This window comes from Lactuca sativa, chromosome 5, assembly GCF_002870075.4.
Source record: "Lactuca sativa cultivar Salinas chromosome 5, Lsat_Salinas_v11, whole genome shotgun sequence".
NCBI classification, from domain to species: Eukaryota; Viridiplantae; Streptophyta; class Magnoliopsida; order Asterales; family Asteraceae; genus Lactuca; species Lactuca sativa.
The window spans coordinates 357588018-357660106 of NC_056627.2; the positions used below are offsets into that span (position 1 = coordinate 357588018).

The 72089-nt window shown below is 35.8% G+C and overlaps 2 protein-coding genes across 2 annotated transcripts; one reads left to right on the top strand and one right to left on the bottom strand.

Moving 5' to 3' along the window:
* Nucleotides 1–17546: 17546 nt before the first annotated feature.
* LOC111912541 (MDIS1-interacting receptor like kinase 1) lies at nt 17547–21259 on the top strand. Its single transcript, XM_023908276.3, has 2 exons — nt 17547–20510; nt 20592–21259. The coding sequence occupies exons 1-2, from the start codon at nt 17879–17881 to the stop codon at nt 21023–21025; spliced, it is 3066 nt and encodes a 1021-aa protein (XP_023764044.1). The 5' UTR covers nt 17547–17878; the 3' UTR covers nt 21026–21259.
* A 1852-nt stretch (nt 21260–23111) lies between these two features.
* On the bottom strand, nt 23112–26077 carry LOC111912540 (nuclear transport factor 2). Its single transcript, XM_023908275.3, has 9 exons — nt 25806–26077; nt 25553–25687; nt 24923–25229; nt 24497–24828; nt 24201–24372; nt 23986–24107; nt 23833–23898; nt 23588–23669; nt 23112–23395 (listed from the first exon to the last, which is right to left on the bottom strand). Exons 1-9 carry the CDS (start codon nt 25842–25844, stop codon nt 23298–23300), a joined length of 1353 nt encoding a protein of 450 aa, XP_023764043.1. The 5' UTR covers nt 25845–26077; the 3' UTR covers nt 23112–23297.
* Between the last annotated feature and the right edge of the window lie 46012 nt (nt 26078–72089).

The window sequence follows — 72089 nt, forward strand, 5'->3', positions numbered from 1 at the left end:
GAACGAGTCAATTGTGGTGGTATTCATAACCTTCTTTAAAGAAGGTGAAGTCGTCGCAGTTTATGTGTTGCCATAATAAAGTTAACATCTAAGCTATAAATGATGACTTGTAGATCGGAGTAAGTCAGTGAGAATATGATAAGCCTAAAGGAGGTGGTGTTAGGGTTTGTGTTGTGGGAAAGTTTGAGATGATTTGAAATGAAGAAGTGTTAGAACTAAATTGAAGAAGTGTTTTATTTGATCTAAATGAAGAAGTGATAGTTTTTAGTGTTAAAGTTCAAAATGACATAAATATATAGTAGATTTAATTAAAAATTAACAATTGACAAAAGTAACATTTATAACATTTGAGATATTATATAGACACACTTCCTTATAAAGCTAAAAATATAAGTTCCCAGGTTTGTATTTGATTATATATATATATATATATATATATATATATATATATATATATATATATATATATATATATATATATATATATATATATATATATATATATATATATATATATATATATATATATATGAAAATTAATGAAAATATTGAAGCACCCAAGATTTTATTGATTTTTAAGACATAAAAATATATAATACATAAAGAGGATATAATGTATGCAAATTTGACATATAATTATTTTCCACCACCATTTTCATATCCTAAAGCACGAGATCATGCATTAAGATGTGTTGCCACCATCACGGTTATTAATAGCCATTCCTACATTTTTTAACCTCTTATTGGCCCTTTCTTGAGTATTACCTATAAAGGTACCTACATGATTTCCTCTTGTCTGTTTATCCCGATCATTAAGTTTTCCACCCAAATTCTTGATTATCATAGCAGCAAGTTTGACACCAAGTTTAGCTGCAATGTAATTTGTTCTTGCATTTTTAAGTGCAGCACGTACATTTACATTTCTGCAAAATGTCTTCTCCCCTCCAACGATCTTTCTACCATAAACCATGGAAGTTGTACAAATTAATAAATAAAAAACTAAAACAACAAAAGTCTTAACAAACTTCATATACGAATTTCTTAATCGTCTATCGATGACTTGAATGACTTGAAGTAAGTGATAAAAATATAGCATGTATAAATAAGGAGTTAAGGTGTCACAAATTTAATACCACATCTAAGATGTAATTACAGTAATGAGTTACGTGTCAAAATTCATACATACATGTATTAATTTTTTGTTTCGTATTTTATACAACTAACATGTATTGATTTGACAAAACCATCAATTACATTTTTATTCGTTTTTCCTCTATATTAAAAAACTAATTTTATTTATGTGATTTCATTCTTATAACAATATAGTAAATCGTATCATGTGATTGGCCTACATCAACCTGGCATATGGTCTATGTGGGAGGTCACTCACACAACTTTATTAATATTTTAGATGTGCGAAAGTTTGAACCATAAACATCTTAGGAAGAATTTCACTTTTCGACTGTTAGGCTTTCATCACAAAAGTTAAAAAAATATATCCAAAACTACTTTTTTTTTTAAATATTAGTATTATTATAATGATATGAAAAAAAATATATATGCAAAGTCATGGCCACTTTGGAAATTGAAATACATTATAACAATATGGAACTATATGTCACTAAACTTTTAGGTGTTTCCAAAGATCGTGTTTAGCACGGTCCACGTAAATAAATGTGTAGACTTTGATAGTTTAAAATTAAGCTATTGAAGATAAGGAAATTCAAGTAGTTGTTTATCGCCTTTTTTAGTTACCTAACATAATAATATTTAGTAAACTTTCTATATAATTTAATTTTTCAAAGTTATTGTCCAAATTTTTTGTCTAAATTATCTATAGTTTGTTTATTGAAATTTCACACTTTAGATAACCAAGAGAAAAAAAATGCAAAAAGTAAGTATTATTATCACAACCTGGACTTATTTTGGTATTTGGATTGTTACCAAACATATATTTTTGTACACATAATAGCAACAAACTTACAAATACAATGTACTAACACTTTTTTTACCGATAATAGGAATATGTAAAATAGAACTTGTAAACATTTTACAAATTTCAGATTATATATTTGTATTAGTGTTAGAGAGATGTAGTTACGCTATCATCAGTGGCGAATTTAGAACAAAAAACCACGAGGTTCCTTATGTAAATAAAATTAAAAAAATATGAAAGAGAAAAAAAAAATACTAGTGATGGCGGATCGGATTGTATGTCTAAAAATATTTCAACATCACTTCAATAGTTATAATAAAATTCTTATAATTGAACCCTAAGAGGTTTTACATCTTGAAACATATTCATAATTATGTCGTTATCAATAATTTGTAAGACATTTTTTCAATATACGGCAGTAAACTATACTCAAATTTCATTTTTTTTTTTCAATATACGATACTAAACTATCACTAAAATATATGGCACTGAACTATCACTCAAAAATAGGACATTTTTTATTTTGAAATTGAAAAATGAAATGGAATGTTACGAAGCATGAAACTAATAACTATTGTCAATATTTTGTTATCAATAGGTGCTGCGTGCTGCAATGTTTCTATTTTCTTTGTTTCTTTTTTTCAATATTAAATGGGTTGGACAAATGGTTAATAAGAGTGGATTGGGCTATGGATTAACGAGAGTGGATTAAGATATTGGGCTATTCTTAGATAGGTCCTTTGATAATGTATTAAGGTAGTTCTTTTGTTTTTTTTTTTTGATTAATACATTTCTGTGTTGAAAATTAAAAAAGATAGGTCTTAGGACCTACCTTCTATCTTACTAGCTAGGCCCCCGACTATCATTACATGTAATAGATATCAAGTATATTACTATTGTGGATAAAAAGTTTTTTTTTTCAATTTCTTATGTTGCCTAAATAGAATTGCTAAACTTAAACTAACTAAAACATAGTGATTAGAAACAAGGGTTTATTTTTTGTGACAGCTACAAGAAATTGCACTATATTAGCCTATTAGGTTGGCAAAGTTTGAACAGCACATTAACAAAGTCTTGACTAAGTTGGTAAAAGTAAGGCAATGTATGATATGACAAAGTGGTGATGATTATTTTGAAATATATGACTTTCAAAGGGTATTTTAATCAACGGTACCCTAAGGAGAGATTCAATTAAGGATGATGTCACTTAGGGGCTGTTTGTTTTTTGTGTGGAGATCTGCGCAACCACTTTTGTCTGCGCGGCGCAGACATATGCCCTCGCAGATTGTTTGTTTTTTGGAAGTGCGCAGATCAGAAAACATCTGCGCGAGGTCTTCCTGGCGCAGACATGAGCCACTATCTTCAAAGGTCTTCAGACCTCATTTTAACCTAAACCAAAAAAAAAATAAAAAACATGGGCCACCGTTTTTCTTTTTTTTTTTGTTAAAAATGTATTTTTAATGTTTATGACATGAAATTAAGTTTAAAAAATCAATTTATTTTAACATCCCGCAGACGTTAAAAACAAACAGTCTTCTTATTGCAGATTGCAGACATTTGGTCCACCTCTTCTGCCGCAGAGCTTACAGATGTGGTCCGCAGACTGCAAACATTTTGACTTCAAAAAAACAAACAACACCTTAGCATCGGTCAGTTTAGCGCTTCTCATATTAGCATGAACATGTACTCCAAAACCAATCGAAGAGTCTCGTCATCTGATATACACATTTGAGTTTAAACTTAATATATGAAAAAATAAAAGAACTTTTTATTTTACAAAAAGAATTTAGTGGAAAAAAATGTAGAAATCACGTCTCAGATATGGTTCCTTCCAAACCAACAAAGCTCCACCACAAATGAAAAGGACGTCTTTTGTATCTGTCTACAGTAGAGAAAGGCACTAATCTATGGATGCTTTTTTTTTTTTTTTTTATATCCAACTTCTGCCAAGATCGTATTGTCAGAAATTACTCAGTTTTTTCATCAACAATCAATTTCATATTTACTACAAATCGTCTATCATATGCATCTTTTTGTCTAGAATAGAATCGGTTGTTTCGGTTGCTTGTTCTTCTGCACCTCTCTGTTTTCTTAGTTTCGTTTTGCGTTATCCTAGAGTTCATCTTCATCATTGTCATTTTGTGTTATTTAATCAAATAAGGGGTAAAATTGGAAATTAAAAAATCAATATATCACAACTACAAATACGTCATGTGTTCACAATATATCTTCAGCCACCTAATTGGTCTCACTCAAAAAGGAGTATTAGAACAAATATTGATCCAAATTCAATGTAAAAAAGTTAAACCACAATGTCATTTGCATGTATAGCATATATGTTAATCTCTTGGTAGCCTCCTTTACAATAACAATAGCAAAATATAAATATTTTGCTAGGTCTGGTAAAGCAATTAATAACCTCCCCATTCTCTACAACAAAATTGTATCTAAATTTTATCTGAACCATCTTTTCCAAGGCTTCCACTAAAAATGTATCAAATAAGAGATAAAATAAACTTCACAAGCAACGAAATCCTGTTACAATATCCTTCAAGCACCACAAGGGTAATTAGTGAAATTTTATCCTACATTGATCAAACAATGGATGTTCTGTTGACCTTAACTTTACATGATGATTTAAGAAAAACCTTGTCTGTAAATATATCCATCCAACAGCAAGCTTCATAAATAGTTGTAGTTTCAATATAATTGACAGGCGCCTTGATAGATGCAATTTCTTCATTATATGCTCTGTTATTATCCCCATGTTTGAATGGATGTCAATAAGTAACCTATGATGATGATCATCCTTCAATAGAAACTTTAAAACCCTAGTTTAGAAAAGTAAAATATCATGGTTAAACAAACATCGTTTTTTTTAATATACCTTTGGCGTAATCGTCGATCACCAAATCTATATTCATGAGAAATTCGATGGAAAACTAATTTTAGTTGGAATCTTGGAAACCCAATTTGGGGGTGATGTCAACGAAGAAAAGGTGTGAACTTGTCGTTGGAAGGTGATCGGGGGAAATGGGGAATCGATGCATATTTCTACACGCAGAGCATGAAATGGTAAAGGGAAAGCGACAACGTAAAGGATTGAATTGAGTACATGTAAGTTTTACGTGGAGACAGGGAAAAAACACTGACATTTTTTGGGGGTGGATTTCAAAATTTAGTCACAAAAATTCAAAATTTTGGTTATAGACATGCATTCCGAGCACCCCTCTACAAAATCTGCGAACTGACGAAAGCTCCGAGGAATCGGGGTATTTTCGTAATTCCGTCTCTCCCCTCTTTGTAAAAACGGGTCTCCTCTTTGGTCCCCCCACTAGTTCTCCCTGTGTCCTCTTCCACTTCAATCTATTCTTCGTGTCTCCGCATCGCGAATCCCCTTCATCCGACAACAACCGTCATCAGCATCGATTTCTTCCGACATCGATTTCAACCCCACTTCGGACGAAATATTTCGGCGACAACAGAGCAGAATATCCCCAACATTTTTGCCGATGGATACGGCTCCTAGGTAATCCGTTTTTACGTTTCCCTCTTTAGATTAATGTTCCCTTTTTCGTATTGTTTAGTTAAGATTAAAATGGTTTGAATATGCAAGTCATAACCTGCAAAATATTTAGATTTAGATTTAGGATTAAAATGAGTTTGAAATAGCGAAGATCAATTCCGTGAAGGGATAGGTCATTCCGTGGAGTGACGTATACTCTCCGCGGAATGGATCTACTCTTACATTTTTTTCCTTTTTTTCTGCCAATTTATACCAATTAATTTCAAAATGAACCCTTTATAACAATTAATTTGAAAGTATGTTGCTATTTAATTTTTTATGTAAATTGATGTGAATGGTACAATTGGGTATTTTTCAAACTTATAATGTAATTGAAAGTACGTTGCTATTTATTGCCTTAACTGAAGTAACTATGTAATTTTAAAACCTTGTTTTTTATTTTCAATTAGTAACGTTTTATATTAAATTAAATGTATATGTTTTGTAGCACAACGATATCCAACAAAAAGCATATTTAACTTTAAAAGATGTGGTCAATACGACATTAAATACTATTTTCTGCAGCTAACACAATCGCAACGAACATTATTTGAAGCTTCACCGTTTGGAAGATTCTTAGGAATGCATGTCCCCAATGGTGGCTCCTTATTTGTGTATTTGATGATGTTGCATGAAGTACGGTCTCAAGAAGTGTTTGAAATGGGGAGCTTTCTTTTTTAGATACAGGGGATGCATATGGATTTTGGTGAAACTGAATATATTTTGATTAGTGGGTTAAGAGTTGGTTCTTATGTGGATTTACTCCATGACGAAAGAGTCCGGCAAATTCAAATCTTCAGGCTCAGTTGTTCCCAGACATTACAGATGCACGTTTGTGGCTCAAAGACTTAAAGACTACATCGTGTCTCCAAATTATTTGGCACTTCAGTTTATGTTGAAAGGTCTCCACGGACGAGACATTAACGGGCATTCCTGCACCAGTATACAAGCTTTCTGATAACATATATATGATTGGAACACGTATTACATTTAAAAATTATGTATAAATACAATAATAATTATAATAATTAAATTGAAAATTGCAGGTTTGCATGGGGTACATATTTCTGGACCCATACTTCGGGGTTGATGCGTGAAATGTTTGAGAAAATAGAAAATTTTAGAATATTCAAGCAGGCTAATCTCGAATCGAAAAAAGTACACAAGTATACCGTTGTTGGTTCTATGCTTCCGTTTAAGGTTAGTTTCTAATATATTTAAATAGTTATCATATTTTTGTTTTTTATACCATAATAGCATTGTACTTACGTTTGCACTATATAATACCGTTGTACTTTCATTTTTATACTATAATAGCATCACACTTGCCTTTTTTTCCATAGATATGGATTTTGGAGACATTCCCAAAGGCAACACAATATTATGTTTGCATGCCGACAGAATTACCACGAATGAGGTCGTGGAGAAGAAAAACACCATTATCTTGGGTTCAATGTTGTCGAATAATCAAAGTGTATGTGGTATGCTTTTTATATTATAATTATATATAATTACAAATTCAAATGTTTTCTCATGCTAAACTAACAATCTGATTTTTGCATCCTAACAACCATCATGTTGTTGTCGTGGCAAACGAGACAGAGATCATGGAGTCGTTTTATATTCATTATGTGAATTGGACTCTTAACCATGAAGAATCTCCCCCACGAAAGCAAAATCAACTACCTATTGTTGCTTCGCCTCCTCGAAAAAAGAAGTACAAGTCGGAAACATCTTCGAGTGAAACGGTCACAAATGCTTCTACCTCGCAACAGCCTCTAGTAGAAAGAAGTTATATGTCAAGCGACACATGAACAAGGTCAGTAAAGAAGAAGAAGATGAGCACAAAGGAATTGGTGAAGCGTCTAATAGGCGTTGTAGCTGACTTAACGTCTAAAGTAGACTGTGTATTATAGAAAAAAGATAAACTAGATACAAAGTTTAGTGAGGAGGAGGACATGGTAAATGAAGAGGAGGAAGAAACATATTACCATGGTACATATTTGCATTATGATGATACATTTATGCATGGTTTGGAGGGCGAAGTTAGGCCTACACCTACGGGGAAATATGTTGGGCCGTCATCGGACGTGGTTCAACATCACAAAAAATAGTCACTCTTATTGTTAGGCCGCAACAAACGACGGGTGCTTCATGGTATCAGCAGATGCCGTTCACAATGGTATTAATCTATTTTAAATTTGGTGTATTTTTAAAATATTACGTTGTTGATAATTAATTAACATTTTAATTTTTTAGATGGACTCCACACCAAAATTGAAGAAAATCACCAAAACAAGGGAAAAAAAGCAATGGAGTGTCCCGAAAAAGCAAATGAAGACATTAGTAATGTCTCAAATCGTCTACTGTAGACAGTCTTTATGTTGCTAATATGTTGGGTTTTTGGAAAGAATGGAATATGATCTCTTCTAACCTCAACACTACACACAGGCTACATATACTCCCACTGGATGTGGAGTTTTGGTCAAGGTTACTTTCAATTACTAACTTTGGGTTGTTAATTTCTTCGGTAACATTCGTTAAATTTTAACTACTTTTTTAGACGATAATTTATATAAATAATTGTAACATTTTTATATTAAAATATAGAACATATTGCAATATAGAGTGGCTCGCTCATGGAAAGATGGCCGACGAACGCAAGATGGATATTAATATACCCTGAAAAATCATTTTTTAAGGAATGTAGAAAATGGTGTTAGAGGCTATCCTAAATGGAAGTATGTGGATAAGGTTAGTTTATTTTAATATTTATTTATTTATATATATAATATTACCAAATTTACTATTATTTAATTAATTATCTTTTCCAGGTTCTATTCGCGATAAATGTTGTTGGTGTCCGTTGGTTTTTGGCTGTGCTACATTTAAAAATATGGTAAGTAAACATTTATGATTCAACACGATCTATGAATTTCTTCATAAAGTAAAAGATTGGTGGAGAATTCCAAAGTTTTGGGGATAGTATTATCTCAGAGCTAGATGTGATTAAGTACTGGAACGATTTCTCCGATTGACACAGACACTGCAATTGTGCAGTTTGTTGAAGCTATAGACGCGCCACAGCAGGAATACATCGAATATAGAGGGGATTGTGGAGTATTTGTATGCATTTTTATGGAAATGATTGTTTCGAGAGTATCGGTGAAGATTGATAGGCCACGTAGAGATGCGTGATTTATATATAGAAATAGGATGACTAATATTATCTTGGACACTATATAACTTGATTTTAGGAACTTTGTATATATTAATATGAAATACAAGTTTTTAGTAATTTCTTTTAATATAAATATGTGTTTTATTTTTGTTATTATATTTGTTTCGTGGACTGCCAAGTCACTTTCGCAGACTGCCAAGTCAGTTATGCGGACTGAGAAGTCGTAAATTACATTTCACTATAAAATGACTCAAAAATATGTATCATTTAATCTAATCTATATCACAGTGTCTACTTTGTATCTCTTACAATGGGTTAAAAATCATGGACCGCTGAGGAATATTTGTTTCTAACTTGTGTATATATTAATGTCTACGAGAACAACAATTTGAATGATATAATGTTTTGGCCCCGTTTAACAAATACCTTCAATACTGACACTCAAACCACCTTAGAAAACCATCGCAACACCCTTGATATAGCATCAAAATGATATGAATTGAAAACAGAAGTTGTGTTATTCAATGATCTTTATAAGAACATTGAAGACGCATGTGTGAATGATACTGAGGAAGACATCTTGGAGGCAGCTAGAGAATAATACAAATACATTAGCAACGCTGCAACGGAGAGATTTTCGACTATGAATCCCCTTGGAATCTTTTGAAAGATCTCCTGTATTTTTAACTTGTACTACATTTGTATTGCTTTATTTATATGTATTACGGTTGATTTTTTTTTCTGCATTTGTATTATGTTATTTATCTTTTATTTTTTGAAACAGAATGCACAAACAAATATTACGATACATTCGAATAAGAAACATTACAAATAACATAAAAAGATTACAAAAAAACATAAAAATAAACATTACGAATAAGATATAGGACTGGCAAACATTACATGAAACAATACAAATAAAAGAGTCATCTACATGAAAAAATGTTTATTTTTAACGAGATTCCAAACATCCTTTCACTCGAACTCATTTCCATCAAACTCAAAAATGTAATATATGTTCACTTCTTCAAAAAGTTCTTCATCGTCTGCATGAGAGCGTCACATTCTCTCATAATTGTAGCATTGATTGAACCATGTGACTTTTTTCTTTAAATATATCCATTTACTAACAATATCAGGTTTTATCCGTTCTTGTTCTTCTCCCACCTCATGGTTGAACAAAGCTATTAGGCGGGACCATTTATCACCAACAATGCAATGAGGGGGAGTCATTGCTAGTAGACCTTCGTAAACGGTAATCCAACATCGTGTTAGAACCAACACCTCTGATGTCATCCATGGACGTGTACCATTTGATGGAGCTGCTGCATTTGACGGATTTGTTGCATTCGAAGAAGTTGGTACATTGGACGTCATTTCATGAAAGGATCCCTTTTGTGAATAAAAGATGTGAATTTCATATAGATACAAGCTTTATTATATAAAAATATAGGTTACGCAGACTGCCAAGTCAGTTATGCAGACTGACATGATAGGTTACGCGGACTAACAAGTCAATTCTGCAGACTGCCAATTCAGTTACTTCCGCGGACTGCCAATTCAATTATGTGGACTGACAAGTCAGTTACGCGGACATATATGCCAATTACGTCCGTGAAGTTAAACGGTGTGTAAATTGACATTATGAGTTCATTGTATTTCTAAATTTTTTCTGTTATTAAGAATTTATACATTGTTAATTTAACTAATAACAAGACTACTTTAAAAGTCTATAACAGTTTTGTTTTTGTTAGCTGCTATAGCATTATACTTTTAATTTTTTTCTCACTAATATATCCATACTTTAAAAATCTAACAACATAAAACATTATTTTTTCTATTTGAGTATTATTTTTTCAAAATCCAACTTTTCAAGACGTACTTTTGCTTTTTTTTTTCTTATTATTGGAGTTTAAAAAGGTCATCTTTAATTTTGACTATCAATTTTGGCATTATACTTTCAATTTTTACTAAGTAAGGCATTATAATTATATTTTAACCTAATAAATCATTGTACGAATAACTAAACATGTTTGATTTTGGTACTAGTTTATATTTGATGTGAATATTTAATGTAGTAGTTTTTTATTTATAATTTCTAGTTTATCGCATCTAAACCACACCTTACAGACAGTGAACCCGATCAAATATATTATAGTTTTTATAAGCAAGGGTGTTGAACATAAGGGGAACGGTAGTGAATTAATTTAGAATGTTTGATTATAGGTTACACAAAACACACACAAGCAGTGAAGAAAGGTTTTATGGAATTACATCTCAAACAATTGATTAAACAATAAATCTTGATAAACTGACCGAAGACCAATCTCTTTAGGTACTTTGGTTTAGACAAATTACATCTTAAAATCATAGACAATTGCACACACAGATTTATTTATTCATGTTTACCGATTTCTAAAATGAGTATGTTCATGTTCACTATTACTAATCCTTTAGCAAACAAGTCAACTCAAGCAGTGATCGGTTGATTAAACTAACAGGTTTCCTAGTGTTGGGTTCGTATCAAGCAAAACTTTTAATAATAGTTATTCAAATTGGTTGATTCAATTAATTCATATGTGGTTGGTCAACACACATTAATTTACATATTTTCTAATTAACCCTAGGTTATGTTCACAACACTAGGCTTACAATCTTGATGGTCATCAAAATCATAAGAGCCAAACAATCAAGCAGATGTTCATACAACTCAATATACTTTGTAATTAACAGAAAATAATTGTCATTAACATATAAGGATCTTTTAACAAGCTTAACAATATAAATTAAACACGAATAAAACAATCCAAAGAGCAATTAATCCACAAAATCAAGGGTTCATCTAATCATAAACATAAAGCAAAAGGTTTTAACACCTAAATCAAAAAAGTGATTGCATAGAGAATCATGTTTGAACATTAATCTTGGTCATAACAATAAACCACATGATTACCGGCATAAATCTGCTCTCCAATCCTTCAGATTTTCGCTCCTTTCAACTTAACGGTCTTCCGGCCGCCTTCTAGATCCTCAAAACGACTTCTTGGGGGTTTATAATCGCAGAAGTCAATCTAGTTTGTTAGATCTCTCATTAGGGCTAATTTTCGGTTCTATTTATAGTTTTCAGCGTCAACTCGACGAGTCTGGACACCAACTCGGTGAGATCTTCATGAAAATCCCATATTCCCCAAGTCAACGTCAAGAATCGTGAAGCTTCTATTCAACTCGACGAGTTTGTGATAAACTTGGCAATTTCATTGGGAATCATCATTTTCTCAAAACATGAAAGTCGTCCGAAATTGTGTCTAGTTTTCAGAACATTTTGAATCTCATCAATCGGAGTTAGGAGTCATGAGATATTGTCAAAACACTGGCGAGAGGTTAAGCTGTCGAACAACATTTTTGCGTCTTCTTAGCTTTTTTCTCATCCTTTTGCATTTCAGCTCTCATTTTAACTATAATTTAACATTTCAAAGCATATTAAGTATCTTTTAAGTCTAAATAACATAAAAAAGACAGTATAAAATAATAAGAAAACGTCATAAATATATACATAAAATAGACGCTATCAATATTATTATATATCATATATTTTTGATTTAGTAGATTGTTTTATTGAAAATCTAACGGATTATAACATTTTAATTTCATTTATAATCTTATATTTTTATTACGAATTACTCTTTGAAACCTAAACTTGTTTACATTAGGTTACCAAATAACTTTATAATTCTCTTTTTTTTTTTTCTATTAACATATTATATTTTTAGTATATTTCTATATATTTTGTTACTATTTATATAATTATACTTTTAAATTATTTCCGGGACGATTAACTTATAACATCTAACCAAGCCACATATAGGCTTATAGCATTATACTTTTAAGACTTTAAAAATGTAAACTTGTTTGATTCCGATTTTAAAACGAATTTTTTTTTTTCAAATCTTTACTATTAAGACATTGAACTTTCAATTCTATTTTGATTAATACATTGTACTTTGATAATCTAAACTATTAAGACGTGGATTTAATTTTATTCCTATTAAGACATTGACATTGCATTTTAAAAATCTAATTGTTAGCCATCAAATTTAATCTTGATCAGTGGCTAATAATTTTTTCTTAAATCCATACAATAATATATATATATATATATATATATATATATATATATATATATATATATATATATATATATATATATATATAGGTTCAGGTTTATTTGAGACCATTCTAATTTTGTGAGACCGTGAGACCAAATCTAAAAATAATTTTAAAATGCAAAATAAATGGAAAAATCCAAAAATTCTTTTTTTAAATGTTATTTTCGGAACTTGAATTAACTAAAAAAATATAAAAAAAATAAAAAAATAATAAAAAAAATTCCGTTTTTTTTTTTTTGAAAAATACGTGAAATATTCTAAATAGAATATTTCACTGACATATTCTAAAAAATAATTTTAAAATGCAAAATAAATGGAAAAATCTAAAAATTCTTTTTTTAAATATTATTTTCGGAACTTGAATTAACTAAAAAAAATTAAAAAAAATAAAAAAAAATTCTATTTTTTTTGAAAAATACGTGAAATATTCTAAATAGAATATTACAATGTACATATTCTAAAAATAATTTTAAAATGCAAAATAAATGGAAAAATCAAAAAATTCTTTTTTTAAATATTATTTTCGGAACATTAATTAACTAAAAAAAATAAAAAAAAAAATAAAAAAAATAAACAAATGCGTCTCACGGTCTCACAAAATATAAGTGGTCTCAAATGAACCTAACCCTATATATATATATATATATATATATATATATATATATATATATATATATATATATATATATATATATATATATATATATATATATATATATATATATATATATATATCATGTTAAACTAATTACATCGTTCTCTCTCTAATAATAGGATCTAATAACAGGATGATGGAAAGTGGTGAAAATGGCTTTCTCACATGTGAATGGCCTTTTGATGCCACAAAGTGACGCACCACTCGCTCTCTTTTTTAAGATTTAAAAACTAAGCACATGTTAGCATGTGACATTATGCATTTGCAACCATCAATAGTTGATCATATGTCCATCAATCTCTTAATATTCACTTCTCATGTTTTCCATTTCCAATATTCTATATATATATATATATATATATATATATATATATATATATATATATATATATATATATATATATATATATATATATATATATATATATATATATATATATAGAGAGAGAGAGAGAGAGAGAGAGAGAGTTAAGTTCATGTGAGACGACCTAATTTTGTGAGACCGTGAGACGCATTTTTTTTTTTTTTTTAGTTAATTCAAGTCCGAAAATAATATTTAAAAAAATTTTGAATTTTTTCTATTTATTTTGCATTTTAAATTTATTTTTTAGAATATGTACAGTGTAATATTCTATTAGAATATATCACGTATTTTTCAAAAAAAAAAACGTGATTTTTTATTATTTTTTTTAGTTAATTCAAGTTCCAAAAAGAATATTTAAAAAAAGAATTTTTGGATTTTTCCATTTATTTTGCATTTTAAATTATTTTTACATTTGGTCTCACGGTCTCACAAAATTAGAATGGTCTCAAATGAACCTGAACCTATATATATATATATATATATATATATATATATATATATATATATGTATGTATATGTATGTATATATGGTTAGGTTATTTTGTTTTTCACTATCTATTGTGTGCATTTATGATTGATTCTAGACCAATCATTTTAGTTATTTTAATAAAGTAATTATTGTATATTAAATGTTGAAGATATACTGGATATTAATTACAACTTCAGCATTTAATATGCATTAATTAGTTTCTTAAAATAACTAAAATGATTGGTCCATAATTAATCATACATGCACACAATAGATAGTGAAAACATTTGAACCTAAGTCTATATATATATATATATATATATATAAGTTCAATAGAGAACCATTATTAATTAAAGAACTAATCCAAAATATCGGAATTTAAAGCGATCAACGGGAAAATAAAGGGTTGTGAACTTTTAGAATGGATGCACATGCACCAAATTATAACAAAACTCGCATTATTATTATTTTTTTTGTTTAATTTTTTTTAGGTCATGTTTTTTATCGAAAAAAACCCCAAATATACTATTGTTCATAATTTTCAATTTTTTTCCATAAAGATCAATATTGATATATACAAAAAATGATTTGTTTTAAATTCACTTTATCTTTTGTTTTTTTAAAAGTTAAGGTCTGTTTTTTATCAAAATAAATTAATAAATATATTAAAAATCATATTTTTTTGGTACTCTTTAAAAATATATTCATATTGATGAAAAAAATTTAGTTTATATTCGCATTGTGAATCTGCTCAGATTCACATTGCGAATCTACTCAGATTCACAATGTGGTAATAGTAAGTTAGAATCACATTATGAATTCTGAAAATGAAAGTATAAATTCATTTGTTGATTTTACAAAACTAATTTACTAGTAATTAAAACATTAAAATATTATAAAATTAAATTGAAATATATTTTGATTTATATATAAATTTCATTAAATTAATTTGTGTGTTCAAAGAGATGAAATAGTAAGTCGGATTCACATTGTGAATGTTAAAATTGAAATATTTATAGTTCAAATTCACAGTGTAAATCTGAATTGATTGGAAAAAAAAAAATAACTGATGTTTATGTTTGTTAATAGAGGACAAAAAATTGAGATTCTTGGTGTAGTTAGTTTTTATGGATAAAAATAAAAATAATTATTGAAAAAAAACAACAAAGCGAAGTGGATTTTTTTTTAAAAAAAAAAATTTGTTTTTTATAAATCAACATGACAACATAGATATTTATGGAAAGATGACGAAAAATTGTGAACATCGGTATATTCAGTTTTTTCGATAAAAAACATGGTTTAAAACATTTAAACGGAAAAAAAAAAATGAGTCTTTTGGTGTAATATGATGTATTTGCGTTGAATATAAATGTAAATTTTATATAATTTGCATTGAGGGCCTTGAGGTTATACATTTGTTTGGGGGAGATTGGGATTGCCTATTTAGTATTTCTAACATATTGTTTTTAATATTTATTGGTTTATCATATGTTAAAAAGAAGTTTTAGTAAAAAGGTTTGGATTAGGTTATTCATTATCAAAACGTAATAAGGTTACACATTTTTTTAATGTTTGAAATATTTTGTTTATTAGTGTGGTGAATTTAAAATAGATATTTCTAATATTTTTCTATTCAAGAATTTAAGATAGTTATTATTGATGTGAAATGAAATAAGTTAATAAACCTATTAAATAAATAATTCAACATCATTTTTAAAATAGTTATTATTGATGTGAAATGAAATAAGTTAATAAACCTATTAAATAAATAATTCAACATCATTATAATAACACAAAGGTTAAAAATAAAAAGGTTATAACTAAACTAAATTTCCAAGTCAAATGTAATTAAAATTATATTCAAATCGACATATACATAAATATTTTGTTTTTCTTGCTATATTTGATTTTACACTTATATATATATATATATATATATATATATATATATATATATATATATATATATATATATATATATATATATATATATATATATATATATATATATATATATATATATATATATATATATATATATAGACCCAATATATGGGGTTGGACATTGAGTGTTTTTGACTCATAAATCATTATCTTTGTCATATAATTGGGATTTAAATATAAGGAAACTATTGAGAATGTTTTTTTTTTTTTTCATTTATCTAATATGTATTCAGCATACAGCTTTTGGAACTTGCTTTTAAAAGCATAGATTTTGTTGTAGCATTGCCTTCACTCATAAGCAACTATAATTCCACCCCACAACACTCCATTTTTATAGAAATTAATCAATTATGAATGATGGGTATTTTAGGTTAATTTTATTAGACTAATATTTATATGTATAAAATATTATATGACTTGATTGGTTATTTAAATTGTCCATCATCGGCCGAGGGCGATTTTATGTGGGTACCAATAGTGGTACTTGGTTTTTTTCATATGTAATGCAAATATTTAAAAAAAAAATTCTATTACCAAGTTTTTCTTTTTAATTTACCTATTTAACTACGTCTGAAAACAAAATACAAGCAAATTGATCCGTCTTGAAGATTTTAGTAAAAGATTGTTCATCGACCATAAATAAACTTATATTTTCATGATAGTTTTATATATATGTACTAGGTGTTAACCCCGTGTATTACACGGGTTGATTATAAAAAATATTAAATATTAAAGTGTAACATTAAATATTTTTGAAAATAAAATTTCGAAATAATAGAAAAAGGAAAAACATATTCATTACAATTTATTGTCACATTTATTACAATAAATACTTTATATATATATAAGTATAAGTATTATATGATTTTTTAATTTTAAAATTTAAAAAAATCCATAAAATGACATGTGGATATTATTTATTCTAAAAATACTACAAAATGACAAGTGTCAAAATTAATAAAAGATTGACAAGTGGCAAAATTTATCTTCATTTATTAGGGAGGATATTTCCCTGACAATATTTTAGAAAAGCAAATAAAATTGATCTAGTTTAAACTTTTTAGAGTAATATTTTATTAATCGCAAATGCTTTTATGTTACGTTTGAGGAAGGTAATCAAAGTATACCCTAATTTTGAAAATACTACAGTATCACAAAGTCACAAACTTTTCACCACATTTACGAGTTATCATACCTCTAATTATGATGAGAACCTAAAAAGTAATTTTAAAAAGCATCTGATAATTAACATCACAATTATATATTTTATCTCTATATATAATATTATATAGGTAACTAGTAAGTAGTAAGTTGACAAATGGAATTAGGAAGAAAACACATTCTTCCCCATGTTAGTGTCGGATGTTTATTCAATACTTCCAAATTTCACAGAGTGTCCCATTACCTTCTTCAAGATCTCAACCCCCTGCTTTTTTAAATTAAAAACAGAGAATTATTAATCTTCCCCATGTTATCTGCTTAACTGCTACTGCTTACATATAATTTTATCACCACTTCACTTCCACTCACCTTCTCTATCCAGATCCAAAATGATCGAAATTTAACCCAATTCTTCAAGAAACAGAGCCACCACCACCATGTCGAAACCCCATTTTTGGTTATTGTTCTTCTTCTTGTTCTGCTGTTCCTCGGTGTTTTCAAAGGTGGTAGTGGAGAACGAGCAAGCTTCGATTCTGTTAACAATCAAATCACACCTTATTGATCCTCTCGATCAGCTAAAAGATTGGAAGATCTCTGAAGAACCCAATGTCCATTGTAATTGGACTGGAATTGAGTGTAATCCCATCGGAAGAATTGAAAAGATTGATCTTTCACGTCGGAATCTCAGTGGACTCGTCTCTGATGACATTCAACTTCTCCGGAGTCTCACTTCCATCAATTTATGCTGCAATGGGTTCTCGTCTGCATTACCCAGATCACTTTCGAATCTTACACTGCTAGAAACTGTTGATGTGAGTCAGAATTACTTCATTGATTCCTTCCCAAAAGGTTTAGGAATGGCGATCGGATTGACATTGCTCAACGCTTCCAGCAACAATTTCTCAGGCGATATCCCAGATCTTGGGAACAATACCAGGCTGGAGACGTTGGATTTGAGAGGGAATTTCTTCGTTGGTTCGATTCCGGTGTCGTTCAAGAATCTGAGAAAGTTAAAGTTTCTCGGGCTCTCCGGGAATAATCTAACTGGATCAATTCCAAAAGTAATTGGAGAGCTTTCTTCTCTGGAGAGTATCGTTATTGGGTACAATGAGTTTGTGGGCGGAATTCCGTCAGAATTGGGGAACTTGACGAACTTGAAGTATCTTGATTTGGCATACGGGAATCTGGACGGTTTGATTCCCCCGGAATTGGGGAATCTGAAGGCGTTAGAAGCGATGTTCTTGTATAAAAACAGATTCACAGGAAAGATTCCTTCCGAGATCGGGAAGTTGACTTCCCTTGCTCAGTTGGACCTCTCTGATAACATGTTATCCGGAGAGATCCCGGCTGAGATATCAGCATTGAAGAGCTTACAACTCTTCAATGTGATGTCGAATAGACTCATAGGTTCGATTCCGCCAGGAATCAGTAAACTGACTCAATTGGGCGTTCTAGAATTATGGAACAATTCCTTTTCCGGTTCTTTACCGGTTGATCTCGGCCTGAATTCCCCTCTGGAATGGGTTGATGTATCATCGAATTCATTCACGGGACAGATTCCGGGAAACTTATGTCATCAAGGTAATCTCACAAAACTAATTCTATTCAACAACGCCTTTTCGGGTCCGATTCCGGTCGGTTTGTCGACTTGTAACTCATTGGTTCGTGTTCGTATGCAAAACAATTTCCTTTCCGGGGTAATTCCGGTTGGATTTGGTAGTCTTGAGAAGCTTCAAAGACTGGAATTGGCAGACAACAATCTAACCGGTCAAATTCCAAACGACATTTCATTGTCCACTTCCCTTTCTTTCATTGATCTTTCACGAAATCAACTTCAATCAACACTTCCGTCCTCCATTCTCTCCATTCCCAATCTTCAAAACTTTCTGGTCTCTGAAAACAGTTTCATTGGGAAAATCCCAAATCAATTCCAGGATTGCCCTTCACTTTCGATTCTTGATCTTTCTTCCAACCAGTTCACTGGAACTATTCCGGCGAGTATTGCTTCCTGCCAGAAGTTGGTGTCCTTGAATCTCCGGAATAACCAACTCACCGGAGAAATCCCGGTTCCAATTTCTATGATGGGCACACTCGCCGTTCTTGATCTGTCCAACAATTCATTGACAGGTGGCATCCCAGAAAACTTCGGGAATTCTCCGGCATTGGAATCGCTTAATGTATCTTACAACAGACTTCAAGGCCCAGTTCCAATGAACGGAATGCTCAGGACAATAAACCCCAGTGATCTCGTTGGAAACAGTGATCTATGTGGTAACGTGCTGCCACCATGCACCGGAGCTATGGCTAAAGCTTCAAAACACAAAGGCTTGCACACGAAGCACGTGATCGCCGGTTGGGTGATCGGAATGTCGGTGGTGTTAGCTGTTTTTTTGGCCGCATTCGCCGGAAAAGCTCTGTACGGTAAATGGTACACGAATGGAAGCTGTTTCGAGGACAGATCCGAGATGGGAAAAGGAGAATGGCCATGGCGGCTTATGGCGTTTCAGAAACTCAATTTCAACAGCAATGACATCCTGAATTGCATAAAGGAAGCGAACGTGATCGGAATGGGAGCCACCGGAGTGGTCTACAAAGCAGACATTCAACGAACGAACACAGTCGTGGCGGTCAAAAAGCTTTGGAGCACGAAGAACGACATCGAGTTGGGAAGCAGCGCCGGTGATTTCGTCGGAGAAGTGAACGTCCTGGGAAAACTCCGGCACCGAAATATCGTCAGATTGTTAGGGTTTCTCCATAACGACAAAAACGCGATGATTGTTTATGAGTACATGACAAACGGGAGTCTCGGCGAAGCGCTACATGGACAAGCAAGGCTGTTGGTGGATTGGGTTTCGCGGTATAACATTGCCGTCGGAGTTGCTCAAGGGCTGGCTTATCTCCACCACGACTGTCACCCGCCGGTGATCCACCGTGATGTAAAGCCGAATAACATTTTACTCGACGGAAATTTGGACGCCCGGATTGCTGATTTTGGGTTGGCAAGGATGATGGTAAAGAAGAACGAAACAGTAACAATGGTCGCCGGATCTTATGGTTACATCGCTCCCGGTAAGTTTCCACATCAAGATTCATACCTATTGCTTCCATTAATTAATTGTTCTTCCTAACGAGTATCGATCTTGATTACAGAATACGGCTACACATTAAAGGTCGACGAGAAAAGCGACATATACAGTTACGGGGTGGTTCTGATGGAACTGGTCACCGGAAAACGGCCGATAGAAGCCGAATTCGGAGATTCAGTCGACATCGTGGAATGGGTTAGAAGAAAAATACGAGAAAACAAATCGTTAACAGAAGTAGTCGATCTGAATGTAGGAAACTGCAAACATGTAGAAGAAGAGATGGTTTTAGTCCTCCGAATAGCCCTAATATGCACCGCAAAGCTTCCGAAGGATCGACCCTCCATGCGAGACGTTATAAGCATGCTCGAGGAGGCCAGACCTCGGAGAAAAAGTAGCAGTAATACTAATACCATTAATGGCGGATTGAGTTCTGCAAATAGTGATAAAGATAAAGATAGACCAGTGTTTAGCCCGTCGCCTGTAAACGGCCTTTTGTAAGAAGATGTTCCGTGACGGGTTCGAATCACGTGGACGGTTAAAAAGAGTTATGTTGATTTTGTGTAGAGATTATTATTCACATTTTGTAAGTTTATTGAGTCTGTTAATTATGTGTAGAAGTATGTTGTTGATTCTTATTGAAAATAATGTAAACATACCACTCATTCTTATCGTTAAATGAGTTCCGACTTTAATAGAAAACATACCAAATAAGAAAATACTATGTTATTGTAATTATCTTAACTGTGAGTTTATTACATAAGACAAAGATGAACAAGGTTTTTAAGGTTATTTTGAAATATTCTTTATAAAATCTCATTTACATAGTTTTGAAAACCATTAGCTAAGAATTTGAAGAAAAGTCTTTTAACAAAGGAGAAAGGAGTGATAATTGATGTTGTGGTTTAAGATATCTTAAAGCCTTGTTCCAGAGTTCTATTTAAGGAGAGATATGGATGGATACGGAGGGAAAATGAGGGATGTCGAAGGAAAATCGCGTTCCCGAGTTTCATTAATGGAAGGAAAGTGAGGGGAGGAAAAAGATTTTCGAGCCATATTTTCCTTCCAAATTTTCCTCCCAAATATGGTGGATTTTGGAAAGAAAGTGAGGAGAAGGAAAATTTTAGGTTGCGTTTAGTTATGGAAAAACAGTTTTCATTTTTTGTTTTTCGTTTTCCCTTTTCAGTTTTCATTGGAAAATTTAAAAACACGTTTAGTTAAAAATTATTCATTTTTCATTTCAGTTTTAGAAAATTAGAAAACTTGTTTAGATAAGTATTTTTCTACCGGTTTTCATTTTTAGAAAATGGTATCGATGGTAGGATGGGCATGGAGACGGTGTCGATGGTGGGGGCAGCAACGGGGGGTAATGGTGGTGTCGATGATGGCGACGGTGGTGGTGGTGGTGGTGACGGCAATTGTGGCAGTAGTGGTGATGGCAGCGGTGGTGGTGGTGATGGTGTAGTGGTGGTGGTGATGGTAGGTTGGTGATTGTGGTAGTGGTGTTAGGTGGGTGTGTGTGTGTGTGTGTGTGTGTGTGCGCGCACGTGTGTATGGGTGTGGGGTGGGGTTGAGTGTGGGTGTGAGTTTGTATGTGTGCGTTTGTGGGGGTTGGTTTGTGTGTGTGTGCTTGTGGGGGTGTGGGTGGGGGTGGATGTATATTTGTGGGGGTGAGTATGTGTGTGTGTTTGTGAGGGTATGGTGGTTTGGGAGTGGGCTTGGGAGTGAGTGTAAGTAGCTATGGGTATGGTAAGTTGGGGGTGTTAATGTGAGGATAGGTAGAGGTGGATGAGATGGGAGTAGGTGTTTATATTTTAGAAAAATTTTGAAATTAGAAAAATATAGAAAATAATGATTATCGGTTTTCCAGAAATTTCTAACTTTTTAATTTTAGAAAACGGAAAATAAAATTTTCCATGAAAATTTTAGAAAAATAAATGAACTAAACGCGTTTTCAAAATTCTCATTTTTTCTTAGAAAAATTTTCCGAAAAACGGCTCATTTTTCCGCAACTAAACGCACCCTAAAATTTTCCTTTGAACTCGGAAACACGGAATAATGACTATTTTCTCTCAACTTCATTTCTTTCTGTCAAATTTTTTCTTCCTTTCCTTTATTGAATTTACAAAAAAAAAAAACTCGGGAACAAGACGCAAGTCTTTTTCGATGACCTTCCATAGTTGGTGCAGAGCAGGGGTAATTGCATGTGCATCATTGGCATAGCACTAATGTTGATAAAAGAACTTATGACTAGACAACAACGAGAATTGAAAATCCACAAGCTAAGAGCATATTTAGAGTTTTCAAGCATGAAGTTTAACTTTTAAGTGTATGTATATGAGGCGTAATGATTCATATGGGGTGAGTTCATCTTGGTATGTATGGTTTAGACACTCAAGAGGTGGTGAGATGGCATAGATATCTCGATGATCATGTTGGCATTCAACAATATCCTCCTTCCCTTCGGATAATGCATCATGCTTGCAACAGGTGCTTGTAGTGTGTGGTTAAAGTGGTCATATGAGATGTTTATGTTACCAATAAATAATAGGTTTGTGTTTGTATAAAAAAAAACACATGCATCTCATAAATTGAAACATGGAAGCTAGAATACACTCAAGAGATAGATATCACTTGCGCGACATCCATGACTCTCTAGGATAAAGACATAAAAGATGTTAAACAAGATTAGCAACACAAAAACCAATCACAACTCAAACCATCATTGTAAAAAAAGAAGCTGGTCAAACCATCATTGTGGTGTGATCATCTTTTAACGAAAGCCATTGCCCCTGCCACCACCATAACGCCCTCCTCCTCCTCCTCTTGATGATACAGCATCACCCCGCCCTCTTCCGCCTCCTCTTCCTCCTGCTCAAACAAATCACCCATGAAATATGTTAAGACTTCCATTTATTTTTTACTTTCATTTCTTTCTATAACAACATTCTACTTTGAAGATTTATCCAACTATAGATTTCTCAAAATATAAATGATGCAATAAGAAAAATGATCAAAAACAAAATCAATCAAAATTATTGCATTTTAAAACAAAAGACATACTTCCCCCACGAGAAGCAGCGCTGTTATTCGCTCTCCTCTCCTCAATGTAGACTTGCCTTCCAGCTACTTGTATTGGTGATGCCTAAAAAAAACAAAAAAAAAATGTAAATATAACAGATTGATCAAACGGTTAAGCCCATAAACATAGAATAGCAACTTGACAAATTTAAGAACAAAAATACCATATAATATGATGCAAAAAAAAGATATTAAGAAGAAAGAAGAAAAGGTAATTGAGCACAAACCTCAATTGCCTTTTGAACACCCTCAAAGTCCTCAAACTCAACAAACGCAAAGCAAACTCCTACATCCTGTATGCAAATGCAATTTAAATGTTATGTATGAAACAATTCAAACCAATACAAAGTAGAGACTAGAGAAAGAGAGAGGAAAATAACCTTGCGATTCTTCAAAAATACACCATCCTGCTTGATTTTGCCAAAATTCTTGAACTCTTGAAAGATTTCAAGGCTGGTAACTGTAGTTGGCAAGTTCCTCACGTAAACAGACTTTGAGTCACCTGAAAAACACAAACAAAAACTATCAATCTCATAAAATGATTTTATAATCGTTTTGATACAACACATAAAACTCGTTTTGGAATTTTATTCACCTTCTTCACTAGCATAAGCTTCCTGTGAGACCTGAGTAGTAGACTCAGTCACAGAAGAAGCAGATGGCAGCTGAGCAACGGGTTCCGGAGTCTGATTCCATTCCGGAGCTGGAGCCGTTGTGACATTCCTACTAACAGGTGGCTGAGGTGAAGACTTCCCTTTAGATCGTAACTTTTCAAATTCAAACAATAGCAATATATTAGCAACATTAACTATGCATCGGAGAAATAAATCTGACACCAATTTATGGGCTCAAATCAATCATATAAATATGGAATACCAAAATAATACGTACTATAGAAGCATATGTGAACTTCACAGGCTCTACAATAGGCTCTTCCACAGCAGAAACCGGTTCTTGAACATATTCTACCACAGGCTCTTGAATCTCCACTGTGTTGTTGTGATGATAAGGTTCTTGCACATACTCCACGGTGTTCTGATGATGAACATCAGACACAGGTTCTTCAACTGCTGCTTCTTCTTCTTCATCTTCTTCGCTGTCATAATCTTCCTGCTGCAGATGCTGATTTTCTTGGGAATTGTAGTAATCGTCTTCATCATTTCCTTCTAAGTGTAATGAATTAAGATTTTCCCTTGCTTCTACCTCTAATGTGTCGTCCGCAACTGCAATTTTACAATTCTAACATCACTTCAACAATGCTATGAAGCGTTTAAATTCTCATTATCAAATAAATAATTGTTTATTGAGAAGTAATACCTAGTAACTCAGAAGGAGTAGAACTAATTGGTTGAGAATCAGCTTTGTTCTCAAGGGAAACAGGTGGTTGATGATGATGTACAACCTCTTCACTTACAAAGTGAAAGATGTCATTCATGACAAAATAACCTTTCTCTTGGGGAGCAAGGAAAAATGTCTGCACAAACTTCCTCCAGCCATTAAAGAACTTGGATCTTACTGAACCAGAAACCACCACCACTATTCCTTCGCTCCATGATTCAAGAGCATTTATTGTTTTAATCTCAATTCCACTAAATTGTAACGACTGAATAAGCGAATGAATTTGCTGCAAGAAAACAGTGATTCCAAATTAAGCGAACAGTAAATTAGTGATTAGTTTCATATCCGTTTGCAACCAGCATAGAAAAATCGGACTAAGGGTATGTGCTTTCTGTGAGTGATTGCTGTGATTTAAAGAGACTCATATAATCATGTGATTAAAGCTAGTTACAGGTAGGTAACTTCACATTTATCTGAATAATCAATAAAACGATTCAAACTTAACACAAGAAAAGGCATAAAACGATTCAACTATACACAAACTATGATGATTACATATATGGAATTCGATCTCTAAATTAAAAGGATGATAAGCTCAAAGAGACTTACAAATATAGCGGAGGCAGTCTCAGTGGATTCGCCATCAACTCGAACCATGGTACTGGAATCGGCGTAAAACTGATGAACGAACTCAGGTTGTTGTTGAAGCACTTGGTAGTATTGTTGAACAAAGTACGAACCCACCTAAAAATCAACAAGAAATATTTATCATCGATGTAAAACCTTTAAACAAAACACAGAATCATTGACAAACAGATTATCACTTCGACATCCCTAAATCGGATAGAAAAAATAAAGATACCTGAGAGGCAGTAACGGAAGAAGAGTACGAATTCGCCATTTTTCAATCGAAGAAACAGCCGAGTTTTATTAAACCCCTAAAACCCAGAAGTAACACTGTCTAGGGTTTCAAGGCGAACACATAGAAGAGGGTATAATTGAGTGAGTAGGGCTCACAGATTATAAATTAAATTTTGGATGAGTATACGGAGGAGCTGCGGAGGGAGATTGCGATGGTGGCCGTGAGAGTTGCAGAGTTTAAGAGAGGGAAGGGAAGATGAGATCTGTGTTGAAAAAGTAGTAATTTAGGAATTGAATCATGGACGTTGGATTGGAGAATGAGTCATTAATATAGACGGATGAGATTAATTTGAGAATATGATGGTGGTGGTGATTTCGTTGGAGGACCTACTTTTTTATAGTAAATTGTAAATTAGTCCTTCAACTTTTTACTAGCTATAACTTTGGCCATTAAATATACAAATTAAAAGTTTTAGTCCAAAAAGATTAGATCAATCGCCATAAAGTGTTCCGTTTGTTTCAAAAGGGTTTCTTTTACAAACCTTATCTACTTTTAGAAATTTCAAATTGAAAATCTTTTTGTATAATATACTCGGAATCAAAAATATTTTTTGAATTATTCAGTTGATTACATAGGGGTCAGCAAGACTATCAAAATTTCCGACTTAAACTTGTACCCGAACTAGTATAAAACAGTATTCGGTACTCTAAAAGCCCAAAACCTAAGATTCGATATCATCAGTATCGATGCTAGTATCAAAGACCGAAATCATACCCGGTAGTTCTAGGGACCAGCAAAAACCTCACCGCAACTAAAATTAGCCGCAAAATTTGTAATCGATTAACCACAACTGCAATAAAAACCGATGGTGAGGTTTTCTGTTTTTTCAAAAACCGCAAATATGCGGTGCGGTACGGTCATTATTTTTCAAAAACCACACCGCACCGCATATATTATATACAAATTTTTTTATTAATTATTAATTTATTAAATATTAAAAATAAGACAAGTTTCATGAATGAAAGAATGATAAAATTCTAGAAGACAAAAGTGTTGGTTTTTCTTATTTTTAATTTTGAAAAATTATGAAATTTAACAATTTTAAGATATTTATTGTTAATTACCAGTGATTTAACGTTTTTAAGATATTAGTTGTTTGTAATTTAAGTTAATTGTCTTATAACTTATTGTTATTTATTATTACAAATAATATGTTTAAATTCTTAAAACTGTCTAAACTCTAAAGTGTGGTTAAAAACAACACAAAATAACCGCACCAAATCAATGTGGTTAATAACCGAACACAGAAAAAACAAAACCGCACCGCAAAAATAACCGCACCAAACGGTTTTTAAAATTGATTAACCGCATTTGCGGTTAGTGGTGAGGTTTTGACAATAACTGCATCGAACCGCACTGCGCTCACCCCTACCCGGTACAAGTACCAATACGTTAGTTCGGTTCGGTACACAATATTTTTTTCATTAATTCCAGTACATCGATTGACACTATGCTCATCTCTACATAAAAATAACATGTTTTTTGGGTATACATATTATTTTGTTTTAAAAACTCTATGCACCACATTTTCTAGTGGTAATCCTGTAATTTTCTTTACAAATTAGCAAGATTGTAAAAAATGTTTGATGTTAGCTACTTAATAGACTATGGTTAAATGATTAATCGGTTAAGTGATGATTAATCGAGGGGTTAAGCGGTAAAACTTAAATATGACTAATATCATAACAAATGTCGTAAATGTTATGAATTATTATTTAGTGAATGACTATTGGATTCTCCATATCCCCCGTTACTCTCCATAATTAATGAACATTATAGCAAACATTATTATGAGTTTTATGAGTGTAGTTATGCACCATTATAATGATCATTCATATCATACATCACCTTTCATCTTCTTTGTCTAGTATAAATAGTGAATATTATGTATTGTAAAGTTTGATAATTTTCATCACAAGTATTGGAATAAAAATTCTCTCTACTCTCATGTCTTTCTTTACTTTGTAATTTATCTTGTTATTTGATCATATTTTATAACACGTTATCAGCACGACTTTACCATACATCTCTAATTCTTTATCGCTCTTATTATTTTCATGTATGTATTTTTTATAAGTTTACATGTACAATGCTTACAAATTATTTTATGAAATTTATTAACTAACAATTCTTGAACATACAAGTCTTTATTTTGATTAGTATTTTCACTATGAAAAACTATGTTATGCTAGAGATAAAATTTTCTCTACTTTCCATGCCATCAACACGCTCCTGCAGCAGCAATATCGTGAGAAAGATTTAAAAAGAATATATTATGAATTAATCTCATTTCTTCTTGTGGCTAAATAAAACTATGAACTATTGATGAAAAATCATCAATCAATCCCGACCGGTTCTAGTGCATTCCCTGAAGTGAATGCAATATTATATAATCATAATAGTCATGGGTATGATCGATGTCGTGGAGATTATTATCATAAAAAATAACAAGATTACAAGCAACCACCAGAAGTTGGAAAATAGCAAAAATCCACATTCTAATGATAAAATTAGTCAAGGAAAAAAAAGTTGAAAATGTTTGTCACCGATGTGGAATGACCGTTCATTGGTCTTGTACATGCCGCTTACCAAAACATTTTGTTGATCTTTATCAAACTTATCTAAAATCTAAAGAAAAATAATATATCAAAACAAATTTTATTCAAAGTGATATCCGTGAAGATCAACCTGAAATGACACATTTAGATGTTGCCGATTTTCTTGTCTACCCAGAAGGGACAAGTGATGATATGGATGGTGATCGATGAATATTGTGTAGTTTTGTTTCATGACATTTATTATGTTTTTATGTCATGTGTCGAATGTTTCTTATGTTTTATTCATTTATTGAAAAAAAATATATATATTCGCAAAAGAAATAAGGAAGATATATTTCTTGCAGACAATGCAATAACACATAGCATTTCTAATAATGAAAAATATTATGCTTACTTATTAATTAGAGAAGCAAATGTTAATATAATAACAAGTAATGCAAAAATGATTGAAGGCTCCGTAAAAGCGAATATAGTATTACCACAAGTGACAATAATTACAATTGATGATGCATTATTTTTATTAAAATCACCAAGAAATTTATTAAGTTTTAAGGATATTCGGTCTAACAGATATCCTATTGAAACAACTAATGATGGTAATAAAAATTATCTCAACATTACAAAAATGATATCGGGTAAGAAAAGTTTTTTGGAAAAATTACCTGTATTGTCCTCCGGATTGTACTATACAAATATTACAATGATTCATGATATTGAAAATATTACAATGATTTATGTTATTGAAAATAAAAAAAAGGTATGATATTACCTTCATAGTTTGGCATGCCCGGTTGGGTCATCCCGAATCAATTATGGTATGTAGAATAAATGAAACTTCAAGTGGTCATTCCTTGAAAAACCAGAAGATTTTTCAAGATAATGAATTGTGTTGCATGCTCTCAAGGAAAATTAATTTTCAGTCCATCATTAAACAAAGTTGGGTATGAAAGTCTTAGTTTCTTACAAAGAATTCAAGAGGATATATATGGACTAATTCATCCAACACCATGTGGACCATTTAGATATTTATGGTTTTAATTGACGCGTCAACTAGATGGTCACATGTGTGCTTGTTGTCTAGTCATAATTTGGTTTTTGCAAGATTACTTTCATAAATAATTTGCCTAAGGGCACATTTTCCCGATTACCCAAGTATGAAAATTTGACTTGACAATGTTGGAGAATTTACATCATAAGCTTTTAATGATTATTACATGTCGATTAGGACAACTATTGAACATCATGTTGCATATTTTCATACAAAAAATGGTTTAGCTGAGTCGTTAATCAAACACCTTTAATTAATTGCAAGACCATTACTAATGCATTATAAACTTCCTAATCAACATAAGGGCATGAAATTTTACATGCAACATCACTTATATGCATAATGACAACTAGTTATCATGATTTCTCCTTTATTCAACTGGTTTCCGGTCATGAACCAAATATTTACCATCCAAGGATGTTTGGATGTAAAATTTATGTACCCATTTCTCCACCTCACTTCACAAAAATGGGTCCTCAAGAAGAATGAGAATTTATGTTGGATATGAATCTCCATCTATAGTAAAATATTTAAAATCATCAATTGGAGATTTATTTACAGTTATATTTGATGATTATTATATTGATGAATCATATTTTCCAACATTAGGGGGAGAAATAAAGAAGCTGGAAAATAAAATCTCTTGAAAGGAATTGTCACTTTCAGTTTTAGATCCCCGTTCAAGTCAATGTAAACTTGCAATAAAAAAGATAATTCCTTTACAAAATGTAGCAAATCAATTGCCAGAAGCATTTACTGACCCTAAGTGAGTAACAAAGTCTCATGTACCAGCTACACTTATTCTAGTTAGAATTGATATCCCAGAAGGAAAAAAAATACAACTGCAAATGAATCTTAGGCACGCCTGAAGTGTGGAAGATCAGCTGGTTCCAAAGATAAAAATCCTCGAAAATGAAATGAAGCAAATACAATTGATGGTCCAAAAGAGAAAACAAAATCTCTTGAAAAGATTAATGAAGCTCTAGAAGAGCCCAATGACATAACAAAAGAAAATAAGGTACCTAAAAAAATGAAAATGATGAGATCTCAATAAATTATGTCATGACAGGAATAAGATGGAACCGAAATAAGATAGACGTCGACGATAATTTTTCATATCATGTTCCGCGCGTGATTATAAAGAAAATGAGGATCTTGAACCTAAATCTATTGAGAAATGTATAAATAGAAAATATTCGTCAAAATGGAAAGTAGAAATACATAGAGAGCTTAATTCTATTACTCAACGAAAAGTTTTTGGACCTGTAGTTCGTACACTAAACAGAGTAAGAACAATGGGACACGAATGGGTATTTGTGCGCAAAAGAAACGAGAAAAATGAAGTTGTGAGATATAAAGCAATACTTGTTGCACAAGGTTTTACCCATAGACCCGAAATTTATTATGAATAAATGTATTCTCCGGTAGTTGATGCAATTACATTCAATTATTTTATAAGTTTAACAACATATGCAAAACTGGAGATGTGTCTAATGGATGTATTTACCGCCTATTTATATGGTTCACTTGAAATGATATTTATATGAAAATCCCAAAAGGGTTTAAGGTGCCAGAAGCACAAACTTCTAATTCTCGTGAAGTTTATTTGGTAAAATTAAATAAATCTTTGTATAGATTGAAACAATCTGGTCGTATGTGCTTCAATTGTTTTAGTACATTTCGGTTGAAAGAGTGCTATAAAAATGATCAATTAAGCCCATGTGTATTCTAGATAAGAATTTATCATAATTGATGTTATTGTAAATGATTTGGACATAATTGGAAATCCTAGAGAAATTGGAAAAGGTCACTTCTTGTTTGTGTGACAACCCCAAATCTAATTCCGTTACAAATCTCATTTTCACTAACGGAACATGTCACTATACGTTATTTATGTAATATTTGGAACCGTCAAAATCCGAATATCTAAGTCTATGCATGACTTAATGTTATCATAAGTAATATAACTCATATGTGATAACCCCGTTTAACCTAATAGAGTTGTTTTACCTTTTCAACCACTTCACCCGGGTAAAAAGTTTTAACCCAATTAACTTTAAACATCGGGTAGCCGTGTATCGGGTGCGATTCCCAAGACATATGCAATGGGTGTGCACATCACTTGAACACTCATTCACTACACACTCACTCTCTCTCTCTACTTTCTCTCTCTAGACTCGAAAACGACCCCGATTTCCGCTAATTTCCGACTTCCAAACGTAAGTACTCATCCCCTATCTTATTCTAGACATGCTTCATTGAATTTAGGGGCCAAAAACCATAGAAATCAAGAACCATAAAGGAGTTTACGGCCTAAGAAGCTCCTTAGGCCGTAAACCCCTAAATTCATGCCCAAGGCCTTGTTTTTCCTTCTTATGTGTTAGTATACTAATTAAGGCTTTTAACTAGAAGGGTTTGGACCTTGGAACACAAGAAAATGAGGCTTAAAAAGGAGTTTACGGCCCAAGCATGTGCTTAGGCCGTAAACACCTCAAACACCCCACAAATCCATGTTTTAAGCCCCAAAAACACTTCTAGGATGTTAGGTAAATTAGACATGACTCCAAGGAACACTTAGATGCATCAAACAACTCCATTTGAGGCCAAAATGAGGAGTTTACGGCCTAGCTTAGGCTTGGGCCGTAAACACCCAAGAAATTGTGTCAAACAAGTCCCTAAACTACCCTAATGCATGAAAGGAATTAATCTAAGGCCTATGGAAGTGTGTTGTACCATTAAACACTTCATTTTGACACCAAATGAAGAGTTTACGGCCAAGGATGTTCTTGGGCCGTAAACTCCCCATAAATATGTGCCAAATTGCTCCAAACTCACTATAGGGCCTTCTAGGATTTTTCTAAGCCATTTGGGACCATGTTGTACAAGAAAAACCATCATCTTAAGGGACTTATAGGAGTTTACGGCCCAAGAACAAGCCTTGGCCATAAACTCCCCTAAAATATCACAAATTTAGATGTTTAATCCTTCCCTCTTGGTCCAAAACACACACCACTAAATCAAGGAAGTGAGATAAGGCCATAAACACACATTTTGGAGTGTCACAAGAGCTTACGGCCAAGCCTAGGGGGCTTACGGCCGTAAACTCCCAATGAATGGCTTTTAGGCCATAAACTCTAAGAGAATAAACTCTAGGACCCTCCCGTAAATCATCCATGGCCTTGTACCACTCCCGGGAACCCTTTCTAGGCCTTAAAACCCCGAAAACGACACTAGAATGTCCAAATTCTATAATGAAAAGCATAAGATGATTAACTTCTTGTAAAATACATATTTCATATGACATTAGGGTCCTAAAGGGTGCACAAGTGGTTATTTGGTACCAAACGCTCAATCGACACTATTACCCGATTCACCCGATTTCCGCGAATTCAGGTGAGTTCATACCCCTTAATGAACCTTTCAAATGTTTTAAATGTTTTAGGGGGGAGATACAAGTTGCTTATAAATGTTTATGCAAAGTTTTACAGAACGAATTCCGAGTTACAAGGATTAATCACATGTGATTCGCTACCCTTAGTCCAAATCACATGTGATTTGTCCTTATGCCTTAAAAACGGGTTTTACCCTTTTCAAACTATTTTTAAACAGTGAATCAGAATTTAAATGTTCTTTTGGAAAAATACTTTTATTTAAATCAATTTGCTTATAAAATGTAACCACTCTGATATATTTATATAAATAAGACTTGGAGGACTTAGGACCGATATCTCGCCTTATTTCCTGTTCTTGTCTGATTGTGGGCTTAGGGTAGTAGTTATCCGTCCGACTGTCGTTGATTTCTTACTTATATAATCTGTATATCAGTGTGGGATACGAATATTACTGCTTTCACTTAAGGCTAAAGTCACTAACGTGCTAAGAAACATTCCCACTAAGATAACCATAATAGGTATGGTTAGGGTCGCTACCGCTACTACTCGCTAAAGTTATTATTATCTACACTATAATACTCACTATTACTAGACGATACACTAGTAAGAGAATACACTATGATCATACTAAAAGATTACTACACTATGACAATAGAGAAAACACTAAACAAACCATAATACACTAACCCGCTATGAGATACTCTATTCGCTATTCACTACGCCCGGAGTGTTCCAGCAGGAGACGACTCTACATGTATAGATCTATACGGGGCAAACGCTATTACATCCCGACTGTTAACTCAGTCCGCGCCGTACAGGCCCAGGGATGCCACTACTTCACTACACTATGCGTGACCGGGAAGGTCATGGGATCCTCTATTATCCACACTATTGGTAACATACAAGGAATACCCTACAACTACACTAAAATACTCCACTAAATGCTAAACCACATCCCGAAGTAAATAAGTATCTAACACTAAAGGAAGCTCGCACCTCTATCATTGGTCACGGGCTTAACTTATCCTATCACATTTGTTATTTGGAGATTTGCCAAAGTATTTTTACAATAAATTGTTTTCAAAGAGACAAAGAATGCATACTTTTCACAGATTGCCACTTACAATGTATTTCCTGGAAAATATGGGATTTTCTAAGTTTCTACTACTTATGAACATAAATGATACATTTTTAAGCACTAATGCTTTGTATACAAAAACTCACACTAAACTCTTATGAACTCACCAGCTTTATGCTGATAATCGTTTTCAAAATAACTTGTATCTTCAGGTCAAAGATAGACAGGTACAGGCGCAGCATTTTTGGAGAAGGTGGAGCACACAAGACCCATCTCTTATTTTTGATTTACTTTTGGGTGATTGTTACACATTACAAAACACGCATGTAATTAAACTCATTATGCAATACTATGGTTGTATGATTCTTGTTCTACTATTATGCAATTGTGATGATACTGTTCACTACGTCATCCACCCCGAAACGTATTCCGCCGTTATCGGTTTTGGGGTGTGACAGTTTGAAAGAAATTTTTGAAATTGATGATCTTGGTAAAATGAATTTCTATTTGGGTCTTCAAATTAAGCACACAAAAATGAAGATTTTGTACATTAATATCTAGAAAAGGTGCTAAAAAGGTTTTATATGAATAACTCGCATCCATGAGTAACCCGAAGGTGGTAAGGCAATTAGATGCCAAAAAGGACCAACTTCAGCATCATAAAGAACATGAAAATCTTCTTGTTCCCGAAGAACTATATCTTAGTGCTATTGGTGCACTAATATATCTTACTATTAATACAAGACCTGATAAATCTTTTGTTGTAAACTTATTAGCAATATATAGTTCTTGTCCAACAAGAAGATATTGGAATAGAGTCAAACACATTCTTTGATATCTTCGAGGTACAATAGATATGAATTTATACTAATCAAATTCATAAAATGCGAAGTTAATTAGTTATGCAGATGAGGGATATTTATCTGATCCACACAAAGCTCGATCCCAAACATGTTATTTATTCACTTATGGAGGTAACGTAAATTCTTGTCATTTTGTTAAACAAACTTTAGTTGCTGCTTATTCTAACCATGCAGAGATTATAGCAATTTATAAAATAATACAACTTGTATAGCTCCATTCAAGGAAGGATTTATCAAAGGAGACGCAACCAAACATATATCACCAAAGTTTTTTTTTTCACTCATGATCTTCAAAAAGAGTGTGACATCAACATCTAGAAAATTCAATCCAGTAACAACTTTCCTGAATGATTTACTAAAGCACTTCCTACATCGAAATTTGAAAAGATGGTACGAAACATTGATATACGGTGCTTCAAGAAAATCAAGTGATGTGCTAATCAGGGGGAGTTGGAAACATATTGTACTCTTTTCCTTAGCTATGTTTTTCCCACTGGGTTTTCTTAGCAAAGTTTTTAACGAGACAATTGTTTTCAATATCTATTATTAATCATGTACTCTTTTTCCTTAATAAAGGGGGAGTGTTATGAATTATTATTTAGTGAATGACTATTGTATTCTCCATATCCCCCATTACTCTCCATAATTAGTGAACATTATAGCAAACATTATTATGAGTTTTATGAATGTAGTTATGCACCACTATAATGATCATTCATATCATACATCACATTTCATCTTCTTTGTCTAGTATAAATAGTGAATATTATGTATTATAAAGTTTGATGATTTTCATCACAAGTATTGGAATAAAAGTTCTCTCTACTCTCATGTCTTTCTTTACTCTATAATTTATCTTGTTATTTGATCATATTTTATAACAGTAAATACCACTAATATCATAACAAAATATTTTAATATATATATATATATATATATATATATATATATATATATATATGATTAATACAACACTAATCATTTATCAAATAGTTTATATTGAAATAAAACTTTTTCAAAAAGTTAAAGTTTTATCGTTTGCTATTGTTTCGATAATTTTGTAGGTAGAGATTAATCGTTAAGTGTCTTCTAGTCGGTCGACTAGCGCCTAGGGATTAATCGGGACCTAATCGAGATTTTTACAATACTATAAATTAATAAGTCTTTTTAATTTATTTTGAACATCTAAATATCTATTTTTTATTCAAAATTTGATTGGTATATATTGGGGTTTTTTACATTATATAGCAAAAATCTTTAGTTGGAAAGATATATACTCCATATAGTTGAAGAGTATAATTACACACAGAAAGTCTATAGTTTAAATTATATCATATCCAAAATATTGTGACTGAAAATTACATACAATTAAGTTTTTTATAAAAGAAAAATATGTAGTTTTCAAAGATAAGTTATCTAAGAAAAATGAAAAAGTATATGCATCGAGTGTTGTGGATACATTCGAGAGGGAGATGCCTAGAGCACAAACGACAAAAGATATGCTGGCTATAAAATCTATGTCATGTCTTCGTATTAAATTAATGAAAACGAGGAAATAGTTTATACTTTTTGAGCATATCTTTTTAATATCAACGACAAAAAGATCTATCGTCCAAAAGATTTTTTCCAGATTATTGGTCAATATCAACAGCTTATACCCTTTGATATACATTGCATGAGAGGGTTCTCGGTTGAGTTGGACCACGACCACAACCGTGCACACCATCTCGGCCAATCGTGATCGATTGTGGTCGTGTTCATTCGTGTTGACGACGACAAAATTAAACGGCCAATGAAAATGGTTTCCTCCTTCTTGACCGTTCAACAGTCATTTTTAAGTTTTTAATTTTTTTTACAAAAACCCAATACCTATATAAATCTAATAATACCCTTACCTTTCATCACATCTTACTCTCATTTTATAAACGAAAAAACACATGGAAGATTTGGAATTATTAAAAAAATTTGACTTGGATGATGACGAGGAATTCATCTCGACCTTCTTCAATGTTGTGTAACACATTCACGATGAAGAAAGTTTGAATGTTGCTCGTACAAGGGCGGTCGTCAATCGTGATCGTTAAGCCGCACACGACTTATTGGTACGTGATTACTTTCCCGATAATTGTGTTTACAATGACGACTCGTTTGAACGTTGTTTCCGTCTTAATAAAGTTATACTTTTACGTATTAGTAATGCTTTAGAAGTCCGTTAATACTTTTTCAAACAAAAACCCAATGTTAGAGGAAGAATGAGTTTTAGTATACAAAAGTGTGTGACTGCGTTTAGGTATTTGGGATACGGTATAACATTTGATGCATCCGACAAATACTTGAAAATATTCGAGAGGATCGCGGTTGATTGTGTATAGGGCTGTAAATGAACCGAACGTTCAGCGAACTGTTCGTGAACCATTCGGCAGGAAGTTTGTTTAATTTTATTTATTTAATAAATGAACGGACGTGAACACAAATTCTCGTTCATTTAGTTAAACGAACGAACATGAACAATGGTCTCATTCGTTTAATTGTGTTCGTGAACGTTTGTTTATGTCCGTTCATATAAGTTCCTTTTATATTCATATATGTTTAATCGTATTTGATTACATTACAATATTATATGTTCATTTATGTCCATATATGTTCGAATTATTTTTGTTTATCTTTGTTCATTTATGTTCGTTCATTTAGCATGTTCATGAACATAAACGAACGAACATGAACAATGCAATTTATTAAACGAACGAACATGAACAGGAAAACTCGTTTGTTTATCCGTTCATGTTAGTTCATTTGTTTGGCTAACTTAAACGAACGAATATGAACAAGCCCCATTCGTGTTCGTTCGGTTCTTTTACAGCCTTAATTGTGTAGATTGATTTTGTGCATGTGTGTATGAGGTTTTTCACCAACAATATTTACGTAAACCTACTCCCCGGGATATTGAGAGATCATATTTGCTCATGAAGAGAGACATGGATTTCCGGGTATGCTTGGCAGTCTAAATTGTACTGGGAAAAATGTCCAATTGCATGGCGTGGTTAATTCGCTCGAGGAGATATAGGTAAACCAAGTATAATCCTAGAAGTCGTTGTGTCTCGGGATTTATGGATATGGCATTCTTTTTTTTGAGTCGCAGGGTCTAACAACGACATTAACGTTCTTGGCCAGTCTCCATTTTTCAATGATCTTTGGACCGGCAAAGCACCTGATATGACGTTCACGGTGAATGGACATTCGTACAAATACAGTTACTACCTTTGTGATGAGATATACCTAGATTCTTCTGCACTTATGAAGGCATATTTGGTTCCTTGAAGTGAAAAGGCAAAGTTGTTCACAAAGAGACAAACTTCAGTAATGAAGGATATTGAGAGGGCATTTGGAATCCTTAAGCAGATATGACATGTAATGAAATACGCTACATGACTTTGGGATAAGGAAAAAATTAAAAAAATGGTCCTAGCATGTATTATAATGCATAATATGATCATTGAAGATCAAGGTCGAACGATTTGCACGTATGATTTGGACGACGTCGTCATCCCACTTGAAGAGTTCGTACCCGGAATGAATGAATTTTTATCACGAGTTGTTGAAATTCATAACAACGAAACGCGTTTCAATTTTCGAGAAGATGTCATGGATCATTTGTACCAAGTCATCATGAACGAAGATTAGTTTTTTTTACTTATCTTTGTTTTTTTTAATTTAGGTTATTTAAGTTAATGTAATGTTTTTTTTAATTTTAGGTTAATTAAGTAATGTAGCTTGAAGTTGTATTTGTACTTTTATTTTCAAAAAACGTAATTTTATTGTATTTTTGAATTAAAAATAAAAAATTGATGTGGAGTGGAGTGGTTAGTGGTGGGTATCTCATAGGTTAAGTGGTAGTTAGTGATGATGACGTGACACTCACCACTATAGTGGTTAGTGGTGGGTGTAACGGATGACATTAATATCATGACCAAAAATGCACTTATCGTGCTGTCTATAAAAATTATGACGTGCTTTTTGGTTAATATGTGTAAGGTCACCTAGAATACCAAGGACGCACCGTGGCCACGAGCGTTTTCCGTGCACACTATCTCGGCCATTCGTGGTCAGTCGTTTTCGTGATGATCCGTTGTGTCGACGACGAGAAGCAACACCCAATTAGGACTCTTGACCATTTTGAACATTTGACTAGCTGTTGAATGACCATTTTTCAAAAAATAATTTTCTTTTACCAACCATTTTACCTATGAATTGTTGGAATAGTGTCAAAGGTCATTAACTATTGGTAATATTTCTAATAATAGCAGGGTCCTTTTGGGTTGCCCTCAATGCCCAAATTGAGTAGAATAAATAAAGGAGAAATTAGTCTATTAATTATTATGGTTAATAATTAATTAGAAACTAATTTGAAATATATTTTGGGAATTAATTAACACTTTAATTAATTAAAGGGTTGAATGTTCATTAATCGATAGTTGGTTAATCAGGAATGTTTTAGAACCCTTATGGAATTAGGGTTGGATGAAAATCACTCCATCCCATATGGGAAATGAGTGAAATTTCGTGGTTAGGCATCCATCCCACATTGGAAGGAGTACTAAACCTAAGGAGGCATCCAAGGCTATAAATAGGGCCTTAGGGATTTCATTCCTCCTTGCACCTTGGTTTGAAGTATTCGCCAACCCTTCTTCCTCCCCATCTTAGGGACGATTTCTAACCCCTTTGGGTTTATGAAATTGACCATTCTCCTAGTTATTTTTATTCCACTATTTGGTGTCATTGGGTGTGATACCATTAGAGGGATTCTGGTTTAGATCATTTCATCCAAGCAACTTCATTGAGGTTCAAGATCTCAAGCATGTAGATCAAGGGTTGCATAAGAGGTATGTTTTCTTACTTATGTTTTAGTTTTCTAGGGTTGATGTAATTAGCATGAAGCCATAGATCCATAGGATGTATTTACACTTAGGTATATCGTTGTTTCGATTTTTCCGCTGCCTAGTTTTATAGTGTATTTGATGCGTAGAAAACTCATAAATGGTATCAGAGTCATTGGTCCATGGTTACTTTCACTCTAGATCCATGTTTTCTGTAAAAACTTGTTTGAAACTGAATGAAAGAAGAATAATTGAAAAATTCGTATAAAACCTTAGTTGCAGCTCACGACGTGAACTCGGAGTTTACGACGTGAGCTCAACAAAATTTAGGATTTCGGATTTTTTGCCATTTTTCGAATATGTAGCTTTGATAAACATAGATAAATACCTAATTTAAATTGTTTTTGAATCTGGAAAATTGATAAATATTATTTAAATGTGTTTATTTGAATTTGAATATTTATTTGATAATGGATAAATGTTATTTAAATATGTTTATTTGAATTTGAATATTTATTTGTTATTTAAATTGTGAATTTAAGTATTTAATATTTTTTATAAGAGAGATTTAAAAATTTGAATATTACACCCTTATGATTTATTAATTGTTACATTGCGTCATCCCAATTAATTTGAATTAATAATAGACAACTAAATTTAAAGAGTTTTAAATTTACCCCTTGTACTTGTATATATTAGAATTGTGACTATTATATGTATAAGAAAGTTACAACATGCGCCCTCGTGTGTTTAAACATTGACATTGTCAGTCTTACCTCGACTAGGCTCACCCGTTCTAATATAAGGGTTTAAGGAGGTCTCTTTGATTCCTAATGAGGTCGGTTTATAATATGCTTCGTGCTTACCGCCTGTGACATCCCCAAAATCACGGCCAGAAAAGACCGGTTTCATTTATGCTTTTAAAATAATTTCAGAGTAATTACTTTTGATTTAAAAGAGTTGCGGAATTTTTTCCCAAAACAAAATATGATAAAAAAAAGTTTATCAAAGCATTTCATCAAGAGATGCGTTTTCATTAATTAACAATATTTGGGATGTCATGTTCCGATACAAACTAGAAGCATAAACAATATAAAATAGACCTTACAATAGTTATTTATAACTACTGATCTATAATCCAAAATCTCTCGTCAAGTCCGCCCATTTATACTCTTGTGCCATTACCTGTAATGCAAAGAAAACTGAGTAGGTCAGGCTTGGGAGCCTGGTGAGCATGTAGGGTTTTCAACCCACAATAATACATTTATTATATTGAATTATTAAACAATCAACCCAAATACTCATTCCCATTATCTCCTTTATTTCTTAAGGATTTACCCTAAGAATCAACTATCCTTTATCCATTTATTCCTAAGGATTGACCTAAGGAATTGACACAAAGTCCACCACTGCCAAGGTCCACAAATTACGATTGGTAAACACTTAGTTCAACATACTTAACAAACACCTAGTTCTAACACTCCTAGTGAACAATTAATTCAAAACATCTGGTGAATACTTAGTTCTAAAACACTTAGTGAACACACTCAGTTCAACAACACCAAGTGAACACATCTAGTTCAAAAATACTTAATGAACACATTGAGTCCAAAAATACTAAGTGAACACATAGAGTTTAGAAATAACTAATGAACACATTGAGTTCAAACACCAAGTGAACACGTAAAGTTCAAAAATACCTAATGAACACATTGAGTTCAAACACCAAGTGAACACGTAGAGTTCAAAAATACCTATTATTTCGTCTCACATCAACTATTTCATCTACCCATGTTCTACCCAACATATTTGTAGATGCAGACACATATACAATTTAAATCTTTTAAAACATGTATAAAACATTATTTCAACATCTATCTCAAGTAAATAAACATTGTATAAACACCTAGCACGTACTTCATAGCAAATACTTCATATCTATGCGGTAGAAGAAAGTGAATATACATTCACACATATAACAACAAAATATACACATAGCACGTATTCCGTATAAAATACTTCGTATTTATGCGTTAGAAGAAAGTAGCCACACACTCACTTGATCAGAAGATGATCGGACAGCACTACGGCTTGTAGAAGTAGTATTCTTGGGCAGATCTGGAAGATCTTCACAAAAACCGGACTCCTCGCAGGCAGAGCTTCGACTCGGGAATCTTACTTCTCGGGATCTTCGGGACTTCGAAACTTGCTTCGGGGCTCGGGAATAATACCGAGGCTTCGGGGTACCTCTGGCACGCAAAACGATGCAAAACGGGAGAGAGAAGAGAGAAAAAGAGCAAATGAGCCGGCTGCCCTCGCATCCTATTTATAGGAGGCTGGAGCCTCGGAGTACGATGGGCGTACAGCAGTACGCGGGGCGTACGCGTCCGAATCGTCATGGCATGCGTCATCCAAAGAACTCGAGTACGAGGGACGTCACGCTTCGTTGTACGCTGGGCGTACTTCGGATGAGTCCGATGACTCCCCTTCGGATAATACCGGATTTTATAATTAAATTTAAATATTAATTATTTAATAAACTTTGAAAATTCATATCTTGTTCATACGAACTCCGTTTTCGACATTCTTTATATCCTCGCGTAGGTGAGACTACGCTCTACAACTTTCGTTTAGACTCCGTCAGCTAATTTTGACTTTATTTTTATTAATTATTTTTAGTAGGCCGGGACAGAAAAACTTCGTTATAAATTCATAACTTCTTCGTTTGACGTCCGTCCTCGCCTAACTTTTCATCGTTTCGATACCAACAACAAGATCTTCGATTCTCTTTTAGATCGATTCGACTAAAAACCGCTCGATCTCAAATCGAGTATTTCGGACTGCATACCGCTAAGTCGAAACTTCAATAAATCATAACTTCCTCATATGAAATCAGATTTGGGCGTTCTTCTTATGCACGCTCACGGTTTAACGTATTCTACGACTTTCATTTAGATTTCTAAGGCTAAATATCGCTCTAACGTAAATTCACTTTTTACGTCGCGTTGTGTCGTGCAGGTTCTGTCGCGAAACTTCGACAGGTCATAACTTCTTCGTTATAACTCAGATTTCGGCGTTCTTTATATGTACGGAATCCTCGTAACATATACTACAACTTAGTTAAGATTATTCATTCTAAATAATCTTCTATCAAAAAGTCATTTTTGACGCTCATCGTCTCTAAATTGACTAGCCCTGATCTACGGGAGTTACACCGCCCTATTGCATTTTGAGAATGGAGTTATCGAAAAGGTTTGATAGTGATAATGGTCAATCTAAAAGTATTCTAAATACTAGTACAAAACAAAATCTCGTTTTATTAATTGAATATAAGTTTATATTATCCATAACAATTGCACATTCTCTTTATATTCTGTTGGTGAAGCTTGTGTGGTTAACCGGCACATCAATCTAGAATATAGTTGAGAATGATATGGAACTTGCGAATCTCAAGCGTAACTTGATCCGGGGACCATGCAATTGTGTATGGTTAATTCTCAATCTATTTAATGTGAATCTTATGTTATCCATAAAAGTTGCACATTCTCTTTACAACTTGTTGATGGAGCTCGTGTGGTTAACCGACACGTCAATTTGAGAGTATAGGTAGAGAATGATTTGGAACTCGTGAATCTCAAGCGTAACTTGAGCTGGGGACGATGCGATTTTGTATGGTCGATTCACCATCTATTCAGTGATCCACGGCGACCCCGTCATTGAATTTGAGATGAACATAATCCGAGATTAACATGCCATTGATAGTCAATGAATCTCAAAGATCTAGGAGTTTCGTAGTGATCGAAATTGACAAAGGGCTTTGCCTACCTAAATAACTTTATGGTGTGTTTACAAAATCCCTTTACACATCATGGAGCCAAATATGGATCCTAGCCTTCTAAAATAATTTCGGGTGATTATTTTCTAAGGATAAGTAAAACAAACTATAATGGAATTTTATGGAATGATGTCGAAAACCTTATCCACTAAACTCTACTGCTATAAAACCTTTTGAAAGGATTAGCTATGAGGATGATCAATATTGTCAATTTCGTAGTTTGGGAATAGTCCTCATAAACGAAAGGAAAGATCATTCCTTTGTTAAATTTCTTCCTAGGTTACTTCAAACATTGCATTCTAAATTGTTAGAAAGAGCAATTATCAAATGTACGTTGTAAATGTTGGGTTAGGTTTCTAAGCCCATAACTATAATTGGTATGTACTTGAATTGATGGCAGCACGGTCCTTTTGGGTTGCCCTCAAGCCTAGCAACCGGACAAGGAAATTATGAAAGGAGAGATATTAATTTATTATAAGATTAATAAATTAATACAAATGATTTATTAATATGTTAAAAGATTAATATATTGATTAGAAATCATAATGTTTAATTAGTAGTTAGCCAGAAATTAATTAGAATTAATTTTGGGGTTAACTGTATTAGTTATAAGGTGTAGGGACTAGTTTGCAATTATCTAATAGTTGAGTGGAAGGCTCCAGAACCCCCTTGGAAGAGGGTGGACGAAATCTATAGGGGAAACCCTAATGATTTCGTCCATGGGGGCTTAGATAAGGCCCTTGGGTTTGCTTAGGCCCTAAGCAAGGAGCATTAGGGTTTTTTCCTAAACCCTAGATCCCTCAGCTATATTAGGAGCCTCCTGGCTCACATTTTGGCCACTCCTTCTTTTGAAGAAACCCTAGGCCGAGAATTGCATACTCCCTCCCTCTCTCTCCTTCTAGTTTCATTCTTGCTAGTTCCTGGGTGTGATTCCATTAGAGGCATTACATTTGTGGTGCTAAGCTTCCAAGGAGATCAAGATCAAGTTCAAGAGGATTATCAATTGTTTGCTATAACAATTGAAAGGTATGTAATTCCTAAACCCTAGTTTATTATTTTCGAAAATAGCCTCTCTCCTCTAGGGTTCTTGTTTTTCAATTCAAAGTTATATGTTCAATAGTTAAAACATAGATCCAAAGTAGGTTGCATGTGAACTTAGGAATTGTTTTTCTAGTTTATTTGTTTTACCTAAAACCCATCAGTGGTATCAGAGCCATTGTTGTTTTAAATTGAATTGCTATAATAGTTGAATTGCAAATTAGGGTTTATAGCTATTAAACCCTAAAAGGCCAAATTTTCGATTTCTAGGGTTTTTGGTTCAAAGGGTTTTCGAAAAACCCTAGCCTCCATGAACCCTAATCAAAATTAGGGTTAGGGTTTTGGAAACCCTAGCCTCCTCCCTTGATTTTCGAAATATGCTATAAAGATTAGGGTTTCTTTGTTTTGGATAATAATTGCCTTATTGGAAATTATCCTATCCCCATATTTTCGAAATCTAGAAGGGATATGGATTAGGATTAAATTAATTGTTTAATTTAATTAGATAATCCTTACAAGATTTAATAAATTAATTAAAAGTTAATTAATAGATAAATATTAAATCTAGTTATTTGGTTTATTTTAAATTTAAAATTAATGGCTTAATTTTCGAAATTTATATATAAACCCTAAAGTTTTAAAAAGTTTAAAACACACCTTATATATATTATAATTAAAAGTTAAATATTATATATGTATAAGAATATGGTCAGTCAAATCGCTAGTATGCCTTATTCACGAAGCTAGTCTATAAGGGGGGGTATAAGGAAACTGCCTATAAAATGGTAGTTGAATGGATGTCCACTTTCACCCACCGCTTCCTTGATTAGTGGAGGGTCGTTAGAAGAACGGATTTGATAGGACAACTACATCTCTTTAAAAGTATAATGTTATTAAAGAAAGTACTAAAACATTTTTTCAAAAATCCCAACTCTAGTTACTTTAGGAAAAATGTGAAAAGTATGCTAATCCATGAAATTGCACATTATGTTTTATTGGTCGTTGATGGAGCGTGTGTGGATTACCAACACACTAATAGGAACTAATAAAGAGTAGTAATGGGTATCTTATAATTATCATTTTGATGGGGCGTGTGTGATTTACCGGCGCATCAATAGTTAATGATAAAGACAATAAGGTTACCAAGCACATTTGCATGGTTATTCACATCTAGTTTGTGATCCTCGGTATCCCAGTCACAAATAGTAGAGCATAATCCGAGATTAAAACATGTCATTGAATAGTTTTAATGTATCTCAAAAGAATTAGGAATTTCACTTCGTTTATTTTGTCTAATGGTGGAATTGGTGAATCGTCATTCACCTACCTTTATGGGATTTAAACTTGGATCTCAACATCCCATTTCCAAGTTGTAAATCGTCAAAGTTGGATCCTAACCTTGATATGATATCTTTGGGTTATTATATTGAGGTATCTTGAAATCTAACTAAAACTATCTTTCTTTTCAGATGTCTACTCCTGGAAACACTCCTGCTTCATCCTCCAGCCACAACTTCTCTTTACTCAACATTTGCTCCAAAGTCGTTATGGATGGCTCTAACTATAACGATTGGATGCGTAACATCAAGATGGCGCTTAGATTCGAGGACAAAGAGTATGTCCTTGAAAAGGAGCTCAAAGAACTTGATGAGTCCAAAGCCACTCCCAAAGAGTATGCTGCCTACAAGAAGCACTATGATGATGCTACTAAAGTGGCATGCATCATGGTCGCAACCATGTCCCTAGAACTGTAGAGGTACTATGAGGACTCCTGGCCTTTTGAGATGAACAAGGACCTTATGGAAAAGTACCATAAGCGAGCTCGTAAAGAAAAGTTTGAAGCAGTCAAGTCACTCATGGCTTGCAAGATGAAAGAGAGGGAGTCTGTTGTATCTCATGTGCAAAGAATGCAACGCTACATAGAGCATTTGGTCAAGCTCAACATTCACTTTGATGAGGAATTGGCCATTGACATGGTCTTGAACTCATTGCCTGATTGTTATGGTCAGTTTATCTTAACTTACCATTTGAACAACACTGAGCAGACATTGGCCCAATTGCACAACTTGTTGCAGACTGCTGAAGAAGGGATGAAGGGTAAAATTATAGCCTCAACTCTTGCAAGTGCTCCTGTTCTAGCTATTGGATAGGGAAAGGGGAAAAGGAGGAAAGGTCCTCCTAAGCAAAACTGGAAGGCAAAGGTCAAAGTCGAGTCATCTAGTAGTGGCCCAAAAGCTAAGCCCAATGCTTCCATTCCCCATGTCTCTGATCCAAAGGAAGTTGTTTGCTTTTATTGCAATCAAAAGGGGCATTGGAAGAGAACCTGCCCACAATATCTGCAGGATATCAAAGATGGCAAAGTAAAGCTGTCTTCAGCAGGTATTTACACTATTTCTTCTAATAACTCATTATCTTCTCGTTCATGGGTCCTTGATACAGGATGTGGTTTTCACATCTGTTCTGATTTGCAGGGGCTAAAGGAAAGTGAGGAGATAGAGCAAGGAAGGATAAACTTGATCATGGGAAACAAGAAGTCTTCACCAGTGACCAAGATCGGAGTTTATCAACTTTTGCTTAATAATGATGTTAGACTAGATTTATTGAATTGTTGATATTCGTCTGAGATGACGAGAAACATTATTTCATTTCATGCATTGTTCATACAAGGTTTTAAGTATTCTTTTAATGATTTGAATGGTTCAATTTCTGTTTATAAGAATGGTGTTTTCGTATTTAAAGCTTTACCTTGTGATGGTGTGTATGAAACAGTGACTTGTGTTGATAGCTTAGGAAATAGTGTGTTTAATATTGACTTGTCTAATAGTGTAGACAAGGCATGCTTGTGGCGTTGTCGTCTTGGACACATTAGCAAGAAACATATAGTCCAACTCCAAAAGGATGGAGTGTTGGAATCATTTGACCTAAAATCAGATGATCTATGTGAATCTTTTCTTTTGGGAAAGATGACGAAATCACCATTCACAGGGTCTTGTGAAAGAGGTGAAGGTTTGTTGGACCTCATACATACAGATGTTTGTGGACTATAATGCCCGTAGATCCGGGCTAGTCAAATTAGAGACGATAAGCATCAAAAATGACTTTTTGATGGAAGATTATTTAGAAGGATTAATCTTAACCAAGTTGTAGTATATGTCACAAGGTTTTTGTGCATATAAAGAACGCCAAAATATGAGTTATAACGAAGAAGTTATGACCTGTCGAAGTTTCGCGACAGAACCGGCACGACACAATGTGACGTAAATAGTGAATTTACGTTAGAGCGATATTTATCCAAAACAATCTAAATGATAATTGAAGATCTCATCGATAGTAGTCCAACGATAAAAAGACAGACGAAAACGGAGTTCAGATGAAGGAGTTATGAGTTTATAACGGAGTTTTCCTGTCCCGGCCTACTAAAAATAATATATAAGTAATATAATTGTAATATATTAAAAATAAAGTCAAAATTAGTCAATGGAGTCTAAACGAGAGTTGTAGAGCATAATCTCACCTTCGCGTCGATATAAAGAATGTCGAAAACGGAGTTCGTATGCGAAAGTTATGAATTTATGAAGTTCGGGGCGCGAAACCCCAAAACTGTCAGAGACCACGACGTGGCAAGCAGTGCCACGACGTGACAAGTCTCCTGACACCTCCGGGAGTCCCCCAGATGCAACTTGCAATGACGTATGCAATGACGACCAAGCCCACGACGTGGAAAAAGGATCTCACGACGTGGCAAGGGCCAAATTTGCCCTATAAATAGATTTGAAGGGCCAGCCGACTATGGTTGCTCCATCCCTTCTCTCCCACTCCCGATACACCCTCTAAGCCTTATTTTAACCCCCCCGAAGCCCCGGTATCAACCCCGAGACCCGAAGCAAGTACCGAAGCACTGAAGATCCCGAGAATAAAAGAGTTTCTGAGCCGAAGCTCTGCCCGCGAGAAACCCGGTGTGTGAAGTGATCCCGGTTTGACCGAAGAATATCTACTTGAAGAGCCGTAGTGTTGTCCGATCATCTTCTGATCAAGTGAGTGTATAGTCCCTTTCATAAACACGATTATAATACAAGTATTGTTTGAATGTATTAAGCATATGTTTGGTGTGAGTGTATAGTCACTTTCGTCTTACACATAGATATGAAGTATTTTATGAAATACGTGCTATGTGTATATATATAGTTTATATGTGTGAATGTGTGGTCACTTTCTTCTAACACATAAATATTAAGTATTTGCTATGAAATATGTGCTATGTGTATAATATAAAGTTGTTTATATGTGTGAGTGTGTGGTTACTTTCTTCTAACGTATAGATATGAAGTATTTGCTAAGAAATACGTGTTATGTGTTTATACATTGTTTGCTTATTTAAGATGAGTGTGGAATGGACGTTTTATATATTTTTTAAATGAGTTAAACTGTATATGTATTTTATATATGCGAATATGTTGGGTAGAACATGGGTAGATGAGATAGTTGGTATGTGATAAAATGAGGAGGTATGAAAGATGCTTAAGAATAATATTGGTAGATGCACCAAGTAGTGAATGTCGTAATCTTAGCAGATGTGCTTATAGGATAATGTCGGCAGATGCGCCAAATAGAGATGTCATAATACTAGCAGATGCGCTTAAGAATAATATTGGTAGATGCACCAAATAGAGATGTCATAATACTAGCAGATGCGCTTAAGAATAATATTGGTAGATGCACCAAATAGAGAATGTCATAATACTAGCAGATGCGCTTATAGGATAAGGTCGGCAGATGCGCCTAATAGTGAATGTCGTAATCCTGGCAGAGGCACTTAAATGATAAAGTTGGTAGATGCGCCTTAAATAATAGTAGAATTTGTGTCTATTCCTTAAAGTCAAATTTTAGGAATGAATGAATAAAGGATAGGTGATTCTTAGGGTAAAACCTTAAGAAATAAAGAAGATAATGGGGATGGGTAATTGGGTTGATTGTTTGATGATTAAATATAATAATTATATTATTGTGGGTTGAAAACCCTATATGCTCACCAGGCTCCCAAATCTGACCCACTCATTTTAATTGTATCACAGGTATCGACACGAAGTTGCTTTGCACTGAGAGATTAAAGGAGATGTAAATCATTAGAGTAAATGAATGTATGTTCTGTTTATGCTTATGTGTCTGTATCGGAACATGACATCCCAATGTTTTATTATTTAATGAAAATACATTCTCTTTGAGAGATGTTTTGATAAGTTTTTATCATATCTATTTTTGGGAACAAATTCCGCAACCGTTTTCTTTAAACGATTACTCTGATTTTAAAATAAAGCATAAACAAATCGGTCTTTTCTGGCCGTGAAATTGGGGATGTCACATGGACCCTTCAGATCAACCACAAGAGATGCTAATTGATTTTATGTGACTTTCACTGATGATTATAGTAGATACGGTTATGTATACTTAATCAAACATAAGTCAGAAACCTTTGAAAAGTTCAAAGAGTTTAAACATGAGGTCGAAAATCAATTAGGCAGGAAAATAAAGATACTTAGATCCGATAGAGGCGGAGAGTATCTTAGCATTGAGTTCAACGACTATCTAAAGGAATGTGGGATAGTCTCACAATTAACTCCTCCTAGGACACCACAGTTAAATGGTGTGGCCGAGAGGCGTAATCGAACCTTGTTAGACATGGTTCGTTCTATGATGAGTCGTGCTCCACTTCCAATTCATTTATGGGGCTATGCCTTAGAAACAGTCGCCCACATCCTAAATCTTGTCCCAACAAAGAAGGTTGCCAAAACACCTCACGAAATGTGGACAGGGAAAGTTCCCTCGTTAGCACATATTAAGGTCTGGGGTTGTGAAGCTTTCGTAAGACGAGAGACTCACGACAAGCTAGCAACAAGAAGTAAGAAATGTGTTTTCATTGGTTACCCAAAACAGTCTTTTGGATATTTGTTCTACAGACCTAGTGAGAACATGGTGTTTGTAGCTCGAAGAGGAGTCTTTCTAGAAAGAGAGCTCATATTCAAAGAGGAAAGTAGGAGTACCATTGACCTTGAAGAGATTCAAGAGTCAACTAATGAAGGAACCTTAGATGACACTAGCACTCAACCAGAGGAAATAGTTCCTGTTGAACCAGTTGATAGATCATTACCTCTTCGAAGATCCACTAGGGTGAGTGTGCCACCTAAGTTGTATGGTTTTCATATTACTTCAGACGGTGACACATTCATCAGTGATAGGACACTGGTGAATTTAGATGAACCAGTCTCTTATAAGGAATCAATGGCATGCCCAGAGGCTTCCAAGTGGAAAGAGGCAATAAACAGCGAGATAAAGTCCATGTATGACAACCAAGTTTGGAATTTGGTTGATAATGCACCAGGTCGTAAGACAGTTGTGTAACAGCCCAAAATCTCAAGTATTGTTAAATTGCATTTTGGGGTGTTTTAAAGGGGAGACTCGGCGAGTTGGAGCCAGACTCGCCGAGTAGGGTCGCAGAGTTGGTCGCGGGTTCGCGACTGGACTCGACGAGTCCAGGTATGGACTCGGCGAGTCGACGCTGTTCAGCAGAAACCCTAGCCGTTTCGTATTGGGTCGTATTTAAGGGTTGTATGTCGTCATTTCACGTCTTTTGGCCGATTGTGGAGAACCCTAGACGGCTGTGGGCATCTGGAGCAAGGGTGAAGGCTAGTGGAAGCTTAAAGAGGTTGATAGGCAAGGAGAGGCTAGGTGGTGATCAAAGGAGGATCAAGAGGATCGAGTTCTGAGGTTTGGAGACACAGAGAGGGTGTCATTCAGGTAATATTTCGAATTATCCTCTGCTATGTTGATGTGTTATGGAATTAGGGTTTATGAAACCCATTTGGTGATTTGATGGAGTATTATGTTGTTATACATAAGTTTATACCCAAGTAATAGGATGATTAGAGGTCCAGAAGTCCCATGAGTGTGTATTGCGGGAAAATATGTATCTCAGGAAGCAGTTTGATCGACTGTATGGCATGGACTCGCCGAGTCGGATGATCAGACTCGGCGAGTAGCTTGAAGATTCACTGGGACTCGCCGAGTTGTTCTTCAGACTCGGCGAGTGGAGTCGGGGTGGCCCCGCGATTCTTCCAGGAGTGACTCGTCGAGTCAAAGAGGATACTCGACGAGTAGAAGGGGAATCTCAGAGGACTGAAGGACGACCAGACTCGCCGAGTCGCCAGGGAACTCGCCGAGTCCAGTCAAGCTGACATTGGACTGTTGACCAGAGTTGACTGGTGTGATTCTTAGGGTCAGTTAACGTGGAAGATAGAAGTATTAAATAAGGGACATATGATGTGACAGGGAGCTTGTAGCTCGGAGGATCAAGTGTAAGGGATTTCAGGAGTTGCTATCTTCCAGTGACTGCGAGGTGAGTCTTCTCACTATACCTCACCCGGAAGGGTTTGATTGTGTGACCGGAAGGTCAAGTATGTTGTGTGTTATGTTTATATGCTATGAATGGAAAGTTAGCTGCTACGTGTGATATACATGCTTATATATGGGCCGGAAGGCAAGGTATTATGTGACAGAAAGGTCAGGTATGATATGTGATATATGTGCTTTATGTGTTAGAGTATTTGTATTATGTGTTATATATGTGTACGGGCCGGAAGGCGATTATCTTGTGGACCGAAAGGTCCGGGCCGGAAGGCAATGTTATGTGGATCGAAAGATCCGGGCCGGAAGGCAATGTTATGTGGATCGAAAGATCCGGGCCGGAAGGCAATGTTATGTGGATCGAAAGATCCGGGCCGGAAGGCGATGTTATGTGGATCGAAAGATCCGGGCCGGAAGGCAAAGTTACGTGGATCGAAAGATCCGGGCCGAAAGGCGATATTATGTGGATCGAAAGATCCGGGCCGGAAGGCGTATGTGCGTAAGGTATATTGGGGAACTCACTAAGCTTCGTGCTTACGTTGTTTATGTTACGTTGTTTCAGGTTCTTACAGTAACGCGGGATGGCAACGGTTCGATTGTACACACCGAAGAAAGAGTTGAGTTTTGGAGGATCCTGGTCTTCTTTTATAACGAAAATGAAACTACGTTTTGTAATTTGAATGTGAATAAGATTTTAAACAAGTGTTTTTAATATTAAATTGATTAATTAAATGAAAATTTTATTTTTGGAAATCTGGGTGTTACAAATTGGTATCAGAGCCTTGGTTTGAGGGATTCGGACGCGCCTACGGGTAAATCTGGACTCAAACTGAGGAAGTAAGAAAAAGTTTTCCAAATAAATGGTTTTCTAAAAGTGAATAAGAGTTCAAAGAGAAAGCAAGAAAGAGCAGTGTGTACAATCAGCCAGAGCCAAACGGTGATTTCCCAAAATACCCTTACTTTTGTATTATGAAATATCTATTATGCACTTTATGAGACATTATTGCATGCTAGAGACAGGCTAGGTACTTCACATCTTAGGACTAGAGTGGCCTGATTTGTGATGCCTTAGTCTAGGGTTTGTTGTTATATGTGCGTTATGCTTTTGTGTGTATGTGATGAGTGAGAGTATCTAGTTAGAACGCACAAGGGGTAAAGCTACGGGGTACAGAGGTACTTCCGAGGATGAGCCGAGAAGGTGGAGCTACCACAGATGGGGAGTCCTATGTATGCTTCAATGCTCGAATGCTGCTTGCTTTGTGCTTTGTGGAGTTGTCGATGATGGGAGTCAGCTACTAAGTGAGTATGACGATACTCAGGAGGTAGAGGGCTGGCATCATTAGGAACTCTTCAGCAGCTGATAGCAAAGAAGTGGGAGGACGGCGGAAGGGACTAGGGAATAAACCTAGCCAAATGAGTGCGCTGGTAGAGTAGAGGATTTCGCTGGAAAGCGAGCACGCGCGATGAGATGGGTGAAAGAGCAGGTTTATCAGCTACTTAGGAACTCTGGGATGGTCCGTGTGGAAAGTATGGGTAGATGTGGCAGGTAGTATGGGCCCGTACTACTGAAAGCAGAGGACCCATACTTGATACAGGGGGCATTCTGAAGATCCTAAGGAACAGATTGAGGGGTGATGTTATGGTTCGGATACCATGCATCGGATCGGATACAGAGTGATGTTATGGTCAGGGCACCATACATCGGAACAGTTTGAGGTAGATGTTGTGGCTCGAGTGCTACACATTGGAGCAGATTGAGGAGTGGTGCTATGGTTCAGGTACCATACACCGAAGCATGTTGAGGAGGGATGTCATGGGATGAGTACCATGGTTCGTAGTGGGTGATGCTTGTGGCTATCTTGTTATCCGGTTATCGATCGGACGAGCACGAGCGAGCGGGATGCGAGGATTCGCGAGATCCGGCGTGATGAGGTTGCTGCATTGTTGCGGGCTGAGTCGCCAGAATTGTTTGGGTCGATCAGGACCACTATGATTGAAGTAGGTTGATGAGCGATATGCGGCTTTCGCAGAGACGGCTGCCGCGGCGGTTGCAGCGGCTGTAGCAACGGCAAAGAAAGGGACTAGTCGGGGTTTTTAGTATCGGGACTTCTATTATGCGAAGCCTCCCACATTCGATGGAGTTCAGGACTCGATTGTTGCTATGAGATGGTTATCAGACATGGAGGGGTGTTTCTCCACGAGTTTATGCCCTACTGATCAGAGGGTGGGGTGTGCTCTGAACCTGTTGAGGCTCGGGGCGAAGGATTAGTGGAGATTGTCCACGAGGTCATTTTCTGATGCGCAGAGGGCTGCGGTTTCATGGGATCAATTCAGAGGGATGTTCAATACTCGCTATGTTCCGCGGGATGAACAGGAGAAATTGGCTCGGAAGTTCGTTAAGCTGAGGCAGGATTTGGAGTCGGTGACTGAGAGCACCGGGATGTTTGTTGAGAGGGCGATGTTTTGCCCTGAGTTCGCTTCGGAGCAGGCTCAGATGCCCGATATTCGGGTAAGCTCAAGGGGGTATCAGACAGTTCGTGTCTGCGCGGAGGTGCGAGACCCTGTTGGAGTTGCAGAAGGCCGCCATGTGGCGTGAGTTAGAGGTTAAGTTGCAGTTGCGTGAGCTGGGACAGGCCCCGATGCAGTCGCAGTCGGTGCCGAAACGGTTCAGAACCGTAGACGTTGAAATGGGGGATCGGAGCGGTCACACTTGTGGGAAGTGTGAGAGAGATGGCACCGGAGCTTGTTGGCCAATGGTGCATGCCGCGAGTGCGGAAAGGAGGGGCATGGTGCACGGGGTTGTCGGCAGTCAGTGCCAATTCGGAATTCCAGGATTTGTTATCAGTGTCGGCAGGTTGGACATTTGAGGGTCAAATGTCCACAGCTTTTGCAGGATCGGTGCAGGCTCTAGCACCGGCCACCTTGAGGAGTTCAGGAGGAGGACAGGATGGAGTAGAGCCCAAGGGCTCAGGGTTGTGCTTATCGGCTTGCGGCAGAGGGAGACGGAGCAGTGCCGGAGGCAGCTGCGGGTATGATGCTGTCTTGATGTCTTGATTAGCTTGCGTTGTTTGTGGCGTATTGTTTGTGCTGGTGTCTGGTGTGGATTTCGATGCAGTATTCGTTGTTTCGCGGGTTTGGCATGGTTATGGATTGGTGCTTCAGGTTTCGCTTTGGCATTCGTTGTTCCCTGATGGTTGGTATGGTTATAGTCTGGTGTTTTAGTGCCGATAGCTTTGTGCGGTTTTCGATGTGGTATCCATCCTTTGGCAGATTGCGGGTTTTGGTTTCGGATTATTGTTGAGAATTTCGTTGGTTATCGTTGGTGGGGGTTGTTAGTGGAGATGCGGCACTGGGTTGAATGATGGGTAGCATCTGCAGTTGTGGAGTGGATAATTGAAAGATCGGATTCTTTTGAGCGGATTGATCAGGGAGGAGAGGTGTTTTGCTGAGGGTTGCTTATGCTTGTGGGAAGCAGTCAGAGGATAAATGTTCTCTTTGTGCAGGATGGTTCTGAAGGGTCGTTAATGACAATCGGTGGCAGTTAGTCAGTGCTTTAGTGGGGGAGAACTGTAAAATTCTCCGGGAGATCGATGAATATGTAAGGGTGCTTAGCTGTTGGGATGCAGCAGTGTTTGTCAGCGCAAAGTATAGGCCGACGAGAGCGAGTGTTGGGTATGCGGGGCGAGATACAGACCTAGGGCATTTGATTGTGGAGGCCTGAAAGGAGGTCGGGATCGAGCTTGAGTAAGTAAACGGAATTTTGCGATCAGAGTATTGGTACGTTTGAGGTACGTGATGGTTGTACTGCATTAATCCTACGGGATTATGTTGTGCATGTTTCTAGAGCTGGAACCGGAAGGTTCCCAGAGTCAGAACCTGAGGGTTCGCAGAGTTGGGTGTACGGACCCACAGAGATATAGCCTCGAGTGGCTAGTATGTGTTATGAGAGTCGGTCCAGTCATACTGGAGACTCTGTTGGTACTGCTGGATTAGTTTGAGACTTGCGGATCACGTATGTTGCAGTGTGATTGCATTGGAAGGTCTGGCCCTGGGTTGTTGATCTTGTTTAGTGGAGGCAGTGATTTTGATGAGTGGAGAGAGTGCATGGGATTGAGAGCCCCTGCAATGAGAACCAGAGTATGTGAATGGCAGTTACGCAAAAAGGGTGGTGTCGCTTGGGGCGAGCACCGTGGCACCGGTTGGAGTGGCATTATGTTCAAGAGAGTTCCGTGGAAAAGGAAAAGAGGAGGGTATGTAACTCCGAAGGGGGTGCAAGTTCACGAAAGTGAAAGCTGCAGAGCAGAGTTATGGTTAGAGTACTTCGAGTATGGTTCTGAGCATCGTGTTCGCGGCAGTGGAGTAGGAACCCATCCGGTTGGGATGTCTGTTGAGGCTCAGAAGGGATGCATGGAGAGAGAAAATTTTAAATTTTCAGTGTGAATCTGATCAGAGTGTAGGGTGGATGTAGTGGTTCATCTTGGGAGATGTTCGAGGACATCATCAGTGTATCGGGTCATCCAACCTACGAGTGTTGGGGCTAGTTCAGCATGTGTATATGATGGCAAGAGGAGAATTTGTGAGAGTTACTCTGGGAGTGAGAATGGATCTCTCAGTTGGTCTGGGATGGACAAAGTGGGCTTTGGATCGGGGATCCGGTGGTTCAGGGCTTCCTAACCCTCATTGTTCGAGTGATTGTTGGGGTTTAAGAGCAGAGTTGCATCTTGGGTGGTTCTCGGTTACAGAGAGAGATGGACAGTACAGAGTTTGGGCTTCAGTCGACAGAGCAGACTCAGCAGGTTAAGGAGAGTTAGTGATCGTTTTGAGTTAACAGGAAAGTGATTCAGGTCAGCGACTTCGTATTTCTGTCGGGTGCTTCGATTTAGGAAGAGGGGTAAATGGGGGGCCTCGGTGTGTTGGGTCTTTTCGTGAAGGTGCGAAGGTAGGAAGGGTGGCCTATCGTTTGGAGCTGTCAACGGAACTGGGTCGGATCCATGACACTGGTATGTGTCGCAGTTGAATAGGTGTATAGCGGATGAGTCGGCAACGGTTCTACTAGAGGACGATTAGGTGAATGCGAGCCTGTGTTACGTCGGGAGGCCAGTGGCCGTCGGAGATCGGAAGATCAAGGTTCTGAGGAACAAGGAGGTACCTCTGGTAGTGGTTCAGTAGCGACCTCGGAAGATATCGGAAGTGTTTAGGTAAGCCGAAACGTGTGATGCGGGAGCAGCATCCAGAACTATTTGCAGAGTGAGACTTCGAGGGCGAAGTCTAATTCTAGTGGGGGAGAATTGTAACAGCCCAAAATCTCAAGTATTGTTAAATTGCATTTTGGGGTGTTTTAAAGGGGAGACTCGGCGAGTTGGAGCCAGACTCGCCGAGTAGGGTCGCAGAGTTGGTCGCGGGTTCGCGACTGGACTCGACGAGTCCAGGTATGGACTCGGCGAGTCGACGCTGTTCAGCAGAAACCCTAGCCGTTTCGTATTGGGTCGTATTTAAGGGTTGTATGTCGTCATTTCACGTCTTTTGGCCGATTGTGGAGAACCCTAGACGGCTGTGGGCATCTGGAGCAAGGGTGAAGGCTAGTGGAAGCTTAAAGAGGTTGATAGGCAAGGAGAGGCTAGGTGGTGATCAAAGGAGGATCAAGAGGATCGAGTTCTGAGGTTTGGAGACACAGAGAGGGTGTCATTCAGGTAATATTTCGAATTATCCTCTGCTATGTTGATGTGTTATGGAATTAGGGTTTATGAAACCCATTTGGTGATTTGATGGAGTATTATGTTGTTATACATAAGTTTATACCCAAGTAATAGGATGATTAGAGGTCCAGAAGTCCCATGAGTGTGTATTGCGGGAAAATATGTATCTCAGGAAGCAGTTTGATCGACTGCATGGCATGGACTCGCCGAGTCGGATGATCAGACTCGGCGAGTAGCTTGAAGATTCACTGGGACTCGCCGAGTTGTTCTTCAGACTCGGCGAGTGGAGTCGGGGTGGCCCCGCGATTCTTCCAGGAGTGACTCGTCGAGTCAAAGAGGATACTCGACGAGTAGAAGGGGAATCTCAGAGGACTGAAGGACGACCAGACTCGCCGAGTCGCCAGGGAACTCGCCGAGTCCAGTCAAGCTGACATTGGACTGTTGACCAGAGTTGACTGGTGTGATTCTTAGGGTCAGTTAACGTGGAAGATAGAAGTATTAAATAAGGGACATATGATGTGACAGGGAGCTTGTAGCTCGGAGGATCAAGTGTAAGGGATTTCAGGAGTTGCTATCTTCCAGTGACTGCGAGGTGAGTCTTCTCACTATACCTCACCCGGAAGGGTTTGATTGTGTGACCGGAAGGTCAAGTATGTTGTGTGTTATGTTTATATGCTATGAATGGAAAGTTAGCTGCTACGTGTGATATACATGCTTATATATGGGCCGGAAGGCAAGGTATTATGTGACAGAAAGGTCAGGTATGATATGTGATATATGTGCTTTATGTGTTAGAGTATTTGTATTATGTGTTATATATGTGTACAGGCCGGAAGGCGATTATCTTGTGGACCGAAAGGTCCGGGCCGGAAGGCAATGTTATGTGGATCGAAAGATCCGGGCCGGAAGGCAATGTTATGTGGATCGAAAGATCCGGGCCGGAAGGCGATGTTATGTGGATCGAAAGATCCGGGCCGGAAGGCAAAGTTACGTGGATCGAAAGATCCAGGCCGGAAGGCGATATTATGTGGATCGAAAGATCCGGGCCGGAAGGCGTATGTGCGTAAGGTATATTGGGGAACTCACTAAGCTTCGTGCTTACGTTGTTTATGTTACGTTGTTTCAGGTTCTTACAGTAACGCGGGATGGCAACGGTTCGATTGTACACACCGAAGAAAGAGTTGAGTTTTGGAGGATCCTGGTCTTCTTTTATAACGAAAATGAAACTACGTTTTGTAATTTGAATGTGAATAAGATTTTAAACAAGTGTTTTTAATATTAAATTGATTAATTAAATGAAAATTTTATTTTTGGAAATCTGGGTGTTACAAATTGGTTGCAAATGGATCTTCAAGAAGAAGACATACATGGATGGGAATGTACATACATTCAAGGCTAGACTGGTTGCGAAAGGTTTCACACAAACCCTAAGGGTTGACTATGATGAAACTTTCTCGCCAGTAGCCAAGATTAAATCTATCAGGATATTGCTTGCCATAGCTGCCTTTCATGACTATGAAATCTGGCAGATGGATGTCAAGACCGTTTTCCTTAATGGGAAGTTGGCTGAGGATGTTTACATGAATCAGCTAGAGGGTTTTGTCGATGAAAAGTTTCCCAATAGAGTGTGTAAGCTTGAGAAATCCATTTATGGATTGAAACAAGCATCTCGCAGCTGGAATCTTTGCTTCCATGAGAAAGTCAAAGAGTTTGGTTTCTCTAGAAGTGAATATGAGTTTTGTGTGTATATCAAGGCTAGTGGGAGTATAGTAACTTTTCTGGTGTTATATGTCGATGACATATTACTCATTGGTAACAACATTCCAACCTTGAACGAAGTTAAGTCTTAGCTTGGAAAGCGTTTTGCCATGAAAGACCTAGGAGAAGCCGCCTATATTCTTGGGATTAGGATATTAAGAGATAGAAAGAAGAGACTAATTGGACTTAGTCAGAGCACATACTTGGATAAGGTGCTAAAGAGGTTTAGTATGGAAAATTCCAAGAAGGGAGAGCTACCTATCCAGAGCAACACAAAATTGAGTAAGACTCAATGCCCTAGTACACATGAGGAAATAGCTGACATGAGTCGTGTACCTTATGCTTCTGTTGTCGGATCGATCATGTACGTTATGACACGTACTCACCCTGATGTGGCCTTTTCTTTGAGCATGGTCAGTCGATATCAGGGAAACCCAGGCAGAGCTCGTTGGATAGCAGTAAAGAATATACTCAAGTATTTGCGAAGAACGAAGGACTGGGTCCTTGTACTTGGTGGCAATGATACTTTGAGAGTAGATGGTTACAGTGATGCCAGCTTTCAAACAGATAGAGATAACTTTTGTTCTCAATCTGGATGGGTATTTCTACTGAATGGAGAAGCAGTTACTTGGAAAAGTTCCAAGCAATATACGGTGGCTGATTCTACTTGTGAATCAGAGTACATAGCAACAAGTGAAGCGTCTAAAGAAGCATCATGGTTGAGGAACTTCATCGGGGATCTCAGATTTGTTCCAACCATCCAGGAGCCTATGGAACGGTTCTGCGATAATGAGGGAGCGGTTGCCTTAACTAAGGAACCCAGAGACCATGGTAAGACCAGGCATATCGACAGAAAGTACCATTTCATCAGACATAGAGTAGAAGAATGCCATCTTGTGGTAAAGAGGGTGTCATCTGAAGATAACCCAACAGACCCCCTCACAAAGGGTCTGAGTAGGGCTAAGCATATTTAGCATGCTCGAAGCATAGGGCTGAAAGATGATATTAGTTTTAGCGGTTAGATTAGTCTAGTTCAGAAACTTGTTACAAAATAAATGTAATTGACTTTTGGTGATTAAATAATAAAGTATTATTTATGAGTTTATTACCTTTTGTCATTTGTTTATTATTGTGTTTCATATTTTGCAAGTTTCACTTCCCGAATAATATGATTGTTCAAACTCCACAGTCGTTCATACTTTTGGAAGTAAGTAGTGAATTAAGACTGTCATGAATTGGATTGCAGATTGTCTAAGGATAGACATAGCAATAGAATTGCTACAATGTTCATGAGTACTCAGAGAGTGAGATTTGAGTATTGGATAAACCCACGCTCAGAGTATTACTTCATGGAATTCATCACGAGTAATACTGAGACGATAATATCTATGATCTTGAAACAAAGATATATGAGTTGTAATTTGCAAGTCGGCTATGCATTGGTGATACGAAAACGCATCAGTAACTTGGTGTTATAAAACATATTGTCATGTATGGTTTGATGAGTAAAAGATACAAGCATATGAGTCAATGTTTATTCGTTCCTTTTGCCCTAACGGGAAAAGAGATATTTGTGAGCCCCTTGATGATTTGGTGTTGACTTTTGTGTTGGGCCCAGCCAGGACTAAATTGATATGTTCGATTAGAAGTCCTATATCATCACAAATCAGAAATCGGGAAACATAGATCCTAAACAAAGAGATTGATTTTATTCCATGTCTTATGTCTAGGGATATCTAGTAGACGAAGGGTCATGTGATCACTTATCTTAGGACACATAACTGACTGGGTCAGAGTTCGGCAACAGCTTTTGGAAGCTACAATTTGCTGGTCAAATTTAGAAGTCATACTAGAAATTATAGTTACAGACTTATCCAAGTGGGAGACTATTGGATTAGGTGTCTAAGCCCATAACTATAATTGGTATGTACTTGAATTGATAGCAGCACAGTCCTTTTGGGTTGCCCTCAAGCCTAGCAACCGGACAAGGAAATTATGAAAGGAGAGATATTAATTTATTATAAGATTAATAAATTTATATAAATGATTTATTAATATGTTAAAAGATTAATATATTGATTAGAAATCATAATGTTTAATTAGTAGTTAGCCAATAATTAATTAGAATTAATTTTGGGGTTAACTGTATTAGTTATAAGGTGCAGGGACTAGTTTGCAATTATCTAATAGTTGAGTGGAAGGCTCCAGAACCCCCTTGGAAGAGGGTGGACGAAATCTATAGGGGAAACCCTAGGCCCTAAGCAAGGAGCATTAGGGTTTTTTCCTAATCCCTAGATCCCTCAGCTATATTAGGAGCCTCCTGGCTCATATTTTGGCCACTCCTTCTTTTGAAGAAACCCTAGGCCGAGAATTGCATACTCCCTCCCTCTCTCTCCTTCTAGTTTCATTCTTGCTAATTCTTGGGTGTGATTCCATTAGAGGCATTACATTTGTGGTGCTAAGCTTCCAAGGAGATCAAGATCAAGTTCAAGAGGATTATCAATTGTTTGCTATAACAATTGAAAGGTATGTAATTCCTAAAACCTATTTTGTTATTTTCGAAAATAGCCTCTCTCCTCTAGGGTTCTTGTTTTTCAATTCAAAGTTATATGTTCAATAGTTAAAACATAGATCCAAAGTAGGTTGCATGTGAACTTAGGAATTGTTTTTCTAGTTTATTTGTTTTACCTAAAACCCATCAGTAAATTGTTATATTGAAGTAAAATGGAATTTCCTTGAGTTAGGAGTTGACTATGGTTAGTTGACTAGCTAACATGTACATATGATCAGTTCATTCTGATTTTGATATGAACAACTTGGAATGTCCATTAAGGAGTTGTGTAGCATGTCGAGGTTTCCTTTTGGAACTAGCATGGCCAATCATAGAAGAGAGTAAATTTGGACATAGCGTTCGATTTGGAATTGAAGGAGCTATTAAGGAAACTGACATATTTCCATTTTTCCTTATAGATCTGATAGAAGACGTCAAGGACCTAGTTATATAAGAGTTTATATTGCTAAGGTATTTGAGTCACAGGTAGATAGCAATCAGAGTGTACCAGCTATCGGAAGCTATGGTAGGCCCTAAAGGCAACTACATAGAAAAAGGAATTGGAAAGCAAGATTCAATCCATGTATGTTGTTATTTGGTAGACCTAGCACTTGACCTTAACCCTTTTGTGCAAGTAGATCTTCAACTAGAGAGAGTCATGGATAGGAATAAGCACATAATTAAACCAAGGTACGTTTTGAAAGATGTGTAAGCTTAATAAGTTCATTTATGGACTGAAATAAGCATCTCGCAAGTGGGATCATTATTTCAATGAGAAAGTTCAAGGAGTTTGAATTTCGAGAAATAAAGATAAGTCATATATATGTCAAAGCTAGTAGGAGTAATTGGAATCTTTGTTTCAATGAGAAAAGTTCAAGGAGTTTGAATTTCGAGAAACGTAGATAAGCCATATATATGTCAGTGCTAGTGGGAGCACTGTAGTCACCCTTGTATTGTACATACACAATGTACGATTTATAGGAAATTGTATTCTAACTTGGCAGGTGTAAAAGCTTGGCTTGGTATGAGAACTGTTTCGTTATGATATACATGGGAGATACAAGACACATGCATAATAAGGATCTATAGAGATAGATCAAAGTAACTCATTGGATAAAGCCAAAGTACATGGAATGTTGAGGAAACTCGAAAAGGAGTTTAGGATTATTACAATATGGCATGACATTGAGTAATGCTAATGTCCTAGCTCTACTATTAAGCTAAAGCAAATGATTTGTGTCCCACATGCTTCTTCTATGGGATCGATCATATATGCCATAACATGTACCAAATCTGATGACTCATATGCCTTGTGCATGACAAGTTGGATTAGATTAATTTGGTGAGAATCAACGAATCAAGATCAAGAAAATTCTTAAGGGTCCTTAGAGGACAGAAGAAATGATATTGATAATATGGAAGAGATCAGTGTAAGTGTTACATTGATGCTAAGTTCCATACTAATAAAGACGTTTCCGTTTGCAGTCGGATTTCGTGCTTCTCTAAATGGTTAAATTTAAGCATGGAAGAGTACCAAGTATTACACCATAGTAGATTTTGCAAACTTAGAGTATGTTGCGGTTGGTTAAACTTCAAAGAAGACAATGTGGCTGAAAGAGATTCATTAGTGACATCTTTGTTGAAATTCAATCATTGATGGTCCTTATGAAGTCTCTTTGTGACTTTAAGGGTGAACTTACCTCGAGTATGGATCCCAGGTCACACAAGCTCACATTACACACACTCAGTAAGTACTGACGCATTTGATAGTGAGTCAAATGTAAAGACATCATAGTCAATGATTCATATCGAAAGATAATATTGTCGATCCATTCCTAAGCCAATGTCACTGACCAAGTCTGACAGTCAGACAAAGTCTAGAGGCATTAGATTTGCAAATGAATTGGCTTAAACACTCTTAGTTTGGTTTGTTTTAAAACCCGAGAACTTTAAGCAGTATAAGTTTTAATTTGATTTGGCGATTATTAAGTGGTGATCTTAATATATGATGGATTTCGGTCATTTCAACTAGCCTATCATTGCGTTCTCACTTTTGCATGTTTGGAACCCACTTCCCGAGTATTAATTTACGCAAACGTCCACAGTCGGTCATACTCTTGGAAGTAAGTAGTATTCAAGACTGTCATGAGTATTAGTGGATTGTCCATATTGATTGGACATAGCAAAGAGATTGCGCTAACACTCATGAGTGCTTAATTGAGATTTAAGTATTGGACCAACCCACGCTTAGAGATTTGTAACATACACGTTCAGTTATCGTGTATTGTAAATTATAAAAGTGAATAATATTACGAAATATTATGTGATTTTGAATGTTGAGTTCTAACAGATGGTTTTTACTAGAAATGAAGTAAAACTATGCTTAGAATCATTCAGAAAGTATTGGAAGTCTTATGAGATTTCAATCAAATATCAAATAGTGAAATTTAACGAAAATATAAAATTTGGAATAAGTAAAATTTTATTATTGAAATTTGTAGATAATCTCGTTAGAAACATTTAGGCGAAAACCTCATCGAAATCTGAGTTATAACAAAGAAGTTATGACCAATCGAAGATCCGCGACAAAACCGGCATGACGCCAAATGACGTAAAAAGAGTGAGTTTATGATAAACTACTTTTTAGCCTTAGTAATCTAAATGAAAGTCATAGTATTCGTTAAACCGAGAAGTACGATAAAAAGAACGCCAAAATTTGACTTCGTATGAGGAAGTTATGATTTTTCTAAGTTTCAGCTTTGCAGCAGACAACTAAAAACTTGAATTTTAGATCAAGTAATTTTTAGCCGACACAACCTAAACGAGAATTGAAGATCTCGTCATTAGTAGTACAACGGTAAAAAGTCTGACGAAAACGGATGTCGGATGAAGAAGTTATGAATTTTTAACAGATTTTCCTGTCGCGGTCTATTAAAAATAATAATATTAAAAATAAAGTCAAAATTAGCCGAAGAAGTCTAAACAAAAGTTGTAGAATATATTCCCGCCTACGCGTGCATATAAAGAACGTCAAAAACGGAGCCCGTATGCAAAAGTTATGGATTTTAGAAGATTTTGGCTCATTTTCCGAGGAATCTTGCAAGGATTAGGTCGGAATAGGCCACGTCATCGGATCCTTTGCTCCGTGAACACCCCGTGTCCGATCCATGACACATCCGAAGTTGGCTCCGCCGTGTGTCGCACACCTGTCGCCTTCCGAGTGGATCGAACCGCGGACCAATACGCGTCCGACGCGCCTCGTATGGGTGCCCACGTCCTACCTCGCATGCGTGTGTAACACCCCAAATTTCTAATGTTCAATGAAGGACATAAAGTGTAAATTTAGGAAAGGACTCGACGAGTAGGTTTGCTTACTCGCCGAGTCGGAGCGGGATTCTGTCGCGGTTTAAGTGGCCAACTCGCCGAGTCGGCGGCTTGGACTCGACGAGTTGGTGCTGAAGAGAGAAAACCCTAATCCCGGGGGTTATGCCCTATATAAAGAACATTATAACCCACCCTCAGCCTCTTTGCTACCCTTTTGAGATCCAGAAACCCTAAATTGTGAGTGAGAGCCTTTGGAAGCAATTTGGAGCCTTGATAAGTGATTTTGGTGGAAAGGGGCTTGAAGATCAAGAGGTTTGCTGCAAAGGAGGGGTGTAGATCTGGGATCTACTTCAGTTGGAGATTATATTGGAGGTAATAATATGTTGCTTGGGCTCTTTTGCATCTAGATCTATTATCATGTGAGATTTGGGGCATTTTTTGTATGATTAAGAGCTATTTCGAGTTAGAGGCTTAGATCTGAGGTTGCTACTTCAGATCTAGGCTTGCGATGGTCGATAATGTCATAAAGTTTCAGTCATTGAATTGTTGGTGAAGCCCCTTTGTCTAAAACCCATGCCCTAGTGTGTTTTGGGCCTATATCTCCTTGGTTTCACGTAAAGTTTGCAACTTTATGTGAGGGTTAGGTTGTAGAAGAGTGGATCTATGGATTGGAGCCCCTGCATGGCTCGAAAAGCCTCTGTATGGATTGAGAACTGAAGAGACTCAGCGAGTCACATGGGTGTACTCGACGAGTTGTATGAACATGTGCATGGACTCGGCGAGTTGGAAGAATAACTCGGCGAGTCTGTTGAAGATTTCCTTGGACTCGGCGAGTCTGTTCTTGGACTCGGCGAGTCTGGTCGCAGAAACCAACCTCTTTTGGTTAAAGCTTTGGATTAGTGAGTCGGTTGGCGACTCAGTGAGTTGTTCAGGATGGAATTCCGAGATCATTCAACTCGACGAGTCTTGGGGCGACTCGGCAAGTTGAGTCATGTTGTGGGAGTTTCCTAAGTATAGGAACTCGACGAGTCGACGGGCTGACTCGGCAAGTAGAGTCAACCAGGAAGGTTGAATTTGATTGAGGACTTTGACTTTGACCAAGAGTTGACCAGTTTAATTTCCAAGGGTATTTTGGTAATTTTGGTATTTATGGAATTGGTTCTTTGATAGTGTTCTGTGGTGGAGTTCGTGTCAGTGGTCGGAGCAGCTTGGTCTCATCTCTTCAGTCGGCAATTGCAGGTGAGTTATCCTCACTATACTAAGGGGTCTAAGGCACCAAGGCCGGCCCATTGGATATGTTATCCTAGCAGTGTTAGATGTTGAGTATGAGTTAGTGTTGTATGCTAGTGGTTATGCCAGTTAGGTAGACCTATAGGACTACCTGTGATGTTATATGATTATTGCATGCTCAGTGGTTATGTTATGTGTATTTTATATGGGATGGGTTGAGGTTGTACTGCTTTGTGCGGTAGCCAACAAACCCTAGGAGCATTCCAGTTACGGGCTAAGGGAGACTCGTACTGTGGGCTCGGGAGCATTCCAGTTACGGGCTGAGGGAGACTCGTACTGTGGGCTCGTGGGTATTACAGTCTGTAGGGTTGTGGACCCGTTATGTGCTATTTTGTTCAGTTTTTTATGATATGTTGTTTATGACATGGTTATGTGGACTATATGTGTATCGGTATTTTGGGGGTAACTCACTAAGCTTTCGGGCTTACAGTTTCAGTGTATTGTTTGAGGTACATCAGGGGATCGCGGCAAGGCGAAGGCATGATCGTACAACTCCTCATATTATGTTAATCTTCTGGGAGTACTCTGATAAATAATATTTTGAAAACAATGTTGTAATGTTTTGATGAACTTGACATGTTTTAAAAGTTTAAATTGGTTTGAAATTTTTGGGTGTTACAGCGTGTCTCTCTCCCTCGCTGCCACCTGCCTTCGTTGACTCACCCTTCTCGGCCGACCCTCGCATCTGTGGCCGCGTGCACCCTTCTCAGCCCTCGGATCCGAGCCCCTCGCCGTATAAATAGAAGGCTGCGAGACCTCCCGCGGATTTTTGGAATTTAGCCACTTTTTACCCCTTTTCCATATTTTCACTACTTCCACTTCCCCCGAAGCCCCGGAATCATTTTCAACACCCGAAACACGCCCCGAAGTGCCCGAAGACCCTGAGAAATTTATTTTTTCCGGTTTGAAGCTCTACCTTCGCAGAGCCCGATTATCAAGAAAACTCCCGGTTTTTAACGAAGAAATTCATATTTAGAGCCAAAGTGTTGCCCAAATTAATATTTTAGCCCCTGGTTATTTCACGTTGAGCTTAATACATAGGATCAAGTGTATGTTATGTGTTATATGTTCTATGTGCTTTTCAGTGTTATTATTCCGGGTTATTTTCCTGTGTTATTTTTATTCGCTATTTTTAATAGCAAAGAAATACCTTTGACCATGTGATCAGTGAAAGGACTTAGATTCACGTTGGTACTGGTATGTAGCCTTTGGCCATGTAGAACATGTCTCTGTAAGAGAATGATTTATATTCTATGGTATTAGCAGAAGGTTAGACATGGATATAAGCCTGAAATCTACCAAATGTTAATCCGAAGTTGTATGTCTTCTATGCCATTTGGGTCAAAGCTTTATTGATGTATATCAAGTATGGAAATTGTTATGTCTCATTGATTGTATATCTTTGAATAAAATCAATGATTGATATGAAAAGTTTGACACATGATTCACATATGCCCTTGTTGTTCCTCTTTGCTTCTGTCATATTGATATATATATATATATATATATATATATATATATATGGCATAATGTTATATTGTAACTATTATTGAACTCGCTAAGCGTCACCGCTTACCCTCTCAATGTTTAACAAATTGCAGGAGATAAGCATCCAATATAATTATATACTGATAGAATATTTTTGAATAGTTTGAAACTATTGTATTGATAGAAGATTATGAATAGTTTGAAACTATTGTATTTTGCACTCCCATATGTATAAAACTATAGAATCCTGGGAAGTTATGTAATATATAACACTTTGAAATAGTCGGTTTGTATCCAGTAGTTTATAATCACTTTATCAATGTAAAATATTGTTTTTTTAATATGCATGTAACGTGTTTTGGAGTAACAATTGTCAAGTATGAAAGTTTTTGTCTTTCAGAAATACGAAAGTGAGGGTCTTTCAAGATTACTTCTTGGATTCATTCACGAGTAATTCTAAGACAATAATATCTTATATTCTTCAAACCTAAATACATGTGGTGTTTTGCTCTATGATTCTTTTATGTATTGGCCTACTCCAACGCTAACCGTAACTGGTAGTTATGGAGGGTATGTCCATGTGTGACATGATGGAATAGACAAAAACTATGTAGTCAAAGTTTATTCGTTCCTTCTGCCTTAATGGGAGAAGCGATATCTATGGGCCCCTCGATGATTTGGTGCTGACATCTAAAGTTTTTGGCCGAGCCCTGACTGGAGTTGATGTGTTCAATTTAGTAGTCAGATGCAGTCGTCACAAATCTATATCGGGAAACAGAATCTTGAATTCTTGAGATTGACCATTATCCATGTCTCAAATTCATATAGATATCATAGAACGAAGGGATATTTGATCACTTATCTAAGTGTTGAATCTTGATTAGATCAAGAGTTCGGTAGTTGCATTGGATGGCTAACTCTTTGTTGATTATTGGAGAAATATTAGTCCTCGTATAGTTGATGACTTGTCCAAGTGGGAGACTATTGGAATAGTATCCAAGGTCATTAACTATTGGTAATATTTCTAATAATAGCAGGGTCCTTTTGGGTTGCCCTCGAGACCAAAATTGAGTAGAATAAATAACGGAGAAATTAGTCTTTTAATTATTATGGTTAATAATTAATTAGAAACTAATTAAAAATATATTTTGTGAATTAATTAACAGTTTAATTAATTGAAGGGTTAAATGTTCATTAATCGATAGTTGGTTAATCAGGAATGTTCCAGAACCTTATGGACTTAGGGTTGGATGAAAATCACTCTATCCCATATAGGAAAGGAGTGAAATTTCGTGGTTAGGCCTCCATCCCACATGGGAAGGAGTACTAAACCTAACGAGGCATCCAAGGCTATAAATAGGGCCTTAGGGATTTCATTCCTCCTTGCACCTTGGCTTGAAGTATTCGCCAACCCTTCTTCCTCCCCCTCTTAGGGACGATTTCTAGCCCCGTTGGGTTTGTTAATTGACCCTTCTCCTAGTTATTTTTATTCCACTCTTTGGTGTCATTGGGTGTGATACCATTAGAGGGATTCTGGTTTGGATCCTTTCATCCAAGCAAGTTCATGGAGGTTCAAGATCTCAGGCATGGAGATCAAGGGCTACATAAGAGGTATGTTTTCTTACTTATGTTTTAGTTTTCTAGGGTTGATGTAATTAGCATGAAGTCATAGATCCATAGGATGCATGTACACTTAGGTATATCGTTATTTCGTTATTTCGATTTTTCCGTTGCCTAGTTTTAGAGTGTATTTGATGCGTACAAAACCTAACATGAATATCATACTATACAACCTCATTTTCTACACCATTCTTCTCTTTCTCTATTAAAGAGTTACACACAACTTTCTTTACAACCGAAAACTATGGATCCCAATCAAAATACCTCCCAAACTATCGAAACCGTAAACCCGAAAACACTTTTGCATTAGATATAACTCTTCGTCAATTTCCGACAACAATTCCAAACTTTCTCGTCGTATCAACAATAATTTCAACCCGGTTTCGTATACCAACAACCTTTCCAACCACAATCATCACAATCACAACCACCACCTTCACAACCCCCTCTTTACCCAAATTTTATGTCGGAAACACAACCTCCACCACCACCAGCCCAACAAAAAAATACGAAAAAAACTTGTCCGAACCAATACAACCGATAGGGTTCCATGGACAAAAGAGGAAGAAGAAAAGCTAGTGGAGGTGTGGGTATCGGCTTCCTAAGACCCAATTAAAGGAGATAGTTAAACCTTTAATTGTTTTTGGAAGAAAGTGAGAAGCGTATTACATGCGTTAGTGAGAAGTGAAAGCCGAAATCTCGACCAAATTAGCTCAAAGTGGCGTGATTTGTGACTAAAATGCACCAAGTTTGGAGGAATTTACGGCAACCTCAAAAACTTACACAAAAATGGGTGAAATGACTTCGTTGTCTTTAAGGCGACTTTGGATCAATTTGAAAAAACAACACCAACCCGCAAAGCTTTTCCATATGTGAAATCGTGGCTAAAAATGAAAGCTTTTCCAAAATGGAAAGAGAAAACGGAAAGAATTTCTGAAAGCTCTTCCGGTTCAAAGCGTTCAAGAAACCCCGATGCAACTTCCTAACAATCAGGCAGGCGAACACACATCGACATCAACAATGACCCGATAGGTCTTAAAGACGAGTAACCTCTTTGTCAGTCCATTGGAAGAAATAAAGCAAAAAAGCGGGTTTGTCGGCTTCGGGATCTAGCGTTATCCATCATTTTGGAGACAAATTTGATCGATATGTCCAAATTCAATAGACCAAGGCGGAGATGATAAGTTGGATGGAACAAAAAATGATAGAAGCGCAAACGTCATTTTAAGACTCGCAAACGATGCTTCAAGCAAAAACCGATATGGAGATTCTGAAGATGAAAGCGGATGATATCGAAGGTGAAGATTTTGATATATTTTTAGCGATGAAAGAATCTGTTCAAACCCGATATAGGAATTGGGGTAGTTTTCTTAGTTATGTTTGGCATTTTTAGTTTTTTTTAACGTTGCGTTTTTTAAGTAATGTATGTCATGTGGTATTTTAATTCAATGAAAAACTAGTTGTGACATCCTAATTTTACGGTTATATTAAATTTTTTTTTATCTATGCTTATTCAAAACAAAGTTTATTTATAAATGCGGAATTTGGTCCCATAAAAATATTTTTGAAGAAATGGTTTTCATTGATTTACAAAAGTTTGGGATGTCATAACTAATACAAAACATAAGCATAAACAAACCTTATAGTATTTTAGACTATCAGTCTACATCTCCTCGAATCTTTCATTATTCACGTTCCCTTGTACTACTACCAGTGATTAGGTGTGTGCAAAAAAGCCACAAAACCGTAAAACCGAACCAATCCGGCCAATCTGAAACTGAAAAAACCGCATAAATATGGGTTAGTTTTGGTTTGGGTATTTAGATACTCGTAGATACCCGAACCGAACCATCATTTTGTAATGCTCGGACTCTCAGGTATGGACTTTACAACTTTATTTTCATATTTAAAAGGTCTACTCGACGAGTTAGATGCCCTGAGTAGGAACGTTTTTTACCACATGTTTAAGTGACCAACTCGACGAGTTAAAGCGGAAGGATGAAACCCTAATTTCCGAGGTTTTGCACCCTATTTAAAGGATCCTTTGCCCCCTTAGCCTCCCCTTACAGCCACTTGTGAGTCTAGAAACCCTAATTCGTGTGTGTGCTCCATTTTGTGTGATTTTCAAGATTGGAAGGTGATTTGAAAGAAGAAGACTTGAAGTATAAGAGGATTGTGCACAGAGGAGCTGGTGGATCTGACTCTTCTGCTTATCGGCATCAGTTTTAAGGTAACAAGTCATTACCTTGACCTTCCCTCTTTCTAGATCTCTTTATGTTTAAGATTAGGGCTTTTCTAGCATGTATATTAGCCAGTTTTGGGTATGGGCTAGGATATGAGGTTGCAAATTCATATATGAGTTTATCTTGGTCTCTATAGTTATAAAGTCTCCAGCTTTAGGAAGTATGAACCT

What these genes read in the sequence shown, in the direction of transcription:
- LOC111912540 (XM_023908275.3), bottom strand. Translation starts at nt 25,844, where the DNA reads ATGGCGAATTCGTACTCTTCTTCCGTTACTGCCTCTCAG. An exon ending in CTTCCGTTACTGCCTCTCAG is followed by an intron (nt 25,688 to 25,805) that starts GTATCTTTATTT and finishes GTTGATTTTTAG; the next exon opens with GTGGGTTCGTACTTTGTTCA. An exon ending in AGCTTATGCTAGTGAAGAAG is followed by an intron (nt 24,108 to 24,200) that starts GTGAATAAAATT and finishes TGTGTTTTTCAG; the next exon opens with GTGACTCAAAGTCTGTTTAC.
- LOC111912541 (XM_023908276.3), top strand. Translation starts at nt 17,879, where the DNA reads ATGTCGAAACCCCATTTTTGGTTATTGTTCTTCTTCTTGTTCTGCTGT. An exon ending in TTATGGTTACATCGCTCCCG is followed by an intron (nt 20,511 to 20,591) that starts GTAAGTTTCCAC and finishes TCTTGATTACAG; the next exon opens with AATACGGCTACACATTAAAG.